This window comes from Capra hircus, chromosome 18 (genome assembly GCF_001704415.2).
Source record: "Capra hircus breed San Clemente chromosome 18, ASM170441v1, whole genome shotgun sequence".
Classification (NCBI taxonomy): domain Eukaryota; kingdom Metazoa; phylum Chordata; class Mammalia; order Artiodactyla; family Bovidae; genus Capra; species Capra hircus.
This window is the reverse complement of record NC_030825.1, coordinates 52,430,053-52,483,054: the sequence shown is the minus strand read 5'-3', so window position 1 is coordinate 52,483,054 and position 53,002 is coordinate 52,430,053. Positions and strand designations below refer to the sequence as shown.

The 53,002-nt window shown below is 51.1% G+C and overlaps 2 protein-coding genes and 1 long non-coding RNA gene across 4 annotated transcripts in view; 2 read left to right on the top strand and 1 right to left on the bottom strand.

The window, feature by feature from the left end:
• LOC102181983 (carcinoembryonic antigen-related cell adhesion molecule 21) lies at window positions 9,841-39,419 on the top strand. The gene is given in 12 exon segments (XM_018063182.1): window positions 9,841-10,059; window positions 10,943-11,235; window positions 11,237-11,303; window positions 13,639-13,917; window positions 21,978-22,089; window positions 24,272-24,313; window positions 24,558-24,609; window positions 37,670-37,871; window positions 37,874-37,915; window positions 38,779-39,009; window positions 39,012-39,042; window positions 39,362-39,419. Coding segments are annotated over 12 exon segments (1,473 nt in total). The 5' UTR covers window positions 9,841-9,995.
• LOC108637991 lies at window positions 23,265-25,384 on the top strand. The gene is made up of 4 exons (XR_001919505.1): window positions 23,265-23,306; window positions 23,624-23,655; window positions 24,272-24,313; window positions 24,558-25,384. It is a non-coding gene; the product is annotated as an uncharacterized LOC108637991 (long non-coding RNA).
• Window positions 51,044-53,002, bottom strand: part of LOC108637990 (carcinoembryonic antigen-related cell adhesion molecule 6-like) — a 15,857-nt gene continuing 13,898 nt past the window's right edge. Inside the window, exons 7-9 of one of the 2 annotated variants that reach the window (XM_018062507.1) lie at window positions 52,801-52,832; window positions 52,147-52,183; window positions 51,044-51,901 (exon numbers count right to left, since the gene is read on the bottom strand). In XM_018062507.1, the coding sequence (XP_017917996.1) occupies window positions 52,801-52,832 (32 nt within the window). In that variant the 3' untranslated portion in view covers window positions 51,044-51,901; window positions 52,147-52,183. The remainder of the gene's footprint in view (window positions 51,902-52,146; window positions 52,184-52,800; window positions 52,833-53,002) is intronic. The other variant, XM_018062509.1, reaches the window with a different exon arrangement.

The following is a 53,002-nucleotide window of genomic DNA, read 5'->3' as shown; positions in this document are numbered from 1 at the left end:
AGACCCCTCCATGTCCTAGTTCCCTATATGTAGGCTGGCAGGTAGTAAGTACTCAGAAAAAGGTATCTCTTCCTGTATATTTAAATCCAGCTACTCTATGAGGGGCAGTCACAGGGCCAGGATCTGAGGGGCATCCTGACCAAGGTCACGCTTGGCCAGAGAGTGGAAGTCTGGACAGGCCAGGTGGGGTCAAATGCCCCCAGCTGGCAGATGCATTAATGACACCCCCGATGCATGAGACAGAACATCGTACCGGGTCAGTGGGTGGTGGGATGTCTTTACACTTCAGGTCCAGGTGATGGAGACAGAGGACAAGGCCGCTGTCACATTTCAGCAGCTCCTGGGTGAGGGCAGGGGGCCACAGCAGCGACACTGCCCTCAGTGAGACCCCAGAGTCGCTGGCTTCCCTTTCCTCCCCACGCACTGGGCCTGCTCTCTCCATAAGCATGATGCGTCTGCTCAGACAAAGCTCTGGATGGATGGATGCCTTTCCCAGAGCCCTGGTCCCTTCAGTGGCCACTTTCTTCTGAACCCTATTAGCCTATGGTCCTGCCCCTCTGGACTCAGGGCAGATACGGCTTCTTAAGGACTTTCCTCAGCATCCTTGCTGGGCCCTCCCCTCTAAGCGGCCTTGGCGGAGAAAGGAGGAGTCCAGCCTCTCCTTGGACGTGGGGATCCTCCTGTCCCGTGTTCTGACACCAAAGCCTTGACTTCCGTCTACACTCCTCACAAATATGCCTGTTTTGTTTTTCTTCCCTAACCCCAGCTGCCTGCACAACAGCAGGAACTGGCCCCCAGTGTTCACCTCAGGTGTCTGTTCCGCCCAGGACAGTGGGTGCCCCGGGCAGGCCCTGCCCTGTTTGTTCCTGCCTGCCTCCCCCAGGGTCTCTGGCCCTTTCTCTGGGGCTTCAGCACAGCTAACCCTGACTAGCTAGTCTGCTTGTCCTGTGGCTTATAATCCTGGGAGGCTCTCTCGCCTTCACTGGGGCCTGAAATTGCCAGTGTCTCTCCCTTGGTGGGGATCTTTCTCCCATGGTTCTCCAGAAGGTGGACTCTCAGCCTCTCCTGAGAGAATGGGCTAAGCTTCCTCACATGCTCGGTGGTAACTCCTGTCTCCTCCTAGGACATGGTCCCTCTGGCAGCTCTGTCTCCCCGGTGAGTACATCCCTTCCTTGTCTCTTCTCCCCGCATCCCTGCTTCACAGGCTCAGGGCAGGGGGCCTGTCCAACCCTGATGCACTGTGCTGACCCCTTTCACTTGAGGGTAGTTGACAGTCGCTCAGTCATGTCCGACTCATGCGACCCCATGGACTGTAGCCCTCCAGGCTCTTCTGTCTATGGAATTTTCCAGGCAAGAATACTGGAGTGGGTTGTCATTGCCTTCTTCAGGGCATCTTCCTGACCCAGGGAATGACCCTAGTTCTCCCACACTGCAGGCAGATTCTTTACCTCTGAGCCAACAGGGAAGCTCAATAAGAATTGTTAAGACATGCCAATTCCCACCATGCCAGGACCTGGATGCGTTTCAGGGACATGATCACCTACCACCTTATCCTGAGGCTGCCCTGGTCCCCTCACTTGGCCTCAAGAGAACCTTGGAGTCCAGAAGGAACCAGCTGGGCCCTGGATTATCAGTCAGGGGAGCCAGGCTAACAAGGGTGGGATACAAAGCTCAGATAGGATTTGGGGTGGGGGCTTCGGGCTTGGAGATGGATGCTTGGGAGACATGACTCTCCTTCCCTCTCCGCTGATGCCCACTGTCTCCCATGCCCCAGGCCTCCCTACCTGATGCCAGGCCACCAGTTCCCATCTACCAGGTGAGTGTGTGGAACCAAGTTCTGGTCTCATAAGCCCAAGGGGCTGAGGAAATGCCCCCTTTACACCTGGCTATGTTTGGAGGTTCAAGAAATAGGAGGAAAGATGGAAAATGGGATGAAGAGGAGATGGGTCTGGACCAGAAACCTCTGATACAAACAACCCCCCCCCCACAGTGCCACCCTGGGGGACCCAGGGCTGGGAAGTCCCTGATACAACATCTGAGAAGGTTACATGAGCTTGGAGGCATCGGTTTTCTTCTGCAGGAATTACTACGCCCCGACACAGACGTTTACTGTCATATCAGCCACAAAGCAGATGTGGGTCCTTAGTTCCCCTTGACACACCTGCTTACGGACTGTGGGAAAGAGCTTATCTGAGACCCAAGACCCGAGTGAGGTCAAGGGGAAGAGCCTGAGGCAGAGAACCAGCTCTGATCCCTGAGGGTATTTGGGAATCTGGGTCCAGCATCCGGGTCCCTCCTGGATTCCTGGAGACCCTGACAGGCTGCCCTGAACCCTAGATGGACCAGAACTCAGGCTACCATTCCCACAGTTGGAGGGAGGAAGGCCCACAGGGCAAGTGACTGGGCCTGTGACCCACTGTGGACCACCCAAGATCTGAATAAAGAGCACTTCCCCCTTGTGGCTCAGCTGGTAAATAAAGAGCACTTCCCCCTCGCATTGGATTGCAGGTGGATTCTTTACCAGCTGAACCACAAGGGGAAAGTGCTCTTTATTCAGATCTTGGGTGGTCCCAAGGTTCCATCCCATGGTTGGGAAGATCCCTTGGAGAACAGAAAGGCTACCCACTCCAGTATTCTGGCCTGGAGAATTCCATGGACTATACAGTCCATAGCGTCCCAAAGAGTCGGACACAATTGAGTGACTTTCACTTTCACTTTCCCCTTGCTTTGCAAAATATACTGCACTTGGGTCTTGTCCAGCCAGTAATTCACCTGAATCTCTGCTCCATTCTCTCCTGGGTCCCACAGGGAAAGTATTAACTCTTAAGTTACCTAACCTCCCCATCTATTCCCTGGGGGAAAGCACAGGGAAGAATGTGAGGATGGTGGGGGTGGGGACCATACTAACAGGAAAGGAGGGTCACAAGACCCCTGCCCAGCCACGTGGGCAATCAGCTGTCCTCATGCTGCCCTGGGGTCATGGACACCTCTCAGTGTTTGATTGCTTGTAACTGAGTCTCTGGAGCACAGAATATGGGATCCTTTGATAGCCTCTAGCACATGAGTCAGGAAGGAAGAACAAGTCATGGGTGAGACAAATATTATGGGTGAGGCCCCTTTGCAGCCTCTTAGCATCCTAAACCCTCTGGTCCTCCTCACCAGGCCCTGCTGGCCTCAACTGGTGGCCACCTCAAATGAATTTTTGTTGTTCGATAGCTAAGTCATGTCCGACTCCTTGGGACCGCATGGACTGCAGCACACCAGGCTTCCCTGTCCCTCAATATCTCCCAGAGTTTGCTCCAAATCATGTCCACTGAGTGATGGGACAGGGACATTTGTCTGTCCCCAGATCCAAGATCCAGAATGCCTACTCTCTCCATGGGTTTCTGTTGTGTCTCTAAGGGCCTAAGCGCTGAGAAAATCGTTCCCTCTGGGGGGACCCAGAGGAGCAATCAGAGTCACCAAAGTAAGAGGGACCCAGAAGCCATGCTCTGAGCAAGGCCCTCCCAGAAATTTCCCATGCCCTCTGTCCACTTCCCACTGGTTTCCACTTTGCTCTCTAATGTGAATTATGAGTCTCCCCCCACCACACACACACACACACACACACACACACACACACACACACGTGAGCCTCAGGGCACAGTTGCAGGCTCTACCTAAAACTCAACCTGGCTACCATGGCAAAGGGCCCACCTGTCCCCTCCTCAAAGTGTCCCGAGGGCCTTCCCCCCCGGATCTCACCTGCAGCCCCCACCACACACCTGGGATAGCAGTCTCAGTCTCTCCCTGAGGCCCCTGCGGTAGGTGCTGTTCTCACATAGGTCCGCTGGGATGGGTGCCACACTCACACACATGTAGCAGGTGTGTGCACAGGGCACAGAGCCCATGGAAGACAGGCGTGCTCAGCCAGTAGCCAGTGTCGTGTGTGCTGAGATGAGATGGGAGGAAGGAGAGACCGCCTGCAAACTTCCAGTCATGACTGAGGTCTACATTACTCCTTATCTCCCAGGCACACAGCCTCGGATGAGACAAGGTGACACCTCTTGTAGTTCCTAATTGTGCTGTAACAAATCAACATAAATTCAGTGGCACAAATATACCCAAATCAAAGTGTCAAATATGACCCTGCTCTTTCTGGATTCTACAGACAGTTCATTTCTTTGCCTTTCCACGCTGTGAGAGGCTGCCTGCTTTCCTGGTTTTGTGGCCCCTTCCTCCATCTTCAAAGCCAGCAGTGGAGCATCTTGAAGCTCCCCAAGCTCTCCTTCCATCCTCCCATCTCCTCTGGCTCTGCCTCTCCTGCCTTCCTCTTTCATTTGTAAGGAACATTGTGAATGTATTGGGCTCAGCCAAATACATTGCCCACCATAATCTCCCAGTCACCCCCACCATATCTCCCATATACCCCCAAATAATCTCCCAGTCACATGATCGGAATTTCATCTGTAGGTTTCCTTAGTCACGGGGCACATTCTTGGGTTTTAGCATGAGGCTGTGCACCCCCCTCAGGAGTCTTTGCTTTGCTACCACTCCTCTCAAGGCCGGGGTCATCATCTTCCCTCACGGCAATCTGCTCTGGGCATCTTGGACTTTGTCATCCTGATGTGGGGTCAAGTCCAGCCATGACGTCCACAGCACCATCACTGGCCCTGAGCCCTGGAGACAGAGGCCAGTCCACACTCCCTGCAGCTCTCTCCACCTGTTCTTTTCTGTGCAGTGAAAGTTGTTCAGTCATGTCCAACTCTTTGCGACCCCATGGACTGTAACGCACCAGGCATGTCTGTCCATGGGATTCTCCAGGCAAGAATACTGCAGTGGGGAACCATTCCCTTCTTCAGAGATTCATCAAACCCACATCTTCTGCTTTGCAAGCATATTCTTTACTGTCTGAGCCACCGGGGAAGCCTCTTCTTTTCTAGCAGTGCTCGATTTTTCAGAATGGAAAGAAAGCAGATGTGACTCAAAGACCACAACTCCTAAGTCAGTAGGTGGCCTGTGTTCATCAGCACCATGGACAGTATCTCTGCTGTGCTCAGCCCCAGGGTTCAGCAAGAAGGGGCACCTGGATATCCTGCCCATTTCTATTCTATGAGAACAATGAACACAGTAGAATGTGTTCAGGGATAACCTAGTTTGCTCCAGTTTATCAATCAGGAGCACTTTCTTCTCTCTGTGTATTAGTTATAGCTACACCCATGACAACTTCCAGGTGAATGATTCCTACACATGGAGAGTGTCATCAAGGAGGCTGGGAACTAATCATCCTCGCAGAGTATCTCCCTGCCTCTGAGAGTCAGATAACTGTCTTGTCTTCATCTTAGAGGGAACGTTTCATGATTAAGTCCTGACCTCCAATGCCTGACCTAGGAGACAGCGGTTACCTAGCCTGGAGGGCTCCTGAGCACATCCTGCTGCCGCTGCTGCTGCTAAGTTGCTTCAGTCGTGTCCAACTCTGTGCTACCCCAGAGACGGCAGCCCACCAGGCTCCCCCCTCCCTGGGATTCTCCAGGCCAGAACACTGGAGTGGGTTGCCATTTCCTTCTCCAGTGCATGAAAGTGAAAAGTGAAAGTGAAGTCACTCAGTTGTATCCGACTCTTGGCGATCCCATGGACTGCAGCCTACCAGGCTCCTCCGTCCATGGGATTTTCCAGGCAAGAGTACTGGAGTGGGGTGCCATTGCCTTCTCCGAGCACATCCTGTTGTCCCCCAAACCCCAGATGCAGCCCCTCCCCCAGGGAGCAAGGTTGAGCAGAACGCCTGGGCTACCCTCGCAGCTCCTCGTGTCTGAGCCCCAAGCCTGGTGTCAGAGCCTTTGCCATCTCTCTGTGCTTCCAACAGAGCAAAGGTCCTGCTGAAGAACAAGTGGGGCCTGAAGACCAGTCTCCAGGGTAGAAGCCATCTCCTGAGGGTGCCTCCATCTGCCTGTGAACCCCAGGGAAGAGAAGGAACTAGGGCTCCCACAGTCACTCCCAACTTCCTCTTCCCCACTAAGGTCCCATTGACAGGGGTAACTCTGACAACTCAAACCCAGCCTTATACTTTCCAGGTCTAATCCATCCAGCATCCCTAATGGTCTTTCAAAACACTCAAGTACCCAGTATAATGGTCACCTGGGTACCAGGGGCCTCCCCTGTCTTTCATAGGGACAGATTTCCTCTCACATCCCACAACTGAGGGGTCACCTAGGTCCTCTGTGCCCCTCTGTGCTCACCCTCTCTATGCCCTGGCTCAGCCCCATTTTCTCTCCCAGACACAGACAGGGCTCCAGTCAAGAGGAGACAAAGATCTGTCTCCCCATACATCTTTCACACTCTGACTGTGTGAACCCACTCAGCCCCATCCAACACCTCCCTTCACCAGGGCCTTGGCTCTGGGTCCCTGGGCACCAGGACCCCCTTCATTCAGCCTCAGAAGACTGACACCCAGTGTGGCTGTGACACCTGTCCCAGAGGCATGGTTCTCAAGGGTCACCAGGAGACACCTGCAGCTGCACACAGCTGAGCCGTAGGTGTGTAGGGGCGCCTTCATCCCTCCCCTCTCTCCCTGGGGTCAGTGGGCATAACTGACCGCCTCGCAATGCTAACCACTTCGCCCAGATCCATTCTGATCCTCTAGGCAGAGCGGTACCAGTTAAAGCAGACACTAAGTGGGCTGCAACACCCATGTGCCAACCCAGGCCTCATATCTACACTGGGGGCAGACACGCATGTAACACCTCTGCTCATCCATCGAGCCTCCAAGTTCAGTCGCAAGTTCAAAGCTTCAGCCAGGATAACCTCCTTCCTGTTCTTGCTCATGTAGGCAACTGCCAACCATTGTGTTGCCAGGGGCACCCTCCCTCCCCTTCCCTATCTGCCCAAACCTACCTTAAAGTCCATCTGACTGTCCAAATCTGTTAGCCATCTGCTTCCCAGGGATGCCTTCCATGACCCCAGTCCAGCTGAGACCCCATTACAGACTCTGGATGCACAAGACCTTCCCCTTCATGGTCCTTCCCTCCATTATAATTAGCTCATTAATTCCAGGACTTTCTCTGAGTGTCTGCCTCCCCATCACAAGTCAAGTGTGTTCGCCCAGGACCCAAGTCTATCCTATTCTCTGGAGTCCAGAATGCAACCCAGGGCTGACATGTCACACATGCTCAATAAATACTCTTTAAATAGATAAGGGAATGTACCTAACAGATGCCAGACCCCCCACCCCACACCCAGTGTGACACTGAGGGGTAAGAGAATATTCCTTATGGACACAGGGGCCCTGGCATCAGACTGGGAGGAGACTGTAAGTGCCCACAGCTGCTCCAGGGTAGGACGTTATTCCTCCTGGATTCAGCAGGGAGGACAGGGGCCTCTTAACTGTGATGAGTCAGAGCTCTGCTCATTCCCAGATAGTCACACCTGCTCCTGTCTCTACTTGGGAAAGTCTAGAAGTCTCCCTGGAGGGTCAGAGCCAGCAGTCCGAGTCCTTCCCCTTCTCATGGAGACCTGACCTGGCTCAGACTCCCAATCCTCCATCCCAAGGGAGTCCCCCTGGGGACGGGGGAGCCCCAGCGTGAACTCACGAGAATCTGGGTGCAGCTTCTTATCCCAAGGCCCCTGATCTGTGGGGACACCTGGGTCTGGTCCCTGAAGACATCTCAGCCTCCCCAGGCATCTGGGGGAAGTTGGGGAACTTCTGGAGCAGGGTGGAAGAGGGGAGCCCAGCTTCTGCAGTTGCTCCATCTCAGAGGGGCTGGGGTCCCATGGGGGTCTCTCCTCCCCTGACAGAGGAGCCTGTGTGACGGAGTCTCCAGGTGGAGCTGCCCAGGTCCTGGCACTGTGGGGAGACCAAGAACAGACCACTGATGGGGACACAGATGGCTTGAGGGCAGCTGCAGTGCTGTGAGAGGGGCAAGAACAGGGCCTTCTGGGGTCCAGCCCACAGGCTGCCACCCTCTCCCCAGAGCCCCAGAGACTCCCCCGCAGCCCTTCCTTTGAAGTCTCAGTGACTGAGAGCTCCTCCTGAGCACATGTCCACCTGGATGGACGGTTCTCCTAACACAGGGTAATGCCCATCCACTCCCTGGGCTCAACCTGCGCTGGGATGGAGTCAGGAAGCCTGGGGACTCACAGTGACCTGGACCCCGGATAATAGCCCCTCAATCTGGAGGTCAGCGCCCACCTCTGCCCAGGGCACAGAGCCATCTCACACCCTTTGGCCTTGGCACCCCTGTGTAGCCCCTTACATTGTCCCCAGCTCTGCTCATGACCTCCAGGGGGCACCATTGGGCCACCCAGACAACACACAGCAAATTAACAGGTGAACTTTGCTTTGCCTAAGGAGGTGGGGAAGGAGCCTCATTTCCATCCCTCCCTCTAAACAGCAGTCTCCAACCTTAAGGGCACCAGGGACCAGTTTCATGGAAGACAAATGTGAAGTGGTGGAGATGGTTTGGGGATAATTCAAGCACATTACAATTATTGTGCACATATATCTGTTATTATTCCATAAGCTCCACCTCAGATCATCAGGCGTTAGACCCCAGGGGACCCCTCCTCTAACAGACTCTCAGGGCCCCTCCTATATGCCCACACTATCCTACCCAGCCTTCTAGGGGCCTATGGGCACCCATGCCAGCTCCCATCCCTGCCTGGAACCGCCCTTGGGGAAGATCACAGTGACCACAGAAAAGTCAGCCAGGGTGACAGAGGAGCCTGTATAATGGTAAAGAGGACCTGGACAGTTTATGAACCAAGGCTCAGGCAACAGACACACAGAGGAAGAGGCTCCCGGAACTTGACCCGAGGACCAGGGAGCCCAGAGGCAGCCCACCCTCAGCACCAGGTCCCTCTCTTCCCAGGACACACAGGAAAACTTTCCCTTCTCACCTGCCAACTGCAGCTCCTCCTGACACCCGGTTCTGGGTCTCTGTCCCTGAAAACAGACGCCAGGCTGGTGACACTCGAAAGTGGAGGTCAGGTCCCCTACCATCATGACTCATGTGACCGCTTTCTCTCCTCCAGAGTCAGTGTGTCCTTCCTGCAGGGAGTAAACGCAATCTTCTCAGATATTTGAGAACAACAGGAAGACCCTGGGCATCCAGCTGGGTTTCTGTGTCACAGGAACAATTACCACCAAAATTTGGAAACCCCTGGATCTGTGATTGTGCTGAGAGACCCCAGACCAAAACACAGCAGAGGCCAACACTGGGGTGGGTGGGGCGGCCTAACCGCTCTTCTGGGGTCTCAGCCAGGCTGGGAAAGCGTGTCACCTGGCGGCTGCTAAAACAGCATTTCTAAGGTGTCACCAGGGGGTTCGCAGTCTTCATGAAGCTCCATAGGAGTTCCCACGAACTGGGAGGATGACATCCCTGTGACAAGAGTTCCTGATGCACCCCCCGCCTCCAGGCTCCTCCTCTGGAGGGAAAAGCCAGAGGGGATGAGGGAGGGCTGTCGGGGAGGCTGAGTGTGCATCTGATCCAGAGCAGTGGGGACCCCGGACCCGGACACCCCAAGGTTGTGCTTTTCCAGACAAGGGTGTGTGTGCGCATGTGTGTGTGTATAGATGTGTGTGTATCTAGGTGTCTGTGTGTGGCTGAGATGTAGGTATGTGTGAGTAGGGGTGTGTCAGGGGGTGTTGTGTGTAGGTGTGTGTAATGGTGTGTGTGTGTGTGTGTGTGTGTGTGTGAGTGTGTGTGTGTGTGTAGGTGGAGAATCCCTGCTCTAGAAGGCAGAGGACTCAGCAGAGTTCAGGGAATAGAAATACAGACAGAGGGGGAAGGGGGAGAGGGGCCACGAGGGAGGGAAGGAGGAGAGGGGAGGCAGAGGGCGGGGCCTGGGCAGAGACCACGCCCCCAGGCCACGTAATCCAGGGAAATGCTCCTGCCCCCAGAGGAAGCCCAGAACAGAGCGGGAAGGACAGCTGAGCTCACACAAGGACTGCAGGGCTTGTGAGCGTTTCTGGAGAGGAAGTTCTCCTCACAGAGAGAGGGACACAGCAGACCGCAGGCACCATGGAGCCCCCGTCAGGCCCTGCAAGCAGGAGGCATGTCCCCTGGAGCTGGCTCCTGCTGGCAGGTGAGAGGGGACAGTTTTCAGGGAGGGGGTGGAGACTGGAGAACGAGAGCATGGCTGGTCCCTGGGGGAGACGGGGCTCTGAGAGGGGACAGGGGGCTTCTGTTCAGACCTGAGGGCAGAGGACAGCGGACCGGGGAGGGAGGGGCTCAGCCACAGGGGACTCTGCTTGAGCTAGAGGTGTCGAGGGGTGGGAGGACTCAACTGCTGTAGGTTTTATGAGTTATTCTTCACTGAGCTGATGGTTGATAACTGATGACAGTAATAACAATTTATTGTGTCACTCCAGAAAAAGACATAACCAGCACAGTAAACACTGTCCTTACCCGGTACCCTTAGAAACAGACAATTAAAACCAGGCTGTGGAATTCCTGGAAACTCTCCTTCCTTCATCCCCAGGTACTAATGTCTGGAGCCTGGTCCAGGCCCTGGGTTTCAAGCAGGATCAGACAAGCCCCTGCCCTCATGGAGCCCGCGCTCTGTGGGGAGGAAGACAGACAAGCAGAGAGATGGAGAGTGTGCTGGCAGGTGCTCCAGGCATCACGCAGGAACCGGAGCAGGGAAGGGTCAGCAGTGAGCACACAGGGTCTTTACAGCAGCTGGTCGTTGTCGGGTCATCTCCCGAGAGGCCCTGAGTGTGAGCAGGCCTGTGAGGGCCGCGAGGGGGTGAGCCAGGGACAGCTGGGGAAGCAGAGGAAAAAACAAGCCCAGAGGGGCTGAAGTGACGGGGGTCATGCTGCTGACCTTGAACCACACACACACATACATGCACACACACCCACACTAAGGCTGAGGGGATGAAGAGACCAGCTCAGGACCCAGGGCACCATTTTCCCATCCCCCACGAGGTCACAATATTAACCGATTTCTCTCTCTTCCCTCCTAGTCTCACTCTTAACTTTCTGGACCCCGCCCACCACTGCCCAGCCTACTATTGAAACGGTGCGCCCCCTTGCTGCAGAAGGGTCCGATGTTCTTCTACTTGCCCACAACGTGTCAGAGAATCCTCTAGCCTATGGCTGGTACAGAGGAGAAAGGGTAGACAACACCCAGCTAATTGCATCATATAGGGTAGATAATAATGCAACTAGCAATGGGCCTGAGTACAGCGGACGGGAGACACTTTACCCCAACGGAACCCTGCTGATCCGGAACGTCACCCAGAGAGACACAGGATCCCTACACCCTGCTCGTTACAAAGAAGGATTTACAGACAGAAAGACAGATTGGACACCTCCACGTGCACCGTGAGTGCTACCTGTCTGACCTCGGGGTGTTGGGGGGGTGAAATCTGTTCTGACAGCCCCGGAAGTTGCCCCCATCCCCCTCTGCATTATTTCCCTAGTTGAGGTTTGAACATTCAGTGCAGGACACACGCTGTGGAGACAAACTCCAAAGGGTCAGAAATGCTCCCAGGAAGCCAGGCCCTGCAGACACTGTGTCGAGAGAAGGACGGGCTGATGGAGAGACTCAGCAGAGGGACAGCACTCTCAGTCCAGCCCCCGGCCCCTCCCCATGACCAGGACCCTGAGGAAGACCCTGCAGGACTCAGGGAAGACCCTGGCCTGAGGGCCCCAGGGATCCTCACAGAGAAGCTCAGCCCCAGGAAGCCCCTCCCAGACCCTGTCCCAGGGCTTCTGCCTCCAGTGACACCGGGAAGCCTGTGCCAAATCCGGAAGCTCCAAGCTGGTCACCAGCCAGGGCTCAGCCCCGAGAGCCACATCCGTGCAGGGGCACAGCCTGGTCCCACTCCTGAGACTCGGCATGGAGAGCACACAGGTACATGGTCCCCAGGAATCAACCAAATGCCCAGGGGGACTTGGAGACTCCAGAGAAATCTCAGCACCCCCAGAGAGGAACAGAGGAAGGAAGACACTCCTGGCAGGTCCCTAGGGTGCCACCCAGGGAACTCTCTCCCGAGGCTGGTTGAAGAAAACCAGGAGAGATGCCAGGTGGTCTCTGAATCCGACCCGGGTCTGTCCACCACTAAACACTGCTGCACAATTGACCCCCGAGGAAGCCTGTGCTTATCCCAGACATAGAGCAGGTGGCCTCACACTCTCTGAGCTCAGATCCCCATGCATTCATCTTGCCATACACAAGCATACCTTATTCTTCAAAGACTCTGTCTGGCTGAGAGGCGAAGGATGCCAGTTTTGTTGAAAGATGCTGTTAGAGGAGCTAAAGGTATAAAGAAAGTGAGAGTGTTAGTCGTTCAGTCGTGTCCTACTCTTTCCTACCCCATGGACTGTATGTGCCCACCAGGCTCCTCTGTCCATGGAATTCTCCAGGCAAGAATGCTGACTGGGTAGCAATTCCCATCTCCAGGGGATCTTCCTGACCCAGGAATTGAGCCCAGGGCTCCTGCACTGGCAGGCAGATTCTTTACTGTCTGAGCCACCAGGGAGGCTCAGGGGTGTGTACTCTCTGTTATTTCCACTGCGGTGCTACCACACCCGTCATCACCAGCAACAACTCCAACCCCAGGGAGCACGAGGACACTGTGGTGTTAACATGTGGATCTGAGACCCAGAACACCTCCTACATGTGGTGGATCAACAATCAGAGCCTCCCCAAGGGCACCAGGCTGGAACTGTCCGAGGACAAGAGGACTCTCACAGTAGTCACTGTGACAAGGAATGAAACAGGACCCTATGTGTGTGAAGCCCGGAACCCAGCGAGCATCAGCCTCAGTGACCCACTCACCCTGGATGCCCCTGTTTTTGTGTGGTCTAGGCTGACCTTTTGAATCTACAGTGCCTGAGGCCGGGCCATACCCATCCCTCTCAGGTCCGAGTACATGGGCCATCACCCCTGGACACCCAGACTGGCCATCACTTCTGGTCCCAAGCAAGTCCAGGCAGGTCCACTTTGAATGAAGCCAGGGAGGGGATGGGCTGCTCTGTGTTGGTGGCGGAGGATCACCAGAATATGATGGGAGAAACAAATTAACGTCAGACTCACAAAGAGTGAGCATGAAGGGTAATGATTGCAAATTTTTCAGACAAGCATGTGAACAAATCAGAAGGACCCAGGGGCCCCAGTACAGACCAGGAACCTCCCTTTCCTCTGATTGCACCACGTGTGGCTTTCTGCTCTTTGCTCCAAATGGTCCGGACACCCCACCACTTCCCCCTAGACTCCTCTGACCATTGAGGGGAACCTCAAGCTCTCCTGCCACACAGCCTCTCACCCAGCCACACAGCGCTCCCGGCTTGTCAGTGTGAGGCCCCGGCAATGTGCCCAGGCTCTCTATCCCCAATCACAACATGTATCTCAGGTCCTATATTCCCTGACTGGCCTGGATAGCACCACAGTCAAAAAACCAAGGTTCCCAGGGCTGATAGCACAGAGCTCTCCAGTACTAGAGTGTTGTCCCAGCGACCAGGCAATGGTCCCCCTAGCGTGATCTGGGGGTCAAGGGAGATGTGCGATCGTCTCTTTCCTGTTGTCACCTGAACAAAGACCCAGGTCCTTCCACACAGTGACGTTTACAGAGGTCACTGGGCCCCGAGACTGCGGAGGGAGCAAGGCCCAGGCCCCCGACTCACCCTCAGCAGTCACCCCTCTCTCTCTCCACAGCCCTGGTGGCACGGCCCTCCCTCCAAGCCAGCAACGCCACAGTCACAGAACACGAGGGCCCCGTGATCCTGACCTGCCTCGCAGATGAGACTGGAGTCTCCATATGCTGGTTCTTCAAAGGCCAGAGTCTCCTCCTCGCAGAGAGGATGACACTGTCCTCAGACAACAGCACCCTCACCATAGACCCCGTCAGCAGAGAGGACGCCGGGGATTATCAGTGTGAGGCCTCCAACAGGGGCAGCTCCAGCAGAAGCGACCCCCTCAGGCTGAGTGTGACCTGTGAGTGGCCATCATCGCCTCCTGTCTTAGTCGTTCAGTGGTGTCCAACTCTTTGTGGCACCACACACTTGAGCTCACTAGGCTACTCTGTCCAAGGGATTTCCCAGGCAAGAGCCCTGGAGTGGGTGCCATTCGCTACTCCAGGGGATCATCCTGACCCAAGGATGGAACCCGAGTCTACTGCACTGCAGGCGCTCTTCCCGTATAAGCCACCAGGGAAGCCCATTTTAACCTGGATAACCTTCCTTTATTAATTCCACCAACAATTAGCCTATGATCTCATTTCCTCCACTTCAAGCAATTGGAACGTGTGCTGTCTCTCCCCTCCTCACCCCCTGATTTCTCCTGGCCCTCTGCTGTGAAGTCTCGTTGCCAAGACCGCTGGAAGCAGCGCTAAAATCAGTCCCTGGGACTTCCTGGGCAGCCCAGTGGTGAAGACTCTACCTTCCACTGCAGGGGTTGCCGTGACCTCCTCCAGGGGATCTTCCCCACCCGGGACTGGGTCCCTGTGTCCTATGTCTCCTGATTGGCAGGTGGGATCGTTACCACTAGTGCCTGCTGGGAAGCCCCGGTGAGTCACAAAGGCTAACCCTCCTCTTCCTTAAGTGCACCATGGGCTGTGGTGTGCACTCTATAGAGCTGTGTGAATACGCACCCCAGTGAAGGTGGGACCACAGCAGACGCATTCAGGCAGGAGGTGTCATTGTGCTAGCTGGCACTGCTGTGACTGCGGGCTTGCCAGCAACTCGACTCCACGTCCCTCCCCCTGTCTTTCTTAGTTGCGCCGTCGTCTCTACAGTGGAAGTGATGCCATTTCTCCCCAGGATGGGCAGTGGTCGTGTGTAGTGAGAGATGGGGGCCTTGAGGACTTTAATTTGTGCAACATAAACTCTCACGACTGTGTGTTGTCTGTTGGCCGGTTAGGTCTCTGGTTTGCAGTGCTCTCACGGCCTCCAGTTTCCTACTGAAATTCCCTCTGACTGCCGCGTCCATCATTGAAAGCGGGGTGTTGTCGTGTCACTGTTGTGACCGAGCTATTTCTCTCCTCAATGCTGTCCATTTTGATTCACAAATCTGGTGGTGTTAGGTGCATAATGCTTATAATTGTTCTATTTCCTTGGTGAATGGAAAGTTTTCTTGATATGTAAGGTCTTACTTTGTCTCTTGTAGGCTTTTTTGATTTAGAGATTATTGTATCAGACACTCATACAGCCACCACAATTCTCTTTTTATTACTATTTGCATAGAATATCTTTTTCCAACCTTACTTCAACCTTCTATGTCTTTGTATCTAGTGTGAGTCCCTTGAAGAGAGTATAGAGATGGGTCATAATTTTAATCCATTCTGTGATTCTGTGCCTTTAATTTGAAGGTTGAGGCTATCTATGAGTCAGATACTTTCTGATAGGAAAGAGCTTCTGCCATCTCACTACTTGGTATTTGTCCTATTAATTCCTCTATTTCTTCCTCTTTGGTAGTTAAGTGATTTCCTTTCTTAGGTGTCATTTTGAGACTATCTTTCCCTTTCCACATATATTTCAGTTCTTTTCTTAGGGTCTAACTTGAAGACGACAATTAATATCTTAAACATGTATCTATCTGGTTGAAATATCAACTAGATTCTATGATGTATAAAACAGACGAGGTGCTCCTATACATCTCCATTCCCCCGGTTTTATACACCTATTGTCATACATTTCAGCCATCCTTATACAATGTGTGTCCATTATATAGATTTATAAATATTGTTCCATGAAATACCTTTCAAATGAGAAAGAAAAGCAAGCGATTCCAAGAAAGACAAAAATATTGGCTTAAATGAGATAGCTACCTTGGATCACTCTTAGCACTGTTCTTTTTCCTTTAATTAATTTTTTTTATTGAAGGATAATTGCTTTACAGAATTTTGTTGTTCTCTGTCAAACCTCAGCATCAATCAGCCATAGGTGTAAATTTACCCCTCCCTTTGGAACCTCTCTCCCCATCCCCTCTAGGTTGATACACAGCCGCTGTTTGAGTTTCCTGAGCCATATAGCAAATTCTCATTTGCTATCTATTTTGCATACGGTAATGTAAGTTTCCATGTTATTCTTTCCATGCATCTCACTCTCTCTTCCCTCTCCCCATGTCCATAAGTCGTATCCCTGTCTGTTTCTCCGTTGCTGCCCTGTAAGTAAATTCCTCAGGACCATTTTTCTAGATTCCGTATATATGCGTTAGAATACGGTATTTATCTTTCTTTTTCTGGCTTACCTCACTCTGTATAATAGGTTCTAGGTCCATCCACCTCATTAGAACTGACTCAAAGGCGTTCCTTTTTGTGGCTGAGTATATTACATTGTGTCTGTGCACCACAACTTCTTTATCCATTGATCACTCGATGGACATCTAGGTTGCTTCCACGTTCCAGCTCTTGTAAATATTGCTGCAATGAACAATGGGTTACAGGTGTCTTTTTCAGTTTTGGTTTCCTCGGGGTATGTGCCCAGCTGTGGGATTGCTGGGTCACATGGTGGTTTTATTCCTAGTTTTTTAAGGAGTCTCCATTCTGTCTTCCATAGTGGCTGTATCAATTTACATTCCCACCAACAGTACAAGAGCATTCCCTTTTCTCACACCGTCTCCAACAGTTATTGTTTGTCGACTTTTTGATGATGGCCATTCTGACTGGTGTGAAGTGATATCTCATTGTAGTTTTGATTTGGATTTCTCTAAGAATGAGCCATGTTGAGCTTCTTTTCATGTGTTTGTTAGCCATCTCTATGCAACCTAGATAGCATATTCAAAAGCAGGGACATTACTCTGCCGACTAAGGTCCGTCTAGTCAAGGCTATGGTTTTTCCAGTGGTCATGTATGGATGTGAGAGTTGGACTGTGAAGAAGGCTGAGTGCTGAAGAATTGATGCTTTTGAACTGTGGTGTTGGAGAAAACTCTTGAGAGTCCCTTGGACTGCAAGGGGATCCAACCAGTCCATTCTGAAGGAGATCAGCCCTGGGATTTCTTTGGAAGGAATGATGCTAAAGCTGAAACTCCAGTACTTTGGCCACCTCATGCGAAGAGTTGACTCATTGGAAAAGATTCTGATGCTGCGAGGGATTGGGGGCAGGAGGAGAAGGGGACGACCAAGGATGAGATGGCTGGATGGCATCACGGACCCTGAGTGAACTCCGGGAGATGGTGATGGACAGGGAGGCCTGGCGTGCTGCGATTCATGGGGTCTCAGAGAGTCGGACACGACCGAGCAACTGGACTGAGTGACTGATGTCTTCTTGGAGAAGTGTCTGTTTAGGTCTTTTTCCCACTTTTTGATTGGGTTGGCTTTTTCCTGGTGTTGAGTTGTATGAGCTGCTTGCATATTTTGGAACTTAACCCTTTGTCAGTTATTTAATTTGCTATTATTTTCTCCCATTCTGAGAGTTGTATTTCACCTTGCTTATAGTTTCCTTTGCTGTGCAAAAGCTTTTAAGTTTAATCAGGTCCCACTTGTTTGCTTTTGTTTTTATTTCCATGACTCTAGGAGGTGGGTCATAGAGGATCTTGCTTTGGTTTATGTCATTGAGTATGCCTATGTTTTCCTCTAAGAGTTTTATAGTTTCTGGTCTTATATTAAGGTCTTTATCCATTTTGAGTATGTCTTTATGTGTGGTGTTGGGAATTGTTCTAATCTCATTCTTTTACCTGTAGCTGTCCAGTTTTCCCAGCACCATTTATTGAAGAGCCTATCTTTGCCCCATTCTATATTCTTGCCTTCTTTGTCCAAAAAAAAAGGATAACCTTGGCTGCCTGGGTTTATTTGGGGGCTTTCTGTCTTGTTTCATTGGCCTATGTTTCTTTCTATGTATGGTACTGGCACACACAAAAACAAAGTTACATTTTTTTGTGTGCCAGTACCATGCTGTCTTGATGACTGTAGCTTTGTAGTATAATCTGAAGTCAGGAAGGTTGATTCCTCCTGCTCCATTCTTCTTTCTCAAGACTGCTTTGGCTATTTGGGGTCTTTTGTGTTTCCATATGAATTGTGAAATTTTTTTGTTCTAGTTCTGTGAAAAATGTCATTGGTAGTTTGATAGGGATCACATGGAATCTGTAGATTGCATTTGGTAGTATCATCATTTTCACAGTATTGATTCTTCCTACCCAGGATCATGGAATATCTCTCCGTCTGTTTCTGTCATCTTTGATTTCTTTCATTAGTGTCTTATACTTTTCTGGGTTCAGTTCTTTTGTCTCCTGAGGTAAGTTTATTCCTACATATTTAATACTTTTTGTTGTGATGATGAATGGGATTGATTCCTTAATTTCTCTTTCTGATTTTTCAATGTTAGTTTATAGAAATGCAAGTGGTTTCTGTGTATTGATGTTTTATTTGCAACTTTGCTAAATTCACTGATTAACTCTAGTAATTTTCTGATAGTGTCTTTAGGGTTTGCTATGTACATTATCCTGTCATCTGCAAACAGTGAGAGCTTTACTTCTTCTTTTCCCATCTGTATTGTCTGTTTTAACCTCTCCTTTTTCGTTTCTAATTTTGTCGATTTGATTCTTCTCTCTTTTTTTCTTAATGAGTCTGGCTAAAGTTTGTCAATTTTGTTTATTTTCTCAAAGAACGACCTTTTAGTTTTATTACTCTTTAATTGTTTCTTTCATTTCTTTTTCATTTATTTCTGCTCAGATCTTGATGATTTATTTCCTTCTACTAATTTTTGGTTTTTTTGTTCTTCTTTTTCCAGTTGTTTTAGGTGTAAAGTCAGGTAGTCTATTCAATGTTTTTCTTGTTTCTTGAGGTAGGATTGTATTGCTGTAAACTTCCCTCTGAGAACTGCTTTTGGGTTATAAGAGACTATTATGAAAACTATATGGCAATAAAATGGATATCCTGGAAAATAGAAATCACAAACAACCTCGTTACAAGCACTGAAATTGAAGCTGTGATCAAAAATCTCCCAAAAAAGAAAAGTAGGACCAAATGGCTTCACAGGAGAATTCTGTCAAACATTTAGAGAAGAGCTAATGCCTATCCTTCTAAAACTCTTTCAAAAAAATGCAGAGGAAAGAAGATACCAAACTCATTCTATGAGGCCACCATTACTCTGATATCAAAACCAGACAAAGACAACACTACAAAAGAACACTATGGGCCAATATCACTGATGGACAGAGATGCAGAAATCCTCAACAAAATTTTAGCAAACAGAGTTCAGCAACACATCAAGAAGTTTGTAAACCATGATCAAGTTGGGTTTATTCCAGTGATGCAAGGGTTCTTCAATATACGCAAATCAATCAATGTGATATATCATATTAACAAATTGAAAGATAAAAACCACGTGATCATCTCAATAGATGCAGAAGAAACCTTTGACAAAATTCAGCACCCATTTATGATGACAACTTCTCAGAAAATGGGCATAGAAGGAACCTACCTCAACATAGTAAAGGCCGTATATGAGAAGCCTACAGCAAACATTATTCTCAATGGTGAAAAACTGAAAGCATTCCCCCTAAGATCAGAAATAAGACAAGGGTGTCCACTTCCAGCACTATTATTCAGCATCGATCTGGAAGTCCTAGCTACAGCAGTCAGAGAAGAGAACGAAATAAAAGGAATCTAGATGGGAAAGGAAGTAAAGCTCTCACTGGGATATATTTTTCCATCCTCTCACTTTGTCTGCCTGTGTCTTTAGGTCTGAAGTGGGTTTCTGGTGGACTGCGTATATATGGGTCTTGTGTTTGTATCCATTCAGCCAGTTGTCTTTTGGTTGGAGCTGCCAGCGATCAGCTGTTGTGCTGTCCGCGTCCGTGTTCTGCGTGGATCTGTATATTCTTCTCCACTGGTCAGGTCCTCCTCTCCACTCTCAGCTGGTGTTCTGCATGCACTCCTGTCTCTGAAGGTGTGTTCCTGATGCATCTGTGCAGAGAGACGTACTCCACGTCCCCCACCTTGGTCTTCTCCTGACCACTGTTCTTTATACATTCCTATGGCTTTGAGTTACTGTCCAGTGTTTGAACAGTCATCTTAAAGGATCCTCTATACATTTCATATGAGGCACGTCTCCAAGGAATAAACTCCCTTGACTATTGTTTATCTACGAAAGTCCTAATTTGAGGTTCACTGAAGAAACTTTTTCTGTACATTGCTTTCCTGGTTGAAATCTTCCATGTAGGACTTAATTCAGTTATCCCAATATCTTCTGGCCCCCAGTCTCTGATGTGAAATTTGCTTTTCACCTTGTTGAAGATCCATTGTACATGATAAGCCACTTCTCTCTTGCAGCTTTAATCACTTCCTCTTTTGCTCAGTATTTCAGCAGTTTGACTAAATTGTGTCACAACATCTGTATTTTGAAAGATCCTTTTGTGGAGCCTGAACCACCCTTGATATGTAATCTCTCATCTAGCTTGGAAAGTTTAAAGCCATTAATTTTAAACATTTTTTTTAACTGCTTTCCTCTCTCTCTTCCACTTCAAAAACTGCCATTCGGCACATGTTTGTCCACTTGATGGAGTTCTGCATAATACTTTGCCTGGAGTCACCAGTCCTCATTTTTTTTTCCTTTCTAATCCCCAGTCTGAATAATTTCTTTTGTTCTTTTTTCTACACGTTCATGGATTCTTTCTTCTACCTGCTCAAATGTGCTGAGGAATCACCCTTCCAAGTTATTCTTTTCACTTCTTATACTTCAGCTCCAAATTTTCTTCAACCCTGTTTAAATAATTTAACAACGAGGAAGAAAACATCTTTCTTGAGAAGCAGGTTCTCCTTAGACCTGCCCAATATGGAGACAGCCATCCCCTCACACTGAGGACTCCAGTGCTTTAGACATGGACCTTGATTATATAGCTACCTGAGTCAGTCTCAGACAAACACATTGGGAGTGGAAAACCAGAACAGAGAGGAGGCTAGTTTTGGACCCTGAGAAGGAAGGCTCATCCCACGGAGCTCTCAGATGTGATCAGCCAAGGAACTGGACTTGTCCTCAAGTTTGATGTCCCCTCTTCCCTCTCTAGGGGCTTCACAGGTGGGGCTAGTGGTAAACAACCAAAGAACCTGCCTGCCAGTGCCTATCCCTGAGACTAAGAGATGCAGGTTCAGTCCCTGGGTCGGGAAGATCCCCTGGAGGAGGAAATGGCAACTCACTCCAGTATTCTTACCTGGAGAATTCCATGGACAGAGGCATCAGTCCAAGAGATGTGGAACCACAGGCAAAGGTCATGCTGTTCAGTAGTCAGTCCCTACCTCTGAGAAAGCCCATGAGCATTCCAGTCCAGGTGCAAACAGATCAGGTGACATGGGGACATGCATCCAGTGGTCAGTGAATTGATGAGCAGAGTTTGTGGCTCACTGAGAAGGGGATGCTGCCCCACACAATCAGCAGTGTCAGGACAGAGGATGCAGGATCCCCCCAGTGTAGAGTCTCCCCACCATCAGAGTCTGCAGATGAGACCCCAGCTCCCCAGCTGAGCACTCTAAGTGACCCTCAACACCTCTACACCTTCCCTGGTGATTTCTCAGGAAGTGGGTGTGTAATGAATGCAAATGATGAGGATGTGGTCTCCTTTCAGAGCCTGTAGAACAATGTGTCTATAATTAATTATGCCAAACTTAGCTCATCTTGTCGTAGTTTGGTTATTATTCGTGAGAGTTGTTTGACTGTGGGCAACACACTGGATCTTGTTCCTCAGTTTCCTCATCTTAAACCTGGAGAAGAACAGCTGGATTTTAGGACTGTTCAGAGGCAGTTCACCAGGAAGTTGATGAGATTAAAATCCTTCTGTGGGTCCCTCCACAGAGGAAAATGAACAGGACGTGGAACTGGCTACAGTGAGAGAATGGAGAGTTAGACCAAACCAAGGGTTTCAAATCTGAATAAGAGGAAAATGATGCAACCATGTGCAGTGGGAGAGTCAGGAGGACACTGTGATGACAAAACAGCCAGCCACACAGGCCTCAGAGCATTTCCTTCCTCCTAACCAAGCCCTCTCCTGGAAGACTCCTCTTGGTGTTCCCTCCAGGGAACTCGGACCCCATCTCCCCTCTCTCCTTCTCTTCTGCTTTCAGGGAGAGAAACCAGCCGAGCCCTCGGCGTGGGGGCCATTACTGGCATCGTGATTGGGGTCCTGCTTGTGCTGACGCCGCTGGCTGGCCTGGGGCATTTCATTTTCCTTCACAGGTACAGCGGCATTCCCAGATGCTGCTCCTGCCCCAGGCTGACCCTAGTCCTAGAGGAGGGACACCCCATCCTCCATTTCCGGCCTGAATCTCCAGGACCTTCCCACTTCCCCATGGATATTCTCTCTCGTCCTCAGTTCCTGCCTCACCTGGTATTGACCTGTGGCAGTTTCCTGAACACCTTCCTCATTTATTTTGTTATTTAGTCGCGAAGTTGTGTCTATCTCTTTTGCCACTCCATGGACTCCTCTGTCTGTGGAATTTCCAGGCAGGAATACTGGAGTGGGTTGCCATTTCCTTCCCCAGGGAATCTTCCTGACCCAGGGATCGAACCCATGTCTCCTGCATTGGCAAGCAGATTCTTGACCTCTGGGCCACCAGGGAAGCCTCATCTATCAGTTAACACAATTAAGACCCCTCCATGTCCTAGTTCCCTATATGTAGGCTGGAGGTAGTAAGTACTCAGAAAAAGGTATCTCTTCCTGTATATTTAAATCCAGCTACTCTATGAGGGGCAGTCATGGTACCAGGATCTGAGGGGCATCCTGACCAAGGTCACGCTTGGCCAGAGAGTGGAAGTCTGGACAGGCCAGGTGGGGTCAAATGCCCCCAGCTGGCAGATGCGTAAACGACACCCCGATGCATGAGACAGAACATCCTTCCGGGTCAGCGGGTATTGGGATGTCTTTACACTTCAGGTCCAGGTGATGGAGAGAGAGGACAAGGCTGCTGTCACATTTCAGCAGCTCCTGGGTGAGGGCAGGGGACCACAGCAACGACACTGCCCTCAGTGAGACCCCAGAGTCGCTGGCTTCCCTTTCCTCCCCACGCACTGGCCCTGCTCTCTCCATAGCGTGGTGCATCCACACAGACAGAGCTCTGGATGGATGGATGCCTTTCCCAGAGCCCTGGTCCCTTCGGTGGCCACTTTCTTCTGAACCCTATTAGCCTATGGTCCTGCCCCTCCGGACTCAGGGCAGATACGGCTTCTTAAGGATTTTCCTCAGCTTCCTTGCTGGGCCCTCCCCTCTAAGAAGTCTTGGTGGAGAAAGGAGGCGTCCAGCCCCTGCTTGGACATGGGGATCCTCCTGTCCCATGTTCTGACACCAAAGCCTTGACCTCCATCTACACTCCTCACAAATATGCCTGGTTTTTTTTTCTTCCCTAACCCCAGCTGCCTGCACAACAGAGGAAACTGGCCCCCAGGGTCCACCTCAGGTGAGCATCTGTTCAGCCCAGCACAGCGGGAGCCCAGGGCAGGCCCTGCCCTGTCTGTTCCTGCCTGGCTCCCCCAGGGTCTCTGGCCCTTTCTCTGGGGCTTCAGCACAGGGAACCCCGACTGGCTAGTCTGCTTGTCCTGTGAATTATAATCCTGGGAGGCTCCCTTGCCCTCACTGGGGACTGAAATTGCCAGTGTCTCTCCCTTGGTGGGGATCTTTCTCCCATGGTTCTCCAGAAGGTGGACTCTCAGTCTCTCCTGAGAGAATGGGCTAAGCTTCCTCACATGCTCGGTGGTAACTCCTGTCTCCTCCCAGGACGTGGTCCCTCTGGCAGCTCTGTCTCCCAGGTGAGTACATCCCTTCCTTGTCTCTTCTCCCCGCGTCCCCGATCACAGGCTCAGGGCAGGGGGCCTGTCCAACCCTGATGCACTGTGCAGACCCCTTTCACTCGAGGGTAGTTGACAGTCGCTCAGTCGTGTCCGACTAATGTGACCCCAGGGACTGTAGACCGCCAGGCTCCTCTGGCCTTGGATTTCTCCAGGCAAGAATACTGGAATGGGTTCCCATTGCCTGCCCCAGGGATCTCCCTGCCCCAGGGATCGAGCCTGGGTCTCCCGCATTGCAGGCAGATTCCTTGCCTTCTGAGCCACCAGGGAGGCTCGTAAGAGTAGTTAGGACATGGCGAGCCCCACCAGGCTGGGAGCTGGATGCACTTCAGGGACGGGACCACCCACCACCTTATCCTGGGGCTGCCCTGGTCCTCTGACTTGACCTCAGGAGAACCTTGGAGTCGAGCCAGGAAGAGAGTGGGCACTGGATCATCAGCCAGTGGAGCCAGGCTAACAAGGGTGGGAAACAGAGCCCAGACAGGATTTGCGGTGGGGGCTGCAGGCTTGGAGATGGCTGCTCGGGAGAAATGACTCTCCTTCCCTCTCCTCTGATGCCTGCTTCCTCTATGCCCAGGCCTCCCTACGTGATGCCAGGCCACCAGCTCCCATCTACCAGGTGAGTGTGGGGATCCAGGGTCTGGTCCCATAAGCCCAAGGGGCAGAGGAAATGCCCCCTGCACACCTGGCTGTGTTTGAAGGTCCAATAAATAGCAGGAAGATGGAAAGGGGATGAAGGGGAGGTGGGTCTGGACCAAAAACCTCTGACACAAACAGACCCTGGGTGACCCAGGGCTGGGAAGTCCCTGGGAAGACATCTGAGAAGGTTACATGAGCTTGGAGTCTTCGGTTTTCTTTTGCAGGAATTACTACGCCCCGACACAGACGTTTACTGTCATATCAGCCACAAAGCAGGTGTGGGTCCTTAGTTCCTCCAGACATGTCTCCTTAACAGACTGTGGGAAAGAGCTTACCTGAGACCCAAGACCCGAGTGAGGTCAAGAGGAAGAGCCTGAGGCAGAGAACCAGCTCTGACACCTGAGGCTATTCAGGAACCTGGGCCCAGGCTCAGGGTCCTCGTGGATTCCTGGAGGCCCTGACAGGCTGCCCTGAACTCTAGATGAACCAGAACTCAGGCTGCGATTCCCACAGTTGGGGGATGTTTCAACAGGGCAAGTGACTGGGCCCGTGACCCACTGCGGACCACCAGAGAGATCTGAATAAAAAGCACTTTCCTTCCCCTGGTTGCAAAATATACTGCCCTTGGGTCCTGTCCAGCAAGAAATTCACCTGAATCTCTGCTCCGGTCTCTCCATGGTTCCTCAGGGAACGCATTAGCTCTAGTTACCTGACCTCCCCATCTATTTCCTGGGGGAAAGGAAGGAGAAGAATGTGAGAATGGAGGAAGGGGTCATGGTAACAGGAAAGGAGGGTCACCAGACCCTTTGCAGCCACGTGGGCACTCAGCAGTCCTCACAGTACCCTGGGGTCCTAGGCACCTCCCAGTGCCTGCTCACCTGGCATGGGGTCTCTGGAGCACAGAATGTGGGACCATCTGAGACCCACTAGAACCCGAGTCAGGAACGACGAGGTGTGGGTGAGACAGCTATTATGGGTGAGGCCCCTTTGCAGCCTCTTGGTGTCCTGAGCCCTCTGGCCCTCCTCTCCAGGCCCTGCTGGCCCCAACTGGTGCTGCCTCCAATAAATTTTTGTTGTTCAGTTGCTAAGTTGTGTCTGAGTCTTTGGGACCCCATGGACTGCAGCACGCCAGGCTTCCTTGTCCTTCACTATCCCTGGGAGTTTGCTTCAGCTAACGTCCATTGAATCAGCGATGGCACAGGAACTTTTGTCTGTCCCCAGTCTAGGATCCAGAATGCCTTCTCTCTCCATGGGTGTCTGTTGTTTGCCTAAGGGTCTAAGCATTGAGGATATCGTTCCCTCTCAGGGGACAGAGGAGCAATCAGAGTCAGCAAAGTAAAAGGGACTCAGAAGCCATGCTCTGAGCAAGGTCCTCCCGGGAACTTCCCGTGACCTCTATCCACTTCCTGCTGGTTTCCACTTTGCTTTTTGATGCGGATCATGAGCCTGCTCCTAACACACACACACACACACACACACACACACACACACACACACACACGTGAGCCTCAGGGCGGAGTTGCAGGCTCTACCTAAAACTCATCCTGGCTACCATGGCAAAGGGCCCACCTGTCCCCTCCTCAAAGTGTCCCGAGGGCCTCCCCACCCTCACCTGCAGCCCCCACCACACACCTGGGATAGCGGTTCTCAGTCTCCCCCTGAGGCCCCTGCAGTAGGTACTGTTCTCACATAGGTCCGCTGGGATGGGTGCCACACTCACACACATGTAGCAGGCGTGTGCACAGGGCACAAAGGCCACAGAAGACAGGCGTGCTCAGCCAGTAGCCAGTGTCGTGTGTGCTGAGATGAGATGGGAGGAAGGAGAGACCGCCTGCAAACTTCCAGTCATGACTGAGGTCTACATGACTCCTTATCTCCCAGGCACACAGCCTCGGATGAGACAAGGTGACACCTCTTGGTGTTCCTTATTGTTCTGTAACACATTACCACAAATTTAGTGGCACAAATCAAGGTTCAATATGACCCTGTTCTTTCTGGATTCTACAGACAGTTCATATCTTTGCCTTTCCAAGCTGTGAGAGGCTGCCTGCTTTCCTGGGTTCATGGCCCCTTCCTCCATCTTCAAAGCCAGCAGTGGAGCATCTTGAAGCTCCCCAAGCTCTCCTTCCATCACCCCATCTCCTCTGGCTCTGCCTCTCCTGCCTTATAACATTATGAATGAATTGGACTCAGCCCAATACATTTCCCACCATAATCTCCAAGTCACCCCACCATATCTCCCATATACCCCACCATCATCTCCCTGTCACATGATCTGAATTTCGTCTGTAGGTTTCCTTCATCATGGGGCACATTTCTTGGATTGTGGGCTTGAGGTTGTGGACATGTCTTAGGGTTCTGTGCTCTGCCTACCACTCCTCTCAAGGCTGGTTTCATCATCTTCCCTCACTGCGATCTGCTCTGGGCAGCGTGGATTTTGTCATGCTGATGTGGGGCCAAGTCCTGCCATGATGTCCACAGCAATCTCACTGGCCCTGAGCCCTGGAGATCGAAGCCAGTCCACAACCCTACAGCTCTCCCCACCTCTCCTTTCCTGTGAAGTGAACGTTGCTCAGTCTGTCCAACTCTTTGCAACCCCATGGACTGTAACCCTCCAGGCACATCTGCCATGGGATTCTCCAGGCAAGAATACTGGAGTGGATAGCCATTGCCGTCTCTGTAGGCTCATCAAACCCAGGTCTCCCGCATTGCAGGGAGGTTCTTTACTGTCTGAGCCACCACGGAAGCCTCTTTTTTTCTAGCAATGCCCAATTTTTCAGAATGAAAAGAGAGCAGATGTGACTCAAAGACCACAACTCCCACGTCTCCAGGTGGCCTGTGTCATCAGCACCATGGACAGTGTCTCTGCTGTGCTCAGCCCCCGGGCTGCAGCAAGAAGGGCTCAGTGGGAAGGGACGGCTGGATATCCTGCCCATTTCTATTCTATGACAGGGATGAACATGGTAGAATGTGTTCACGGATAACCCACTTGCTCTAGTTTATGAATCGGGAGCACTTTCTCCTGTCTGTGTATTAGTTGTAGCTACACCCATGATAACTCCCTGGTGAATGATCCTGCACCCGGAGGGTGTCCTCAAGGAGGCTGAGAATTAACTTTGTCCTCTCAGAGTATCTCCCCGCCGCTGAGTGTCAGGCAACTGGCTTGTCTACAACTTGGAGGGAACGTTTCATGGTTAAGTCCTGACCCTCGGTACCTGACCTTGGAGACAGCCATCACCTAGCCTGGAGGCCCCCTGAGCACAGCCTCCTCTTCCCTCATTCTCCAAATGATCCCCCGTCCCCCATGGAGCAAGGCTGAGCAGAACGCCTGGGCTACCCTCCCAGCTCCTCCAGTCTGAGCCTCAAGCCTGGTGTGAGAGCTTTTGCCATCTCTCCATGTTTCCAACAGAGCAAGGGTCCTGCTGAAGAACAAGTGGGGCCTGAAGACCAGTCTCCAAGGTACAATCTGTCACCTGAGGGCTCATCTGTCTGCCTGTGAACCCCAGGGAAGACAAGGAACTAAGGCTCCACAGTCACCCCAAACTTCCTCTTCTCCCTAAATATACCATTGACAGGGGTAATTCTGACTCCCAAACCCAGCACTATACTTTCCAAGGGCTCAGGTCTAACCCATCCAGCATCCCTAACTGTCATGTAAAATGCTCGAGATACCCAGTATAATAGTCACGTGGGTCCCAGGCGCCTCCCTTATCTTCCATGGGGACAGACTCTGCAGGAATCATCCGGGCTCAGGTGCACCACCTGTGGAACCAAGGTGTTTAAATGGAGCAGCAGAGGGAGCTACTGAGGGTATCTCAGGGGTCCTGGCATCTGGCCAACCACAGAGGCCCAGCCACAGGACTTCGTGAAAAGATGAATAAAAGGATGGGTATGGGATAAAGGAGGGATGGGGTGTGGGCAGAGAGATGCACATATGGACACACGTGCTGTCTCCTCACAGGATTTTTCCGGAAAGGGTGAGGATGTTGGAAGTGAACATTTTCCTATACTCCCCAGGCAAACGCTGTTTAGTGGATACAGTGGCATTCAGTGTGCACACAGGTTGACCAGGACTCCAGTTCTAAGAGGATCCCTGAGCTGGGAGCTCGGACATGCAAGGATTCACCTGTCCTGCTGAGTTCACTGGCCAGCTCCAGGCCTGAGGCAGGGAGCTGCGTACCTGTGTGTCGAATGAATGAGCCCTTGGATCATACTCCACGGGGGCCGATATTTGTGGTGAGGAAGTTCACTGCAGAGCAGATGGTCAGTGTGAAAGCCCGGATGCTCGCTAGTGCCTGTTCCAGACTGAAAACAAATTTGCAGTGAAGTCACCCCCATGGCAGAGCAGGTCCTCAGCCTGTGGAAAATCAGTGTTTCAGTGGTGTTCTGGGTGTTTGAGAAAGAAGGACATGAAAAGAAGATCTGACAACCTCGGGAACAACATTTAGTTCTGAACTACTCTTAGGAAACATTTTTATTTCTTTTTTTATTTCTGAATGCACTGGGTCTTCATTGTTTTCCACCAGTTTCCTCTAGTGCAGTGAGCAGGGGCTACTCTTCGCTGCGATGCGCCGGCTTCTCATCGCGGAGGCTTCTCTCCTCCCGATCATGGGCGCTCGGCAAGCAGACTTCAGTCTGCAGCTCGTGGGCTCTAGAGCACAGACTCAGCAGTTCTGACGCATGGCCTTAGTTGCTCAGAAGCATGTGAAATCCTCCTGACCAGGGATCAAACTCGTGTCCCATGCTGTTTCAGGCAGATTTCTATCCAGTGAGCCATGAGGAAAGTCCTCTAAACAATGTTTAACTTGTAGGTACACACTGGTTCATCATGGCCGCCACACACGAGAGGTTTTCCTAGATAACTGCTGCCCACAAGTGTAGGGCTTCCTCAATATTCAACATTCCACCCCCGAGGTGTGCATTTTATCAATTGATGAACCCACGTGAATACATGAACATTACCCAGCTTCCATAGCTTCCATTAGGGTTCATACTTGGTGCTGTAACTTGCATGGGTTTGAGCAGTGACCATAAGCAACATGGGCTTCCCCGGTGGCGCCGTGGTAAAGAATCCTCCTGCCAGTTCAGGAGACCCAGGTGTGATTTCTGGCTCAGGAAGATCTCCTGGAGAACAAATGGCAACACACTCCAGTGTTCTTGCCTGGGAAATCCCATGGATAGAGGAGCCTGGCGGGCTAGAGTCCAGGGGGTCACAGGAGAGTTGCACCTGACTTAGCAACTAGAACAACTGCGAAGTCAGTAAGAGTCCTGCTGCCCAAGTCACACCAGCAGGGCTAGTGAGCACAGAGCAGGTGGTTGTGAGTCTGCAGGGCTAGTGAGCACAGAGCAGGTGGTTGTGTGTCTGTAAATTCAAAAAGGATGACATACATCACTTGTTTATTTCAGTTCAGTTCAGTTCAGTTGATCAGTGGTGTCCGACTCTTTGCAACCCCATGAATCGCAGGACGCCAGGCCTCCCTGTCCATCACCAACTCCCAGAGTTCACTCACACTCACGTCCATCGAGTCAGTGATGCCATCCAGCCATCTCATCCTCTGTTGTCCCCTTCTCCTCCTGCCCCCAATCCCTCCTCCATCAGGGTATTTTTCAATGAGTCAACTCTTCGCATGAGGTGGCCAAAGTACTGGAGTCAGCTTTAGCATCATTCCTTCCAAAGAAATCCCAGGGCTGATCTCCTTCAGAATGGACTGGTTGGATCTCCTTGCAGTCCAAGGGACTCTCAAGAGTCTTCTCCAACACCACAGGTCAAAAGCATCAATTCTTTGGTGCTCAGCCTTCTTCACAGTCCAACTCTCACATCCATACATGACCACAGGAAAAACCATAGCCTTGACTAGACGGACCTTAGTCAGCAAAGTAATGTCTCTGCTTTTGAATATACTATCTAGGTTGGTCATAACTTTTCTTCCAAGGATTAAGCGTCTTTTAATTTCATGGCTGCAATCACCATCTGCAATGATTTTGGAGCTCCCCAAAATTACCCATACTCAAATATGGAAACCTCGTTGTGCGGTAGCCATGATGAAGCAGTGTCTCCTACAAGTTCAGCATTGTTTAGAGGACTTTTCCGATGGCTCAGTGGATAGGAATCTGCCTGCCAATGCACGGAACATGGGTTTGATCCGATACCCTCACTTTCGCTGTGAAACTGAAGCTACTATAAAAAATAACCTTTAAGACAACTGAACTACCCTGGCACCAACCCTGCTCATGCTCAAGGAAGATGGAAATTCACCTTTCACACTTCAAATATCAAAAGGTAAAAAGAAGTAAAAACAATCTAATAAATTAGAATACAAAACAGGCCATTAGATCCAAATAATTCAGTTCCTACAGTCACACAGGGTGAAAGGGACACTGAGTGCAGAGCTAGCCTGCTTGATCCCTGTGTCCCTTTGGCTGAAAGAATCTATGATCAGGGGCCTATGGAGCCGCCCCACCTTCCTTTCCTCCATGAAGACCAGGTCCCCTGATGGGGGCAGAGACAGAGAAGGAGGGAAGACGAGGTTCAGAATCACTGCAGCACCCCTGGTCTTCCGATTCCACCTGGCCCTGCCCCATGAGGAAGACACTGAGGGGGCACGAGGGGAAAGGAAATGCAGCCTTTTCATGTCGGCATGGACCCTCCGGCACAGGCAGGACACACGGACGTTCCTCACCCTACTCCTACTTACAGATGCTCCAGTCCTGCCCAAGGACTGAGAATGTTGTAACTGGATCTTCTTCTACAGAGAGAAATTGGCCTGGCTCAACACAAATCTCAACCGGATGAAATCTTGGAGTGGGGTACATAAGAGAACATCTTGGATGAGAGACACTGGAAATTCAGAGTGGGACATGATTCAGCATAAATGAAATGCAGTGTGGAAAGGGTGAGTCGCTAGGTCATATGCTATCCTTTGCGACCTCATGTCTGTACCTGCCAGCATCCTCTGTCCCTAGGATTCCTAAAATGATATGTAAACTCTTGACATATGCTTGAGTTGTCTTGGGAGAAAACCTCTTGAGTACTTTCCCTTCGACACTCCCCTCCAAGGCCACCAGAGGGCGGCAGAGCTCCTCCACAGTCCGGAGCCTCCACAGGGCTGCCCACCTCCTTCCCACTTAGCAGCTCCCACCGCCCAGCAGCCTCTGACCCTCACCAACCGACTCCGTCCACGGTCCTCCCCACTCTCCCAGTTCCCCACACTGGACTCTGTCAGCCGCTCCTCCCAGCCAGGCCCACCTGAAGGCCAGATGCCCCTCAGGTAGCTCTGCCCTCTGAGCCCCCTGTCCCTCTCTGCTGAGGGTCTGCTCACCCTTCATGTCTCAGTCAAAAGATCACTTTCTCAGGGGTGCCTTCCATGACACCCAGTCCAGCTGAGGTTCCGTGACAGGCTCCGGATGCACCAGACGCTTCCCCTTCAGTCCATCCCTCCATCATAATTAGCTCCTTATTTCCAGGATTTTCTATGAGTGTCTGTCTCCCTGTCACAAGGTCAGGTGTGTGAGCCCGGAGTCCAAGTCTATCCTATTCTCTGGAGAGCAGGACACAACCTAGGGCTGACATGTCACACATGCTCAATAAATACTCTTTAAATAGATAAGGGGATCTGCATAACAGAAACCAGAACTCACACCCCCCACCCAGTGAGACACCGAGGGGTCAGAGAATATTCCTTGTGGACACAGGGGCCCTGGCATCACAGTCGAGGAGACCTGCAAGGGCCCACAGCTGCTCCAGGGCGGGACGTTATTCCTCCTGGAGTCAGGAGTGAGGACAGGGGCCTCTTAACTTTGACGAGTCAGACCTCTGCTCATTCCCAGATAATCACACCCCCTCCCGTCTCCACTCAGGAGAATCTTCTAGTCTCCCTAGAGGGCCTGGGCTGGCAGCTTGAGTCCTAACCTGCTCTCAGAGAGCTGACCTGGCTCAGACTCCCGATCCTCTATCCCAAGGGAGTCGCCACAGGGGATGGGGGAGCCCCAGCTGAACTCAGGAATTGGGGAGCAGCTCCTCATCCCAAGGTCCCTCATCTGTGGGGACACTTGGGTCTGGTCCCTGAAGACATTTCAGCCCCTCCCCATAAGGTGTCCTGGGAAAGGAGGGGAATTCCGGAACAGAGGAACCCAGATTCTGCAGTTGCACCATCTCAGGGAGACTGGGGTCCCATGGGGGTTCCCCTCCACTGACAGAGTCTCCAGGTGGCGCTGCCCCAGGTCCTGGCACTGCGGGGAGGCTGAGAGCAGACCACTGATGGGGACACAGAGAACTAGGGTGCAGGCCCAGTGCCGTGAGGTGGAGAAGGACAGGGCCTTCTGGGGTCCAGCCCACAGGCCGCCACCCTCTCCCCAAAGCCCCAGAGACCCCCCGTCGGCCCTTCCTTTGGAGCCTCAGGGACTGAGAGCTCCTCCTGAGCACATGTCCACCTGGATGGATGGTTCTCCTGCCACTGAACAATGCCCATCGTCTCCCTGGGCTCACCCTGCACTGGGATGAGGTTGGGAAGCCTGGGGACCCACAGTGACCTGAACTCCGGCTGATAGCCTCTAGTCTGGAGGTCAGCGCCCACCTCTGGCCAGGGCGCACAGCCAGCTCACACCCTTTGGCCATTACACCCCTGTGCAGCCCGTTACATTGTCCCCAGGTCTGCTCATGACCTCCAGGGGACAATATTAGGCCAAATAGAAAATTAACAGGAAATTAACAGGTGTACTTTGTTTTGCCTAAGGAAATGGAGAAGGAGCCTGATTTCCATCCCTCCTTCTAAACAGCGCTCTCCAACCTTAAGGGCACCAGGGACCGGTTTCATGGAAGACAATTGCGGAGTGGTGGAGATGATTTTGGGATAATTCAAGTGCGTTACAATTACTGTGCACTGATGCCTATTATTATTACATCAGCTTCACCTCAGGCCATTAGGCGTTAGGCCCGGGGACCCCTCCTTTAACAGACCTTCAGAGCCCCTCCTGGGTGCCCACACTACACTGCCCAACCTTCTAGGGGCCTCTGGGCACCCATGCCAGCTCCCATCCCTGCCTGCAGCCACCCATGGGAAAGATCACAGCGACCTCACAAAGATCAGCCAGGGTGACAGAGGAGGCCCTGGAATGGCAAGGAGGACTTGCACAGTTTCTGAACCAAGGCTCAGGCAACAGACACAGAGAGGGAGAGTCTCCCGGAACTTGACCCGAGGACCAGGGAGCCCAGAGTCAGCCCACCCTCAGCACCAGGTCCCTCTCTTCCCAGGAAACACAGGAAAGCTTTCCCTTCTCACCTGCCAACTGCAGCTCCTCCTGACACCCAGTTCTGGGTCTCTGTTCCTGGAGAAGGTAATGGCAACCCTCTTCAGTTCTTGCCTGGAGAATCCTGGGGACGGAGAAGCCTGGTGGGCTTCTGCCCATAGGGTCGCACAGAGTCGGACACAACTGAAGAGAATTAGCACGCATGCATGCATTGGAGAAGGAAATGGCAACCCACTCCAGTACTCTTGCCTGGAGAGTCCCAGGGAGGGAGGATCCTGCTGGGCTGCTGTCTATGGGGTCGCACAGAGTCAGACACGAGTGAAGTATCTTAGCAGCAGCAACAGCAGCAGTCCCTGAGAATAGACGACAGGCTGGTGACAGGCTAAGGTAGAGACCTGGTCCCCTCTCCAGTCATCACTCATGTGACCCCTTTCTCTCCTCCAGAGTCAGTGTGACCTTCAGGCTGGGCCAATATCTGCAATCTTCTCAGATATTTGAGAACAACAGGAAGACCCTGGGCATCCAGCTGGGTTTCTGTGTCACAGGAACAATTACTGCCAAAATTTGGAAACCCCTGGATCTGTGATTGTGCTGAGAGACCCCAGACCAAAGCACAGCAGAGGCCAAAACTGAGGTGGGTGGGGCGGCCTAACCGCTGTTCTGGGGTCTCAGTCAGACTGGGCAAGCGTGTCACCTGGCGGCTGCTGAAACAGCATTTCTAAGGTGTCACCTGGGGATTCGCAGTCTTCATGAAGCTCCACAGGTGATTCCCATGCACCGTGGGGAGGACGTCCCTGTGACAAGCGTTCACCCCCAACCCCCATGCTCCTCTGAAGGGAAAAGCCAGAAGGGGATGAGGGAGGGCTGTTGGGGAGGCTGAGTGTGCATCTGATCCAGACTAGTGGGGACCCCAGACCCGGACACTCCAAGGTTGTGCTTTTCCAGACAAGGGTGTGTGTTTGTGTGTGTGTAGGTGGAGAATCCCTGCTCTAGAAGGCAGAGGACTCAGCAGAGTTCAGGGAATAGAAATACAGACAGAGGGGGAAGGGGGAGGGGGGCCACGAGGGAGGGAAGGAGGAGAGGGGAGGCAGAGGGCAGGGCCTGGACAGAGACCCCGACCCAGGGCCACGTGACCCAGCGAAGTGCTCCTGCCCCCGGAAGAGGCCCAGCACAGAGCGGGAAGGACAGCAGAGCTCCTGCAAGGACTGCAGGGCTTGTGAGCGTTTCTGGAGAGGAAGTTCTCCTCACAGAGAGAGGGACACAGCAAACAGCAGGCACCATGGAGCCCCCGTCAGCCCTGCAAGCAGGCGGCATGTCCCCTGGAGCAGGCTCCTGCTGGCTGGTGAGAGGGGACAGTTTTCAGGGAGGGTGTGGAGACTGGAGAACGAGAGCCTGGCTGGTCCCTGGGGGAGACGGGGCTCTGAGAGGGGACAGGGGGCTTCTGTTCAGACCTGAGGGCAGAGGACAGCGGACCGGGAAGTGTGGAGTCTCAGCCACAGGAGACTCTGCATGAGCTAGAGCTGGTGAGAGGCAGGAGGACTCAACTGCTGTAGATTTTATGAGTAATTCTTCACTGAGCAGTAACTGTTGAAGACTGATGATGATAATAATATTTATATCTGGGTGTCACTACAGAAAAAGAACCAGGACAGTAAACACTGTCCTTACCCGGCACCCTTAGGAACTGACAAATAAAACCAGGCTGTGGAATTCCTGGAAACTCTCCTTCCTTCATCCCCAGGTACTAATGTCTGGAGCCTGGTCCAGGCCCTGGGTTTCAAGCAGGATCAGACAAGCCCCTGCCCTCACGGAGCCTGCGCTCTCTGGGGAGGAAGACAGACAAGCAGAGAGATGGGGAGTGTGCTGGCAGGTGCTCCAGGCGTCACGCGGGAACCGGAGCGGGGAAGGGCCAACAGTGAGCATGGAGGGGCTTTACAGCAGCTGGTCGTTGTGGGGTCATCTCCCAAGAGGCCCCTGAGTGTGAGCAGGCGTGTGAGGGCAGCGACGGAGTGAGCCAGGGACAGCTGGGGAAACAGAGAGAAAAATGAGCCCAGAGGGACTGAAGTGATGGGGGTCATGCTGCTGATGTTAAACCTGTAGGACACACACAAACATACACACACATACATGCACACCCATGCACACACGCATGCGCACACACCCTGCTGCTGCTGCTTAGTCACTTCAGTCGTGTCCAACTCTGTGCGAGCCCATAGACGGCAGCCCACCAGACTCCTCTGTCCCTGGGATTCTCAAGGCAAGAAGACAAGAGTGGGTTGCCATTTCCTTCTCCAGTGCATGAGAGTGAACATGAGAGTGAAAGTGAAGTCGCTCAGTCGTGTCCTCACACAGTATAAAAACACACCCCAAGCCTGAGGGATGAAGAGACCTGCTCAGGACCCAGGGCACCATTTTCTCATTGCAACACATAAGTCAAAATATTAACTGATTTCTCTCATTTCCCTCCTAGTCTCACTCTTAACTTTCTGGACCCCGCCCACCACTGCTCAGCTCACTATTGAAACGGTGCCCCCCCTTGCTGCAGAAGGTCAGATGTTCTACTTGCCCACAACGTGACAAAGAATACACTAGGCTATTCCTGGCACAGAGGAAAAACGGTAGACAAAACCCAGATAATTGCAACATATAGGGTAGACATTAATGCACCTACTAAAGGGCCTGCATACAGCAGACGGGAGACACTTTAAACCAACGGAACCCTGCTGATCCGGAACGTCACCCAGAGAGACACAGGATCCTACAACTGCTCGTTAAAAAGGATTTACTGACAGAAAGACAGATTGGACACCTCCCAGTGCACCGTGAGTGCTTCCTCTCTGACCTCGAGGTGTTTGGCAGGCGGGGGCGGGGGTGGAGGGTGGCGGTTGAATTCTGTTCACACAGGGCTGACAGCCCCGGAAGTTGCCCCCATACCCCCTCTGCGCCATTTCCTGTGTGGTGATTTGGCGGTTTGAACATTCAGTGCAGGGCACACCCTGTGGAGACAAACTCCAAAGGGTCAGAAATGCTTCCAGGAAGCCAGGCCCTGCAGACAGTGTGCAGAGAGAAGGACGGGCTGATGGAGGGACTCAGCACAGGGACAGCACTCTCAGTCCAGCCCCCTGGGCCCCTCCCCATGACCAGGACCCTGAGGAAGACCCTGCAGGACTCAGGGAAGACCCTGGGCTGAGGGCCCCAGGGATCCTCACAGAGAATCTCAGCCCCCGGAAGCCCCTCCCAGACCCTGTCCCAGGGCTCCTGCCTCCAGTGACACTGGGAAGCCTGTGCCATATCCCGAGGCTCCAAGCTGGTCACCAGCCAGGGCTCAGCCCTCAGAGCCACATCCGCACAGGGGAACAACCTGGTCCTACTCCTGAGACGGCATGGAGAGCACACAGGTATAAGGTCCCCAGGTATCAACCAAATGCCCAGGGGGACTTGGAGACGCCAGAGAAATCTCAGCACCCCAGAGAGGAACAGAGGAAGGAAGACATTCCTGGCAGCTCCTCAACCCCAGGGTGCCACCCAGGGAGCTCTCTCCTGAGGCTGGTTGATGAAACCAGGATAGATGCCAGGTGGTCTCTGAATCCCACCCACGTCTGTCCACCACTAAACACTGCTGCACAATCAACCCCCGAGGAAGCCTGTGCTTATCCCAGACATAGAGCAGGTGGCCTCACACTCTGAGCTCAGGTCCCCATGCATTCGTCTTGCCATACACAAGCATGCCTTCAAAGACTGTCTGGCTGAGAGGTGAAGGATGCCAATTTTGTTGAAAGATGCTGTTAGAGGAGCTAAAGGTATAAAGAAAGTGAGAGTGTTAGTCGTTCAGTCATGTCCTACTCTTTCCTGCCCCATGGACTGTATGTAGCCCACCAGGCTCCTCTGTCCATGGAATTCTCCAGGCAAGAGTATTGACTGGGTGGCAGTTCCCTTCTCCAGGGGATCTTCCTGACCCAGGGATTGAACCCAGGTCTCCTGCACTGGTAGGCAGATTCTTTGCTGTCTGAGCCACCAGGGAAACTCAGGGGTGTATACTCTCTGTTATTTATGCCGCGGTGACACACCCCACACCTGTCATCACCAGCAGCATCTCCAACCCTGGGCGAACGAGGACACTGCGGTGTTAACATGTGGAGCTGAGACTGAGAACACCTCCTATATGTGGTGGATCAACAGTCAGAGACTCCCCAAGAGCACGAGGTTGGAACTGTCCGAGGACAAGAGGACTCTCACAGTATTCACTGTGACAAGGAATGACACAGGACCCTATGTGTGTGAAGCCCAGGACCCAGCAATGTCAGCCGCAGTGACCCATTCACCCTGGATGCCCTCTGTTTTTGTGTCGGCCACGCTGACTTGCTGAATCTACAGTGCCTGAGACCGGGCCATATCCATCCCTCTCAGAACCGAGTACATGGGCCATCACCCCTGGACACCCAGACTGGACATGACTTCCGGTCCCAGGCAAGTCCAGGCAGGTCCACCTTGAATGAAGCCAGGGAGGGGATGGGCTGCTCTGTGTTGGTGGCTGAGGATCACCAGAATATGATGGGAGAAACAAATTAACATCAGACTCACAGTGAGTGAGCATGAAAGGTAATGATTATAAATTTTTCAGACAAGCATGTGAACAGCTCAGAAGGACCCTGGGGCCCTAATACACACCAGGAACTTCCATTCCCTCTGATTGCACCACGTGTGGCTTTCTGCTCTTTGCTCCAAATTGGCCGGAAACCGCACCACTTCCCCTGAGACTCCTCTGACCATCCAGAGGGTACCTCAAGCTCTCCTGCCACACAGACTCTCACCCAGCCACACAGCGCTCCTGGCTTGTCAGTGTGAGACCTGGCAATGGGCCCAGGCTCTCTATCCCCAATCACAACATGTATCTCAGGTCCTGCACTCCCTGTCTGGCCTGGATAGCACCACAGTCAGAAAATCAAGGTTCCCAGGGCTGATAGCACAGAGCTGTCCAGTACTAGAGTGTTGTCCCAGCGACCAGGCAAGGGTCCCCCTGGCGTGATCTGGGGGTCAGAGGAGATGTGCGTTCGTCTCTTTCCCGTTGTCACCTGAACAAAGACCCAGGGCCTTCCTCACAGTCATCTTTACAGAGGTCCCTGGGCCCCGAGACTGCTGAGGGAGCAAGGCCCAGGCCCCCGACCCACTCTCAGCAGTCACCCCTCTCTCTCTACACAGCCCCAGTGGCACGGCCCTCCCTCCAAGCCAGCAACACCACAGTCACAGAACACAAGGGCCCTGTGGTCCTGACCTGCCTCGCAGATGAGACTGGGGTCTCCATACGCTGGTTCTTCAAAGGCCAGAGTCTCCTCCTCGCAGAGAGGATGACACTGTCCTCAGACAACAGCACCCTCACCATAGACCCCGTCAGTAGAGAGGACGCCGGGGATTATCAGTGTGAGGCCTCCAACAGGGCAACTCCAGCAGAAGCGACCCCCTCAGGCTGCGTGTGACCTGTGAGTGGCCATCATCGCCTCCCATCTTAGTCGTTCAGTGGTGTCCGACTCTCTGTGACACCACGGACTTGAGCTCACTAGGCTACTCTGTCCATGGGATTTCCCAGGCAAGAACCCTGGAGTGGGTGCCATTCGCTAATCCAGGGGATCATCCTGACCCAAGGATGGAACCCGAGTCTACTGGGAAGCCCATTTTAACCTGGATAACCTTCCTTTATTAATTCCACCAACAATTAGCCTATCATCTCATTTCCTCCACTTCAAGCAATTGGAACCTGTGCTGCCTCTCCCCTCCTCACCCCCAGATTTCTCCTGGCCCTCTGCTGTGAAGCCTTGTTCCAAGACCGCTGGAAGCAGCGCTAAAATCAGTCGCTGGGACTTCCTGGGCAGCCCAGCTGTGAAGACTCCACCTTCCACTGCAGGGGTTGCCATGTCCTCCTCCGGGGGATCTTCCCCACCCGGGACTGGGTCCCTGTGTCCTATGTCTCCTGATTGGCAGGTGGGATCGTTACCACTAGTGCCTGCTGGGAAGCCCTGGTGAGTCACAAAGGCTAACCCTCCTCTTCCTTAAGTGCACCGTTGGGTGTGGTGTGCACTCTATAGAGCTGTGTGAATACGCGCCCCAGTGAAGGCAGGACCACAGCAGACGCATTCAGACAGGAGGTGTCAGTGTGCTCGCTGGCACTGCTGTGACTGTGGGCTTGCCAGCAACTCGACTCCACCTCCCTCCCCCTGTCTTTCTTAGTTGCGCCTTAGTCTCTACAGTGGAAGTGACGCCATTTCTCCCCAGGATGGGCGGTGGTCGTGTGTGGTGAGAGATGGGGGCCTTGAGGACTGTAATTTGTGCAACATAAACTCTCACGACTGTGTGTTGTCTGTTGGTCACTTAGGTCTCTGGTTTGCAGTGTTCTCACGGCCCAGTTTCTCACTGAAATTCCCTCTGACTGCCGCATCCATCATTGAAAGCGGGGTGTTGTCGTGTCACTGTTGTGACCGAGCTATTTCTCCCCTCGATGCTGTCCATTTTGATTCACAAATCTGGTGCTATGTTGTTAGGTGCATGATGCTTATAATTGTTCGATTTCCTTGGTGAATGAAACTTTTCTCAATATGTAAGGTCTTACTTTGTCTCTTGCAGGCTTTTTTGATTTAGAGATTATTGTATCAGACACTCATACAGCCACCACAATTCTCTTTTTATTACTATTTGCATAGAATATCTTTTTCCAACCTGACTTCAACCTTCTATGTCTTTGTATCTAAAGTGAGTCCCTTGAAGAGTTAGAGATGGGTCATAATTTTAATCCATTCTGTGATTCTGTGCCTTTAATTTCAAGGTTGAGGCTATCTATGAGTCAGATACTTCCTGATAGGAAAGAGCTTCTGCCATCTCACTGCTTGGTATTTGTCCTATTAATTCCTCTATTTCTTCCTCTTTGGTAGTTAAGTGATTTCCTTTCTTAGGTGTCGTTTTTATTCTGTCTTTCCCTTTCCACATATATTTCAGTTCTTTTCTTAGGGCCTAACTTGAAGATGACAATTAATATCTTAAACATGTATCTATCTAGTTGAAATATCAACTAGATTCTATGATGTATAAGACAAACGAGGTGCTCCTATACATCTCCATCACCCTGATTTTATACACGTATTGTCATAAATTTCAGCCATCCTTATACAATGTGTGTCCATTATATAGATTTATAAATATTGTTCCATGAAATACCTTTCAAATGAGAAAGAAAAACAAGCGATTGCAAGAAAGACAAAAATATTGGCTTAAATGAGATAGCTACCTTGGATCACTCTTAGCATTGTTCTTTTTTCTTTAATTAATTTTTTATTGAAGGATAATTGCTTTACAGAATTTTGTTTTTTTCTGTCAAACCTCAACATGAACCAGCCATAGGTGTACATTTACCCCTCTCTTTGGAACCTCCCTCCCCATCCCCTCTAGGCTGACACACAGCCGCTCTCTGAGTTTCCTGAGCCATACAGCAATTTCCCATTGGCTATCTGTTTTGCATATGGTAATGTAAGTTTCCATGTTACTCTTTCCATGCGTCTCACCCTCTCCTCCCCTCTCCCCATGTCCATAAGTCTATTCTCTGTGTCTGTTTCTCCGTTGCTGCCCTGTGAGTAAATTCTTCAGGACCATGTTTCTAGATTCCGTATATATGCATTAGAATGCGGTATTTATCTTTCTTTTTCTGACTTACTTCACTCGTATAATAGGTTCTAGGTTCATCCACTTCATTAGAACTGACTCAAAGGCGTTCTTTTTTGTGGCTGAGCATATTCCATTGTGTCTGTGCACCACAATTTCTTTATCCATTCATCAGTCGATGGACATCTAGTTTGCTTCCATGTTCCAGCTCTTGTAAATAGTCCTTCAGTGAACATGGGTACAGGTGTCTTTTTCAATTTTGGTTTCCTTGGGGTATGTGCCCAGCTGTGGGATTGTTGGGTCATATGGTGGTTTTATTCCTAGTGTTTTAAGGAGTCTCCATTCTGTCTTCCATAGTGGCTGTATCAATTTACATTCCCACCAACAGTACAAGAGCATTCCCTTTTCTCCACACCCTCTCCAACAGTTATTGTTTGTCGACTTTTTGATGATGGCCATTCTGACTGGTCTGAAGTGATATCTCATTGTAGTTTTGATTTGCATTACTCTAAGAAGGAGCCATGTTGAGCTTCTTTTCATGTGTTTGTTAGCCATCTCTATGAAACCTAGATAGCATATTCAAAAGCAGAGACATTACTTTGCCAACAAAGGTGCGTCTAGTCAAGGCTATGGTTTTTCCAGTGGTCATGTATGGATGTGAGAGTTGGACGGTGAAGAAAGCTGAGCGCCGAAGAATTGATGCTTTTGAACCGTGGTGTTGGAGAAGACTCTTGAGAGTTCCTTGGACTGCAAGGAGATCCAACCAGTCCATTCTAAAGGAGATCAGTCGTGGGTGTTCTTTGGAAGGAATGATGCTAAAGCTGAATCTCCAGTATTCTGGCCACCTCACTCGAAGAGTTGAGTCATTGAAAAATTCTCTGATGCTGGGAGGGATTGGAGGCAGGAGGAGGAGGGGACGACTGAGGATGAGATGGCTGGATGGCATCACTGACTCGATGGACATAAATTTGAGTGAACTCCGGGAGTTGGTGATGAACAGAGAGGCCTGGAGTGCTGCAATTAATGGGGTCGCAAAGAGTCGGACACGACTGAGCGACTAAACTGACTGACTGACTGATATCTTCTTTGGAGAAGTGTCTGTTTAGTTCTTTTTCCCACTTTTTGTTTGGGTTGTTTGGTTTTTTGATATTGAGTTATATGAGCTGCTTGTCTATTTTGGAAAGTAATCCTTTGTCAGTTATTTAATTTGCTATTATTTTCTCCCATTCTGAGAGTTGTATTCTCACCTTGCTTATAGTTTCCTTTGCTGTGCCAAAGCTTTTAAGTTTAATCAGGTCCCACTTGTTTACTTTTGTTTTATTTCCATACTCTAGGAGGTGGGACATAGAGGATCTTGCTTTGGTTTATGTCATCAAGTGTTCTGCCTATGTTTTCCTCTAAGAGTTTTATAGTTTCTGGTCTTATATTAAGGTCTTTAATCCATTTTGAATATGTCTTTGTGTATGGTGTTAGGAATTGTTCTAATCTCATTCTTTTAACTGTAGCTGTCCAGTTTTCCCAGTACCATGTATTGAAGAGGCTGTCTTTGCCCCATTCTATATTCTTGCCTTCTTTGCCAAAAAAGGGGGTACCCATAGGTGCCTGTGTTTATTTGGGGGCTTTCTGTCTTGTTTCATTGGCCTATGTTCCTTTCTATGTATGGTACTGGCACACAAAAAATTATGTGTTTTTGTGCCAGTACCATACTGTCTTGACGACTGTAGCTTTGTAGTATAATCTGAAGTCAGGAAGGTTGATTCCTCCTGCTCCATTCTTCTTTCTCAAGACTGCTTTGGCTATTTGGGGTCTTTTGTGTTTCCATATGAATTGTGAATTTTTTAATTCTAGTTCTGTGAAAAATGTCATTGGTAGTTTGATAAGGATCACATGGAATCTGTAGATTGCATTTGGTAGTATCATCATTTTCACACTACTGGTTCTTCCTACCCAGGAACATGGAGTATCTCTCCATCTGTTTCTGTCCTCTTTGATTTCCTTCATTAGTGTCTTATACTTTTCTGGGTACAGTTCTTTTGTCTCCTGAGGTAAGTTTATTCCTAGATATTTAATTCTTTTTGTTGGAATGATGAATGGGATTGATTCCTTAATTTCTCTTTCTGATTTTTCAATGTTAGTTTATAGAAATGCAAGTGGTTTTTGTGTATTGATTTTTTATTTGCAATTTTGCTAAATTCACTGATTAACTCTAATAATTTTCTGCTAGTGTCTTTAGGGTTTGCTATGTACATTATCCTGTCATCTGCAAACAGTGAGAGCTTTACTTCTTCTTTTCCCATCTGTATTGTCTGTTTTAACCTCTCCTTTTTCATTTCTAATTTTGTTGATTTGATTCTTCTCTTTTTTTCCTTGATGAGTCTGGCTAAAAGTTTGTCAATTTTGTTTATTTTCTCAAAGAAGGACCTTTCAGTTTTATTGCTCTTTACTATTGTTTCTTTCATTTCTTTTTCATTTATTTCTGCTCAGATCTTATTGATTTATTTCCTTCTACTAATTTTGGGGGTTTTTGTTCTTCTTTTTCCAGTTGTTTTAGGTGTAAAGTTAGGTAGTCTATTCAATGTTTTTCTTGTTTCTTGAGGTAGGATTGTACTGCTATCAACTTCCCTCTGAGAACTGGTTTTGGATTATAAGAGACTATTATGAAAACTATATGGCAATAAAATGGCCAACCTGGAAGAAATGGACAGATTCTTAGAAAAGTTCAGTCTTGGACTGTACCAGGAAGACTGGTTCAGTCTTCCTGACTCAACCAGGAAGAAATAGAAATCACAAACAATCCCATTACAAGCACTGAAATTGAAGCTGTGATCAAAAATCCCCCCAAAAGGAAAAGTCCAGGATCAAATGGCTTCACAGGAGAATTCTATCAAACATTTAGAGAAGAGCTAATGCCTATCCTTCTAAAGCTCTTTCAAAATAATTGCAGAGGAAGGAAGACTTCCAAGCTCATTCTATGAGGCTACCATTACTCCGATACCAAAACCAGACAAATTCAGTTCAGTCGCTCAGTCGTGTCCAACTCTTTGCGACCCCATGAATTGCAGCACGCCAGTCCTCCCTGTCCATCACCAACTCCTGGAGTTCACTCAGATTCATGTCCATCAAGCCAGTGATACCATCCAGCCAGCTCATCCTCTGTCGTCCCCTTCTCCTCTGCCCCCAATCCCTCCCATCATCAGAGTCCAGTGAGTCAACTCTTTGCATGAGGTGGCCAAAGTACTGGAGTTTCAGCTTTAGCATCATTCCTTCCAGAGAAATCCCAGGGCTGATCTAAAGGCAACACTAAAAAAGAACACTATGGGTCAATATACTGATGGACAGAGATGCAGAAATCCTCAACAGAATTTTAGCAAACAGAATTCAGGAACACATCAAGAAGTTCATATACCATGATCAAGTTGGGTTTATTCCAGTGATGCAAGGATTCTTCAATATATGCTAAGCAATCATGTGATATATCATATTAACAAATTGAAAGATAAAAACCATATGCTCATCTCAATAGATGCAGAAAAAGCCTTTGACAAAATTCAGCACCCATTTATGATGACAACTCTTCAGAAAATGAGCATAGAAGGAACCTACCTCAATATAGTAAAGGCCACATATGAGAAGCCTACAGCAAACATTATTGTCAATGGTGAAAAACTGAAAGCATTCCCCCTAAGAACAGAGATAAGACAGGGTGTCCACTTTCACCACTATTATTCAACATCTATCTGGAGGTCCTAGCTACAGCAATCAGAGAAGAGAAAGAAAGAAAAGGAATCCAGATGGGAAAAGAAGAAGTAAAGCCCACACTGGAATATATTTTTCCATCCTCTCACTTTCATCTACCTGTGTCTATAGGTCAAATGACTACAAATTTACTGGCACAAGTCTACCCAATCAAGGTGTGAATATGACCCCGTTCATTCTGGATTCTACAGACAGTTCATTTGCTTGCCTTTCCAAGCTGTGAGGGGCTGTCTGCTTTCCTGGGTTCGTGGCCCCTTCGTCCATCTTCAAAGCCAGCAGTGGAACATCTTGAAGCTCCCCAAGCTCTCCTTCCATCCTCCCGTCTCCTCTGGCTCTGCCCCTCCTGCCTTGGAACATTATGAATGTATTGGACTCAGCGCAATACATTACCCACCATAATCTTCAAGTAACCCAACATATCTCCTATATTCTCCACTGTAATCTCCCAGTCATGTGATCTGGATTTCATCTGTAGGTTTCCTTCTTCATGGGGCACATTTCTCGAATTGTGGGCTTGAGGCTGTGGACATCTCTTAGGGTTCTGTGCTCTGCCTACCACTCCTCTCAAGGCTGGGGTCATCATCTTCCCTCACTGCAATCTGCTCTGGGCAGCGTGGACTTTGTCATGCTGATGTGGGGCCAAGTCCTGCCATGACGTCCACAGCAATCTCACTGGCCCTGAGCCCTGGAGATCGAAGCCAGTCCTCACTCCCTGCAGCTCTCCCCACCTCTTCTTTCCTGTGAAGTGAAAGTTGCTCAGTCTGTCCAACTCTTTGCAACCCCATGGACTGTAACCCTCCAGGCACATCTGCCATGGGATTCTCCAAGCAAGAATACTGGAGTGGGTAGCCATTGCCATCTCTGTAGGCTCATCAAACCCAGGTCTCCAGCATTGCAGGAAGATTCTTTACTGTCTGAGCCACCACAGAAGCCTCTTCTTTTCTAGCAATGCCCAATTTTTCAGAATGAAAAGAAAGCAGATGTGACTCAAAGACCACAACTCCCACATCTCCAGGTGGCCTGTGTTCATCAGCACCATGGACAGTGTCTCTGCTGTGCTCAGCTGGGCTGCAGCAAGAAGGGCTCAATGGGAAGGGACGGCTGGATATCCTGCCCATTTCTATTCTATGACAAAGATGAACATGGTAGAATGTGTTCACGGATAACCCACTTGCTCTAGTTTATGAATCGGGAGCACTTTCTCCTGTCTGTGTATTAGTTGTAGCTACACCCATAATAACTCCCAGGTGAACGATCCTGCACCCGGAGGGTGTCCTCAAGGAAGCTGAGAACTAAGTCTGTCCTCTCAGAGTATCTCCCTGCTGCTGAGTGTCAGATAACTGGCTTGTCTACCACTTGGAGGGAACGTTTCATGGTTAAGTCCTGACCCTCGGTACCTGACCTTGGAGACAGCCATCACCTAGCCTGGAGGCCCCCTGAGCACAGCCTCCTCTTCCCTCATTCTCCAAATGATCCCCTCTCCCCCACGGAGCAAGGTTGAGCAGAACGCCTGGGCTACCCTCCCACCTCCTCCAGTCTGAGCCTCAAGCCTGGTGGGAGAGTTTTACCATCTCTCCATGCTTCCAACAGAGCAAGGGTCCTGCTGAAGAATAAGTGGGGCCTGAAGACCAGTATCCAGGGTACAATCTGTCACTTGAGGGCTCATCTGTCTGCCTGTGAACCCCAGGCAAGACAAGGAACTAGGGCTCCACAGTCACCCCAACCTAACTTCCTGTTCTCCATAAATATACCATTGACAGAGGTAACTCTGACAGCCAAACCCAGCACTATACTTCCCAAGGGCTCAGGTCTAACAAATCCAGCATCCCTAACAGTCATGCAAAATGCTCCAGATACCCAATATAATAGTCACGTGGGTCCCAGGCGCCTCCCTTATCTTCCATGGGGACAGAGTCTGCAGGAATCACCCGGGCTCAGGTGCACCACCTGTGGAACCACGGTGTCTAAATGAAGCCGCAGAGGGAGCTACTGAGGGTATTTCAGGGGTCCTGGCATCTGGCCAAACACAGAGGCAAAGCCACAGGACTTCATGAAAAGATGAATAAAAGGATGGGTAGGGAAGGCAATGGCACCCCACTCCAGTACTCTCGCCTGAGAAACCCATGGACAGAGGAGCCTCGTAGTTCTGATGTATAGCCTTAGTTGCTCAGAAGCATGTGAAGTCCTCCTAACCAAGGATGAAACCCATGTCCCACGCTTTGGCAGGTGGATTCCTATCCACTGAGCCACCAGGAAAGTCCTCTAAACAATGCTCAATTCATAGATAGACAGTGGATCATTATGGCCGCCTCACACATGCTTTCCATATTTGAGTATGGGTAAATGAACAAGCGATGTATGTCATCCTTTTTGAATTTACAGACACACAACCACCTGCTCTGCGCTCACTAGCCCTGCAGACTCAGAACCACCTGCTCTGTGCTCACCAGCCCTGCAGACTCAGAACCACCTGCTCTGTGCTCACCAGCCCTGCAGACTCACAACAACCTGCTCTGTGCTCACTAGCCCTGCAGACTCATAACCACCTGCTCTGCGCTCACTAGCCCTGCTGGTGTGACTTGGGCAGCAGGACTCTTCCTGACATTGTGGTTGTTCTAGTTGCTAAGTCAGGTGCAACTCTCCTGTGACCCCATAGACTGGAGCCCGCCAGGCTCCTCTATCCATGGGATTTCCCAGCCAATAACACTGGAGTGGGTTGCCATTTCTTCTCCAGGAGATCTTCCTGAGCCAGAAATCACACCTGGGTCTCCTGAACGGGCAGGAGGATCTTTACCACGGCGCCACTGGGGAAGCCCATGCTGCTGATGATCACTTGCTCAAACCCACGCAAGTTACGGTGCCAAGTGTGAGCCCAATGTAAGCTATGGAAGCTGGGTCATGTTCATGTATTCACGTGGGTTCATCAGCTGATAGAATGCACACCTCGGGGGTGGAATGTTGAATATTGAGGAGGCCCTACACTTGTGGGTGGCAGGTATCCAGGAAAACCTCTTGTGTGGGGCGGCCATGATGATCCAGTGTCTACCTACAAGTTAAGCATTGTTTAGAGGACTTTCCTGGTGCTCACTGGATAGAAATCCGCCTGAAAAAGTGTGGGACCCGGGTTTCATCCCTGGTCAGGAGGATTTCACATGCTTCTGAGCAACTAAGGCCATGCATCAGAACTACTAAGTCTGTGCTCTAGAGCCCATGAGCTGCAGCGACTGAAATGTGCTTGACGAGAGCCTATGCTTGGGAAGAGAGAAGCCCCCGTGATGAGCAGCCGGCGTATCGCAACGAAGAGTAGCCCCTGCTCACCACACTAGAGGAAACTGGTGGAAAACAATGAAGACCTAGTGCAGCCGGAAAAAAAAAAAAAAAAATGTTTCCTAAGAGTAGTTCAGAACTAAATGTTATCCCCGAAGCTGTCAAGTCTTCTTTTCATGTCCCTCTTTCTCAAACATCCAGAACACCATTGAAACATTGATTTTCCACAGGCTGAGGACATGCGCTGCCATTGGTGACTTCACTGCAAATTTGTTTTCAGTCTGGAACAGGCACTAGCGAGCATCCCGCCTTTCACACTGACCATCTGCTCTGCAGTGAACATCCTCACCACAAATCTCAGTCCCCGTGGAGTATGATCCAGGGGCTCATTCATTCGACACACAGGTACGCAGCTCCCTGCACCAGGCCTGGAGCTGGCCAGTGGACTCAGCAGAAGCAGGGCAGGTGAATCCTTCCATGTCCAAGCTCCCAGCTCAGGGATCCTCTTAGAACTGGAGTCCTGGTCAACCTGTGTGCACACTGAATGCCACTGTATCCACTAAGCTGCGTTTGCATGGGGAGTATAGGAAAATGTTCATTTCCAACATCCTCACCCTTTACAGAAAAATTCTGTGAGGAGACAGCACATGTGTCCATCCCACTGGCACACCCCATCCCTCCTTATCCCATACCCATTCTTTATTTTTTCATGAAGTCTTTTGGCTGTGCCTTTGTGGTTGGCCAGATGCCAGGACCCCTGAGATACCCTCAGTAGCTCCCTCTGCTGCTCCATTTAAACACCGTCGTTCCACAGGTGGTGCACCTGAGCCCGGGTGATTCCTGCAGACTCTGTCCCCATGGAAGATAAGGAAGGTGCCTGGGACCCAGGGGACCATTATACTGGGTATCTCGAGCATTTTGCATGACTGTTAGGGATGCTGGATGGGTTAGACCTGAGCCCTTGGGAAGTATAGGGCTGGGTTTGGGTGTCAGAGTTACCCCTGTCAATGGTGTGTTTATGGAGATGAGGAAATTTGGGGTGACTGTGACTTTTCTTCCCTGTGGTTCACAGGCAGTTGGAGGAGCCCTCAGGTGATGGGTTGAACCCTGGAGACTGGACTTCTGGCCCCACTTGTTCTTCAGCAGGACCCTTGCTCTGATGGAAGCATGGAACACCAAGCTCTCACACCAAGCCTGAGGCTCATACTGGAGGAGCTGGGAGTGTAGACCACGCATTCTGCTCAGTCTTGCTCTGTGGGGAAGGGGGGATCATTTGTTACATTCCATGGGGTTGCAAAGAGTTGGACAGACTGAGCAACTTTCACTTCACAGGAAAGAAGAGGTGGGGAGAGCTGCAGGGAGTGTGACTGGCTTCAATCTCCAGGGCTCAGGGTCAGTGGGATTGCTGTGGACGTCATGGCAGGACTTGACCCCACATCAGCATGACAAAGTCCAAGCTGCCCAGAGCAGATAGCAGTGAGGGAAGATGATGAAACCAGCCTTGAGAGTAGTGGTAGGGAGAACACAAAACCCTAAGAAATGTCCAAACTTCAAGCCCAAAATCAAAAAAATGTGCCCCATGATGAAGAAAACCTACAGATAAAATTTAGATCACATGACGGAGATTTCGGTGGGGTATATGGGAGATATGGTGGGGAGACTTGGAGATTATGGTGGGGAATGTATTGGACTGAGTCCAAACATTCATAATGTTCTAAGGCAGGGGAGGCAGAGCCAGAGGAGATGGGGTGATGGAAGGAGAGCTTGGGGAGCTTTAAGATGCTCCACTGCTGGCTTTCAAGATGGAGGAAGGGGCCACAAACCCAGGAAAGCAGGCAGCCTCACACAGCTTGGAAAGGCAAAGAAATGAACTGTCTGTAGAATCGAGAAAGAACAGGGTCATACTGACACCTTGATTTGTGCCACTAACATTGTGGTCACTTGTTACAGAACAATAAGGAACACCAAGAGGTGTCACCTTGTCTCACCCAAGACTGTGTGCAGGGGGATAAGGAGCAATGTAGACCTCAGTCATGACCGGAAGCTTTGCAGGCGGTCTCTCCTGCCTGCCGTCTCATCTCAGCACACATGGCACTGGCACTGGCAGAGCTCGCCTGTCTTCCGTGGGCTCTGTGCCCTGTGCACACGCCTGCTGCATGTGTGTGAGTGTGGCGCCTACCCCAGGGCCCTATGTGAGAACAGCACCTACCACAGGGGCCTCAGGGAGAGACTGAGAACCGCTAGCCCAGGTGTGTGGTGGGGGCTGCAGGTGAGATCCGGGTGGGGAGGCCCTCGGGACACTTTGAGGAGGGGACTGGTGAGCCCTTTGCCATGGTAGCCAGGTTGAGTTTCAGGTATAGCCTGCAACTCCGCCCTGAGGCTCACGTGTGTGTGTGTGTGTGTGTGTGTGTGTGTGTGTGTGTGTGTGTGTTAGGAGCAGGCTCACGATCCGCACCAAAAAGCAACGTGGGAGCCAGCAGGAAGTGGACAGAAGTCACGGGGAGTTTCTGGGAGAACCTTGCTCAGAGCATGGCTTCTGAGTCCTTTTTACTTTGCTGACTCTGATTGCTCCTCTGTTCCCTGAGAGGGAATGGTGTCCTCAGGGCCTAGGCCCTTAGGGAAACAATGGAAACCCATGGAGAGAAGGCATTCTGGATCCTAGATCTGGGGACAGACAAAAGTTCCTGTGCCATCGCTGACTCAGTGGACATTAGTTGAAGCAAACTCCGGGGGATAGTGAAGGACAGGGAAGCCTGGCATGCTGCAGTCCACGGGGTCCCAAATACTCAGACACAACTTAGCAACTGAACAACAAAATTCATTTGAGGCAGCACCAGTTGGGGCCAACAGGGCCTGGACAGGAGGGCCAGAGGGCTCAGGACACCAAGAGGCTGCAAAGGGGCCTCACCCATAATAGCTGTCTCACCCACGACTTCTCCTTCCTGACTCGAGTTCTAGTGGGTCTCAGATGGTCCCATATTCTGTGCTCCAGAGACCCCATGCCAGGTGAGCAGGCACTGGGAGGTGCCTGGGACCCCAGGGCAGTGTGAGGACTGCAGAGTGCCCACGTGCCTGCGAAGGGTCTGGTGACCCTCCTTTCCTGTTAGCATGCTCCCTCCCTCCATTCTCACAATCTTCCCCTTTCTTTCCCCCAGGGAATGGATGGGGAGGTCAGGTAACTAGAGCTAATGCGTTCCCTGAGGAACCATGGAGAGACCAGAACAGAGATTCAGGTGAATTTCTAGCTGGACAGGACCCAGGGGCAGTACATTGCAGCCAGAAGGAAAGTGCTCTTTACTCAGATCTCTCCGGTGGTCCACAGTGGGTCACGGGCCCAGTCTGCTGCCCTGTTGGGACCTGCCCCCATTGTGTGAATAGCAGCCTGAGTTCTGGTTCATCTAGAGTTCAGGGCAGCCTGTCAGGGTGTCCAGGAATCCACGAGGACCCTGAGCCTGGGCCCAGGTTCCCGAATAGCCTCAGGTCTCAGAGCTGGTTCTTTGCCTCAAGCTCTTCCTCTTCACCTCACTTGGGTCTTGGGTCTCAGGTAAGCTCTTTCCCACAGTCTGTTAAGGAGACGTGTCTGGAGGAACTAAGGACCCACATCTGCTTTGTGGCTGATATGACAGTAAACATCTCTGTTCGGTTGTAGTAATTCCTGCAAAAGAAACCCGATGCCTCCAAGCTCATGTAACCTTCTCAGATGTCTTCCCAGGGACTTTCCAGCCCCGGGTCACCCAGGGTCTGTTTGTGTCAGAGGTTTTTGGTCCAGACCCACCTCCCCTTCGTCCCCTTTCCATCTTTCCTGCTATTTCTTGGACCTTCAAACACAGCCAGGTGTGCAGGGGGCATTTCCTCTGCCCCTTGGGCTTATGGGACCAGAACCTGGATCCCCACACTCACCTGGTAGAGCTGGTGGCCTGGCATCACATAGGGAGGCCTGGGCATGGAGGAAGCAGGCATCAGAGGAGAGGGAAGGAGAGTCATCTCTCCCGAGCAGCCATCTCCAACCTGCAGCCCCCACCCCAAATCCTGTCTGGGCTCTGTTTCCCACCCTTGTTAGCCTGGCTCCCCTGACTGATGATCCAGTGCCCACTCTCATCCTGGCTCGACTCCAAGGTTCTCCTGAGGTCAAGTGAGGGGACCAGGGCAGCCTCTGGATAAGGTGGTGGGTGGTCCCGTCCCTGAAGTGGATCCAGCTTCCAGCTTGGTGGGACTAGCCATGTCCTAAACACTCTTACAAGCTTCCCTGGTGGCTCAGAAGGCAAAGAATCTGCCAGCAGTGGGGGAGACCCTGGCTCAATCCCTGGGTCAGGGAGATCCCCTGGAGAAGGCAATGGTTACCCATTCCAGAATTCTTGCCCGGAGAGATCCATGGCCAGAGGAGCCTGGAGGTCTACAGTCCATGGGGTCACAAAGGCTGGACACGACTGAGCGACTTTCAACTACCCTCCAGTGAAAGGGGTCTGCTCAGTGCATCAGGGTTGGACAGGCCCCCTGCCCTGAGCCTGTGAAGCGGGGACGCAGGGAGAAGAGGCAAGGAAGGCATGTACTCACCTAGGAGACAGAGCTGCCAGAGGGACCACGTCCTGGGAGGAGACAGGAGTTACCACCGAGCATGTGAGGAAGCTTAGCCCATTCTCTCAGGAGAGGCTGAGAGTCCACCTTCTGGAGAACCATGGGAGAAAGAGCCCCACCAAGGGAGAGACACTCTGGCAATTTCAGGCCCCAGTGAGGGCGAGGGAGCCTCCCAGGATTA